Genomic DNA, 72089 nt, shown 5'->3' on the forward strand with positions numbered 1-72089 from the left:
GTGTCAGTTCCTCATCAGAAATCTAAATGAGTGTATCAGTCCTTATGTGGGTGTATGCTTGCATTTGTCTGTAAGTTTGTTGGAATATAACTGTCTTTCTTCTTGATATCTATGGTTTTCTAAATATGTATGTAAGGGGCTACACTGATTGCTTCCTGGGTGTGTTAGTGAGTATTGAGTTATTTAAGTGTGTCTGCGTTCGCCTCCATTAGTTCTCGGTACATAACAGTTCTGTCTGTGAGTGAATGTAATGTAATGTAAAGGAGTTTTGTAAAGCGCAGACAGTTACCCTGAGGCATCCAGGCGCTGGTGGATAGAGAACTTCTGCTGTGGTGGATCGCTGGTGGATGGTTTTATTTAGATATTTTTTTGATTAAAAAGAAAAGTTTTTAGTTGTTTACGAAAGGTGAACAAGTTCGGGTTGGACCTTAGGTGGAAAGGGAGAGAGTTCCACATCTTAGATGCATTGTAGGAAAAGCTACGACCACCTACTCTAGCTCTTCGTATCCGTGGAACAGCAGTTAAAAAGGCTTTTGATGAGCGGAGTTCTTTTTTGGGATGGTAGGGAGTGATCAGGGAATGATTAATCAGCGGCCCGATCCCCAGAAGGATTGGTGGGTAATGCACATGGTCTTAAATTTGATCCTCTCTCTGACAGGGAGCCAGTGCAGGGATTTCAGGCCAGACCCAATAGAGTTCCTACGCGAAATTCCGAGGATGGTGCGTGCAGCGCAGTTCTGGACCCGCTGAAGTTTGTTTAAACAATATTCTGGGGATCCCAGATATAAAGCGTTGCTGTAGTCTATACGAGACTGAATTAGGCCCTGGATAACTACCTGTTTTGCCTCAAAAGGGAGTAATGGTAGAATTTTCTTAAGTTGCCTAATTAGGCCGAAGCAGGTTGCTGACACTTTGGTGGCTTGTGTGTTGAAAGTCAAAGCTTTGTCTAACCATACTCTGAGGCTCTTTATATTGTCTTTGGGTGCAGGGGGATCGCCTAGGCTGGAGGGCCACAGAAGCTCTAGAGTGGAAGGGGCCTGAAAACCAAGGAGCATTAGCTCCGTCTTGTCTCCATTGAGCTTTAGGCATGAGCTTGTCATCCAGCTCTTTACCTGCTCCAGACAGGGAATCAAGTTGGTTTGTGATTGCTGGCTATCCTTAGGTGCAAGAGAGACCACTAGCTGGGTGTCGTCCGCATAAGTGACGATGGTAATGCCGTGCGGACGAACAATCTCTGCCAGTGGTCTCATGTATGCATTAAAAAGGCGGATGTATGTCGTTACAAAGCACACTTTTACAACGCATGCACTTACAACGCATTTTTTACAACGCAACATCCACTACAACGCATTCCATTACATAGCATGACACTAGAACGCATTTTTTAAAACTACCTTTACAACGCATTCCATTACATTGCATACTACCTTTACAACGCATACCATTACAACGCATAATATTAAATTGCATTTAAGGTAAGTATTGGATAGTATAGGGGTAAAAATTACTATTCTAACTCCAGGGGGTGCAACAGTAGAGTAAGTGTTGGATAGTATAGGGGTAAAAATTACTATTCTAACTCTAGGGGGTGCAACAGTAGGGAAAGTGTTGGATAGTATAGGGGTAAAAATTACTATTCTAACTCAAGGGGGTGCAACAGTAGGGTAAGTGTTGGATAGTATAGGGGTAAAAATTGCTATTCTAACTCCAGGGGGTGCAACAGTAGGGTAAGTGTTGGATAGTATAGGGGTAAAAATTGCTATTCTAACTCCAGGGGGTGCAACAGTAGGGTAAGTGTTGGATAGTATAGGGGTAAAAATTACTATTCTAACTCCAGGGGGTGCAACAGTAGGGTAAGTGTTGGATAGTATAGGGGTAAAAATTACTATTCTAACTCCAGGGGGTGCAACAGTAGGGTAAGTGTTGGATAGTATAGGGGTACAAATTACTATTCTAACTCCAGGGGGTGCAACAGTAGGGTAAGTGTTGGATAGTATAGGGGTAAAAATTACTATTCTAACTCCAGGGGGTGCAACAGTAGGGTAAGTGTCGGATAGTGTAGTGTAATATTATGCGTTGTAATGGTATGCGTTGTAAAGGTAGTATGCGATGTAATGGAATGCGTTGGAAAGGTAGTTTTTAAAAATGCGTTGTAGTGTCATGCTATGTAATGGAATGCGTTGTAGTGGATATTGCGTTGTAAAAAATGCGTTGTAAGTGTAGTGCGTTGTAAAAGTTGCGTTGTAAAGGTTGTTCCCCAAAAAGGCTGGGGCTAAGTGAGGAGCCCTGTGGCACCCCACACCCCAGTGGCTTGCTTGCGGAGACTGAGGCTCCTTCAAAGACACTGAAGGTACGGTCTTTTAAAAAGGATTTAAGCCAGGCCAGGGCTTCTCCCGCTATTCCCAGACTTAGTAGACGGTGGAGGAGGATTTTATGGTTCACCGTGTCAAATGCGGCGCTCAGATCAAGGAGGAACACTGCCACTGCTCCCCCCTGATCTAAGATCCGCCTTGCCTCCTCTGTAACCGCTACCAAGGCCGTCTCCGTACCATGCTTGGGTCGGAAACCAGTCTGTGAAGTGTCCAGCAGTTGGTTACTCTCGAAGAATTTAGTTAAACAGGTATTAACTTATTTTTCGAGGCGTTTGCTTGTCCAGGGGAGTAGTGAGATAGGCCGATAGTTGTTGAGGTTACAAGGGTCGAGGTTGGATTTTTTTATAAGTGCACGTACCCTAGCATGTTTCCATGTTGATGGGACTGTGCTAGTTGTTATCGAGGAGTTCAGCAGTTCCAGTAGTGTGGGAAGAATTACCTGTCTAACCGAAATCAGTGAGTTTGGTGGGGCAGGATCACAGGGTGAGCCAAATTTTATTTGGTGCATTAATGAATCTAGTGTGACTGAATCTAGTTGTGGGAGGTGGACTAAGGTGTTGTGGAAAGATACTTCTGTTTCTGCTACGGAGGGGTGGCTTTTGGGGGGGAGTTTTGCTTCCGTGTTCGGAAAGGATGTGTAGATATTATTTATTTTGGTAAAAAAGAACTCAGCTAGATCATCACATCGTGGGAGTTCAGGGGGGTTAGTGGTTAAGGGCGGGGGAAGCGTGATGAGGCTTTTTACCGTTCGGTACATTTCTTTGGGCTTGCACTTGGCTGCCATTATTTTAGCCTCATGCTAGGCTGATTGGGTCAGCTTTATTGCTGACTTATAGGTTCTAATGGCATCTCTGTATATAGTTTTATCCGTAGCCGTGTAGTTTAGACGCCACTTCCTTTCAAGCCTCTTACAGGTACGTTTTTTTTCCCGAAGCTCTTCCGTGTACCAAGGGGCTGTATTGTGGTGTCTTTTTGATCTGGTGATGCCGAGGGGTAGTATAGAGTCTAGTGAGTTCGTGATCCAGTTGTTGTACTCAATGTTACCTTTGGAGGGGTCACTATTGAGCACCGGTTTAGTTGAAATGAGGTTGTTAGCCCATTTATCCAAGCAGAGTTTGGACCAGTTACTAGATCTGGAAGGGAGGTGGGGGGATGGGACACACTTACGTGTGATCCAGGTGATTGGAATGAGGAAGTGATCAGTCCATGGGAGGCGAATGGAGGCGCCAACTGTTACTTGGGGACAATTGCTAAAAACAGGGTCTAGCAAGTGGCCTAGTATGTGGGTATGGGAGGGGACAAGCTGTTCTAGTTGGATTGCTGCTAGGCTAGCTATGAGTTCATTGGCGACGTTGTCCTGATTGTTGTCAAGATGTATGTTAAGGTCGCCTAATATTGTAAGCTTTGCCGATAGAGTGGTTAATTTGGCCGCGATATGAGGAAGTGCAGTGGGGAATTGTTTAGGTGCTCCGGGAGGGCGGTAGATAAGGATGCCCGTGAAACTTTTGGTGGGGGAGAATTTGATGGCGAAATGTAGGCTTTCACAGTCTGCGACGGGCTCAGGTGTGCATCGGCAGGTATAAATATCTTTATAAATGATGGCGAGCCCCCCGCCTTTTCCCTGAGCGCGATGTAAACGTGTAATCTGGTAGCCTGGTATAAGTGCTTGAACCAAGTCGGGTTCAGAGGCCTGGGTGAGCCATGTTACGGTCAAGAAGAGTATGTCCGGCATGAGCTCATCCAGCAGCATTGAAATCTCCAAACGGTATTTTGGGAGAGATCTGCAGTTTAGTAGCAGCATTTTGTATTCCCACAGCTCCTCCTTCTGCAGAGGGCTGGGGAACTCTATTTTGCAGTGAGGGCATTGGTGAGGGATTTCAAGAGGGTGGAAAGTTTGGGCGCACTTGGCTTTGTTAGTGTGCCGTAGCTGGTAAAGGGTATCCATGCTGTATTGCCTATTTGTTCTTGTACATGAAGAGAAGGATGTTGGGGGGGTGGCCCCTTGCCCCGACCAACCGCGGACGTGTTTCTGACACTGTCGGAGGGGGCACAATAATGGCTCTATACTTTTGTATTTAGTTAGGTGAAATTCGAATGAGGGTGGCAGACTAAATGTATAAGTGAGAATATGGGTCTCTAAGTACACATATAGTTCAAAGAAACTTCAAACTAAATGTGTTAGCTTTTATGCACAAAGGAGAGTGCCTGATTGCCTAGCTCTATTTGTAACATCTATGGTTCTGTAAATGTGTCTGTAAGGGGCTGCATAGATTGGCTCCTGTGTGTGTTAGTGCATATTGGGTTTTTAAAGTCTGTGTGCAACTGCCTCCATTAGCATTAGATATATACGAGTTGTGGATGTCTGTGTGAGTAAATGTTTAGGTACTTGTGTCACTATCTCACTGTTATAGTGTCTCTCTGCTTTTCTACTTAGATATCTGTGGATGTATAATTGGGCACATGGGTCTCTAGGAGTGCATATAGCACAGTGAAATTTCAGAGTACATGTGTTACCTTTTAAACACTTAACACCCTGCCCTATGGGCCAGGTAGCACTCTGATGAGATGTTTAAGTAAATGTGCCAGTGTGTGATTCTCAGTTTTAAAAGCTCTATGGCTCTCTATATGTGCACATACATATCTGAATGAATATCTCACTGTCTGTGTTTGGAAGTACATAGGTATATAGGCATCTGTACAATTGCCTTGCAGAGTGCTGTATATATAACTAGTTTGTGAGTAAGTTACTGAATATAGAACTCCATCTGTTTGTCTGTCAGTGGGTGAGAGAGAGCATGTATGATTTGGAAACATCTATCCCACGTGCATTATGGGTGCTATAGCATATGTAGTGCTTGCAATAAGAGTTTGTGCATGCATGACTAACTTAATAAAACTCAAAACAACGTTCACTATTTTAAGCACAAAAAAACATGTTTTATGAAATATCTACAGCATATCTCAAGGGTCAGTTATCTGTTGTAAAACATGCATTTAACACTTCACAAAGAGATGTTACATGAAAGTCAAGCTGGCAGTGAGACTCCACAGGGGCAGTCTGCACTAATAAACCTGAGCCATGTTTAAACAGCGCATGTTTAACTATGCCTTGCATTCTCATAGTACACATGTGACTTAGTACAAACTTAATGAACATATTTTACCATCTAAGCATATACAAACCTGCCTTATAATTTAAGCAACAGCTATGCTAAATAAAATCTAATAGTTAGCTGGCAAGTTTCACTGGTTCATGATTCATCTACACCTACAGTGCATGTTTTCCTCTTTCAATTCTGAGTGTATGTAGGAAGGTGGAATCTGACTGCATGTTTACCCCCACTTTTTTGTGGTGTTTTGCTGGTTTTCGACTAGTCTGATAGGGATCCTGCTAATCAGGACCCCAGTTTATGTGCGTTCTCCCTAAATTGATTGCATGTACTTTAGGTACACTCTAGATTGGATTCTGGGGTACCCTTATAAGTCCCTAGTATATGGTATACTATGTACCCAGGGCATAGTTACCCCAGAGGCCTCCCAGCGGCTGCAGCATGTATTATGCCACCCCTGAGAGACCATTCTAAATGATACCAAAGGTCTGCTACAGCAGCCTGCGTAAGGTGGTGTATGCCCACCTTATCTAGATATAGGTTCACTATATCTATCCTATATACTGCACATATAAACCTATCAGTCACCCCTATGGCAGGCCTTATCAATCCTGAAGACAGGGTGCTGGGTTTTATGTGAGAGGGTGCACCTGCATGAGCAGAGCCCCTCTGCAGCCTTCGGAACCTATTTTCTTGGGTTGTTTGAGAAGCAACCAGCCATATACACTTAAGTGCATTATAACCTCTCGGTAAATGCTAACTTTAAAACGGTTGCATGGAAATATGTAATGTTTGGTGTCAAACACCTTGGAATCATACCTCCCCGCCAGTAACTGGCGGGGGAGGTATGATTCCCCCCTTCTAGAGGGACAAATGTGACATACCAGGCTATCCGGTACCAGCTTTCTCGACCTGGGCATCACAAAATGGATGCTGCCAGCCACAGACACGAGTCTGCCCTCCTGCTGGTGAGCCAAGCTCGAGCAGGGGAATTCTTGACAATAGGCTTCCTGTCACAGGGAGGTGTGACCTCCTCCCAGAGAGGCTTTAGTGTATTGGGGCTGGGTGGGTGCACTCTGAGAGTGCTTTGATGTCTGCACTGGGGGCACATCTGGTGTCCCTGTGCATAGTCCACCTCAAACCGGTTGCAGGAGCCATTTGCTGCTGCTTTGGCGTGAAACTGGACAAAGGACATCGGTGTAGCCACCCCTCTGTCCTGACCCTCCCATAGGGGGGTCCCCAGAGTTTGTCCCACCCCTTTCTTGGGTATAAAGTAGGAACCCCTGACTCTGTTACAGAAACCAAGTACTTCGATGATCTGCACGACGCTGGATGACTGAAGAATCTCCCTTGTAGTAAAGGAGTTACTCCCCTGCAAGGCAGGCACCTAAGCGCATCTGACCGGCTTGCATCTCCCGAGCTCCTGAGGACTCAGACGATTTCTGCAACACAGGAGGTAGATTCCAGTGGTCTCTGAGGTTGATCTGCACTTTCAGCAATTCTGAGGCCCATATCCCTCGTGGGGACCGTGCAACTCGAACCCCTGTGCACCATGTTCTTTTGCAGCAGCATATGCTTTTTGGCGACCCCTGAGGCTGTGCTTTGGGATACTTATAGTCCTGACCACGAGCAGTAATTTCACTGAAGATTTCCAGCCTACACTCCACGAGTGTTCTGTGGGCTTGTATTTTGTGATTCAGCTCGAGGTCACTTCGCGATCCCTGGTGCGTTGGCCTCTGTGAAGGTAACTTTGACTTTCTGTGGGCTTCCCTGGTTGCTCCAGATGTGCCCTGACTCTCCATAGCTTGGAGAGTCCCCAGAACCTTGCTGGTCCTCACCGAAGCATCTTTCCTTTGCCTGGCTGGGTTGCAGTTGCCAAGGCTTGTTGGTGTTCAATCCGGACACTGAACCCCGAGCACTCGACATCCTTTTTGGGACAGCTCACCTCCAGCCTTTGGCCATCGTCGACATCTCCTGGTCCCTGTGGCTGCAGAGTCAAGCTTTACCTCTTCTCACCTGACACACCCGACATTGGTGGGCATTCGTCTATTGTGCCCCTGGTCACTGTGAAGTGACCCAGACTCTGTCCCCTCTGCTTTCAGGTTCTTCTCAGCTCTGATCCAGGCTTAGATCACACCGGACACATTTCATCTTCCCGGCAGCAGCACTTTTCTGCATCAGGCCAGAAGGTTTCCAACATCACTTGACCCCTATGCACCCGGCTCCTCTGGGATAGGCATCACGGGTATCTCAGTACTCTCAAGGGTGCTGGCCTTAGAGCCTTCTATGCTTAACAGGGTTTGCTTAAAGTCCTCTCCAAAGTGTCCTTAATCTTTAAAATTCAAGCCGACACTTTCCCATAGAGTTGTACGGAGCTCGCGTCTGTGTTCTCAAACTGCACCCGTCCTCCGTGGGTCCCCTGTGTCACTACCTTGGGTGGTTCCTTTTAGTCCCAGTGATTCTATGTGCTCTCGGCACTGTGTCTAGTCAAGTCATGGTTGTTATACCACTTTCTTAGTATATGGTTTGGTTTCCCCCTGGAGCCCACTGTGTATTATGCTATTTACGGTCATTCTAGTCATTTAATATTGTGTGCTTTGTTCTCTAATCTCATAAAGAGGTTAGTAGAGAGTGTTTAGTAATAAATACATATATTTTATATATTCCTTGTGTGGTTCTCCTTTCAGTTGGTCATTCAGGACGTTATAATCTGGTAAACCAAGCTGCTTTACATTCCTTCGAAACCTAGCCTGAAGGCTGCTCTCCATAGCTACCACTAGGACAGCTTTCAATAAAGGTTGTCTTTCCCTAATCATCAATAAGGGTTGTTTGGGCTGGTACAAGGTGCCCACTTTAATTAGTAGTCAGCTTATACCAGGCCAACTTCTCACATTCTTGTCCTCTACAATGTAATAAATAGGACTACAGGTCCGAGAACGCAAAGAAAAACATTCTTTGTGACCAGCACCTCATGTATACGCAAAAAAATCTTTCACATCTTCAAATACACTATTACATATAACTTCAACCATCAGAGTACAGTGTTTTTTCCACCATTTACAGATTGGCGTAAAGCAGCACAAGTGAAAATGGAGCTCTATGGCAACACATTGTTAACTAACTACACAGGCACCTACTCTGCACCTGACACAGGCTGTGTCTTAGACTCCTATTTATATATATATGAAATCACTCATAATACCAGTCATAAACCATTTCATGTACTTTGAATGCTTTTATATCCATAGACTCTTTTTTTACAATCTCACATATACCTTTTTAAATCAGTTATTTCACTTAAAAAGAAATGTAATGCACATAACAGAAGATTGAGTTAATTGATCAAATAGCTTTTTTGCTCTTATTAGATAGATGCAATAATCTCAGAGTTTGTATAAACTAAGCTTAATAAAGGCATACCACTTTCATACAAAGCAACCATAAATAGCAACCTTTTCAACTTTGCACTGTTTGATACTGCAGAAGGCATCAAATTAAAACATTCCTTTCATGTTTTAGTGTTGGAACTGCACTTCTCAATGGTTAGTATGTGTTAACCCTTTCACTTACTTTTACAAAGACCACCAAAATTGTCAGGAACATGGTAGCTAGCACATATGTAATGCAAGGTCAGACTAAACGACATTCAGTAATCAAAAGGTTCAGAAAAAACCCCCATTGGAAAAGGTTTCACTCTGCTACAAAGACTGCATTGAAACTTTATTTAACCGCACTTCTCACGTTTACAGTAGCAAATTCAGGAAGTTTTCTATTCTATACCAATCATGAAGGTCAGCGGTCTGGTGCGATCAGGCACGAGGAGGAACGAGCGCGAATCGCGCATGTGTTACAAATGAACGCTGCACTTCAACTGGACTCGGAGAGGCTTGGTTGTGTCTCTCGTCTCCGCAGCCTTCTGACAGGAATTTTATCGTCAGTTAAGACACTGGATAGTGTCTCTTCATGGCGCTTGCTTAGCGCAACTTACAGTATTCCTATTTCTCTGCCGAAAATCATACTGGCAGTGTTTCTCTTGTGCGCATGAGTGAAATTAGTCTTGAGGTCAAGAATATAAAATTCTACTCAGTTTTTTGTCATCCAATTTTATTATTCAGAGAATTCAAGAGTACACCAGCCAAGCTATTCTACTGAGAAAGTATTCAAGAAAACTCAAGGTAGCCTTTATAGTTGAATGAAAACCTTTTTCCTGTTGAAGCCTACACAGGGTAAGGAACTTTCGTTTTTCACTGCAAGAGAACTGTTTTTTTCCAATTTACTCTTCGTGAACAGAACCAATTCAAGTATTGACATCGATTAAATTCATTGAACAAGAACTTTATTTATAAGGATAAGAGCAACAATTCTCATTAACCTTTCATTACAACATCTTGGGGAATAGAGAGAAGCATTAGCCTTGCGCTTTTGGGTAATTAGAATATATAGGAAAAGATTGAAGTATATTTACATATTTGGAAAAAGTTATTAATGGAATTGCTGAGCATTGTGTGTTTGTGCATTTGTCTTCCCATGCAGGTACAACAATATTAACCCAGTAGGCGAATAGAAGGAGATAGAACAAGACGTACCGAATATCTTCCTTACAAGGATGTCTCTCTCTGTCCACTTCCCATTTCCCCCCTACCGTTGTCCAGCATCTACAGATTGTATTCTGTGTTGGTGGGTACTGGTGAAGGGGCTTTGGGTACATCGTCGGCTCCTGTGGAAATTCTGCTGGTATCTTTTGATAGATTGAAGTGCCGCAAATTCTTCCACCTGAGCTGAGGATGGCTGAGGGTTTAGATTTAAAGGCTTTAGACTAAGAGCACGGTAGATCTAGGTTGTGCTTCTGTTTTCTAATTTATTTAACCGTTGCTGCCAATGACGTGCCTGGTTGAGGTGTTGTACTTCTAAGCCTACTTTTCTCGGTGTTGCGTATTTCCTCACGTGTCTGGCATATTAGCTTGCTAGTGGGGTTGTAATGGCTGTGGGTACCGTGGGCACGAGTGGCGGTGTCGTGAAGAAGACCGTGGGGGTACGGCACTGGCTCAAGACAGCTTATGGCTTCGCAACGGACAGGAACGACTTTCGCAGGAACCTTCTTCTCAACTCGGCTCTCTTTGCAGCTGGTGTTTGGATGGCGAGAAATTTGACTGATTTTGACCTGATGGCACCTACACCAATGGCATAGGACAGACGGTGCTGGAAAACACACCCATTGTCAAGCGATGGCTTACCCAGAGAAAGTTCCTGCCCATCTTAACATGGGTTTCTCTATTTCTTGTGGCCGGAAGAAACTACACTTCAGGTGGATCATCTCACATTAATCATCTGTAAAGCATCCATTACTGCAATATCATGTGCAATAAATGTGGACGACAGGGTATAACCTATCAGGAAATGACCACAGCTGGAGAAAAAAGGAAATCAATATGTCCACCTAGAGACCCATAAGTGGCACTGTACTACATGTATGGGTCATTTGTAGAAGTGTTCTGTTTTTTCTATAATTCTAAAGCAGACATTTGAAGTGGTTTCTGGTTTGGCCTTGCTGGTTTTTCCTTTATTTACTCATAACTCATGTATCCAAATAATAACCCCACAAATACAATTCAAAGGTATTTAAATCCCTCCCCTGAATAGTTTTGGCTTTCTTCAGAACCAACAAAATCAAAATGCAATAAAGGACTGAAAACAAAATAAATAAATATAAAATAAAGGCTTTAGCTGGGATTTTAGAGAATCTGCCAAATAAATTAACCAGTGAGGTGGAGTAAAATATAACTTTAAGAGAAGAAGTTAAAAGATCCCAACAAGAGACCCATTTAATTAAACAAAAGATGGAGGATCTAGTTATTGGAAAATCTCCTATGCTAGGTAGTTCCGTAACTTATAAGAGATCTACAGCCCCTACTACATCCGAAGTCACCACCCAAGTTATTCATGTAGTATCTCTAATTATTCCTTTAGCAAACCCCGAAAGATTTAGTGGAGATCCACATAAGGCACAAGTGTTTTTACCACAATGCACTTTACATTTCTTGTGCAGACCAGTAGTATTCACTGAAGATCAGACAAAAGTTGCCTTCATGCTGTCTTATTTGAGTGGTGATGCAGCTTCATGGTCCATGCCTCTTTTTTTGCGTAATGATCCAGCTGTATATAATTTTGAACTATTTAAGATGGAATTTCGGAAAATCTTTGACAGAAAATCAGCAAATCAAGCTGCAGACAATGAGCTGTTGGAGCTACGATAAGGGAATCATAACCTAATTGCTTATATAGCTCAGTTCAATAAGTTAATTGTTGAAACTGAATGGCCAGAGTGCAAACGAGCTGCAATTTTTTATCAAGGGCTCAAAGACGAACTTAAAGACTCCTGGGCCCAAATTCCAAAAAGACCACAAGAAATTTCAGAGTTGAATGATTTGGTTCTTCAAATTGAACACCGGCAATTTGAGAAGAAGTCAAAAAAGAGAAGGGATTTCCGACCTTTCACTCCTCGATTTGATAGAATCAAGACAGAAGGAAGCAAGATAGAATCTCATTCAAGTGAAGAGCACATGCAGATTGGTTCCATCAGAGGTCCTCTTTCTAAGGAGAAAAGAGAAAAGAGAAAAGAGAAGAACCAAGAATTTGTGTATGTATTGTGGACATTCTGGCCACTTTGTGAAAGACTGTCCAAAGAAGCCAAAATCTAACCTGTCGGTAAAAGACAGATCCCACCAGTAGAAGGAGTTGCTCTGGTGGGAAAAGATGCACAGTCAACTCCTGAGTATCAACAGTTAGCTAACACACTTCTGTCTGCAGCTCCTCATTTAATAGATTCATTCACAGCAAGGTTTGGTCATTCTGAAATAAAAGCAGTGTCAGTAATGATTGTTTCCGGAGCCACTGGCAATTTTTGTGATTTGAAATTCGCCCAAGGAGCAGAAATTCGATCGATCAACAAGAAGATCATAGAAGTAGTCAGAGCAGTTGACGGACACGAATTAACTTCCGGACCGATTACAGAAGAAACTGGGACAATTGAACTGTTTGGGCTAAAAGAACATCAAGAGTTTCTAAGATTCAATCTAATTGATGCTCATCAGTTTTAATTAATTCTGGGCCTGTCGTGGTTGACAGAACACAATCCTAGAAACAATTGGGAGAAAAGGACTGTACAGATGACCTCTGAGTACTGCAAAGAGCATTGTTTTCAGAACAGGGCATCTAAGTCAGAGGGTCACCAGCTTCAGAATTGGCTCAACTTTCACAGATGAATTGTGTTTTGGATCTTAAAGGAGTTCCTGTAGAATATCATGATTTGGTTCATGTGTTTGACAAAAGGAATGCTGAAAAATTACCACCTCACAGGGAGTATGATTGTAAGATAGAGTTGGAACCTGGAGTGAATCTCCCTTGTAGTCGCATTTATGCTCTCACAGAGGCTGAAAATCAGTTTCTTAGGACCTATCTAGAAGAATATCAGAGAAATTGATTTATTCGACCTTCTTAGTCTCCAGCTTCTTCCCCATTATTTTTCATACCAAAGAAGGATGGGAGTCTTCCCTCATGTATCAATTATAGACCTTAAACCAGGCCACAGTCAAGAATCAATACCCCCTGCCTCTAATTTCTGAGATGCTGGATCAAGTCAAGGGAGTGAAGGTTTACACCAAGTTGGATCTCAGAGGAGTGTACCATCTGGTCAGGGTTGCTGAAGGAGACGAGTGGAAGATAGCCTTCCTCACAAAGTATGGACTCTACGAATAACATGTCATGCCGTATGGCTTTTATAAGGCTCCGGCAGCATTCCAACACTTTGTGAATGACGTTTTACTGGAAAATCTTGACAGAGTGGCCGCCGTTTATATTGACGACATTTTAATTTTCTCTGAAAATATGAAAAATCATGTGAAACATGTGAGAGCCATTCTACAGAAACTTCTGGAAAACTAGCTATATGTAAATCTTAAAAAATGCTCTTTCCACACTGATCGAGTGGAGTTTTTGGGATTTATCTTGTCGGCAACAGGAGTTGAGATGGATCCATCCAAGATTGAAGTGATAAAAAATTGTCAAACCGCCCAAAATATAAAAGAAATACAAAGTTTTATTGGATTTGCCAATTTGTATCTACGATTCATACCAAACATTTCCTCCAAGGTCAGCCCCATCACTCGGTATTTGAAAGAAGGAGTGACATTCCTATGGAACAACAAAGCAGAACAGGCTTTTGAGGCTTTGAAAGAGGTGTTTATCACTGCTCCCATTTTGAAGCATCCAAATCCAGACGAGCTTTTTACGTCGAGACTGACGCTTCGGTTTGGGCCACTGGAGGAGTACTTTCGCAAAGGGATAAGAACACTGGTCAACTACATCCTGTAGCCTTACGATCCAGGAAGTTTACTGCACCAGAAATCAATTACTCAATTGCTGATAAAGAACTGCTGGCAGTTAAGGATGTCTTCCAAGATTGGAGGCATTATCTTCTTGGAGCCAAACATGTGGTAACGGTCTTCACAGATCATCGCAATCTCCAGTTTTTGAAATCTGCCAAGACGCTGACTCCCCGTCAGTTAAGATGGTCTTTGTATTTTTCAGATTTCAATTTTGTGATCACATGCTAGCCAGGAGCCACTAATGGTAAGGCAGATTTTTATCACTAATTAGTTTAACCGATGAAGTCAAAATCCCGCAGCCTGAACCCATCATTCCACTCAAGAAATTCATTTGTGCTACTCAGTTTGCGTATTTCACAGAGAAAGTGCATGAAGCTCTGTCGGACAAATACATTGAAAATTGGTTAAGGAGGATCTGAAAAGAAAGCTCTTGAATAATCTTCCATATCATTAAGACGCTATATACTTACCGACAGAGAGTCTACAACAATTGGCATTAAGAAGTTGTTACGATGATCCCATGGCTGGACACAAGGTAATAAAGAAAACCACAGATTTAGTTGAAAGACATTTTGGTGGCCAGGCACGGTCGCTCACATAAGACAGTATGTGGCAACATGTGAGATTTGCATTAAAGGAAAAGCAAGTAGGCAAGTTCCACTGGGTTTGTTACGGGCATTACCTGATGCCACCATCCTTGGCACATGGTGTCCATGGATTTAATAGCGGACCTTCCTTCCAGTCAGGGCTACAACACAATCTTCATTTTTGTTGATTTTTTTTCCAAGATGAGTAATTTTATTCCACTAAAGCCAATTCCAACAGCCTCTCAGTTAGTTCAGCAGTTTAATATTCACATAATGCAATCTCATGGAAATCCCAAGGTTTTAATTTCTGATTGAATTTCCCAGTTCGTGTCAAAATTCTGGAAAAAGTTTGTGAGCAGTTTTGGAACTGATGCTCGTTTTTCCACCAGTTACCATCCAGAAACTGATGGGCAAACTGAGAGAGTTAATCAGGAGTTGGAACAGTACCTATGACTCTATCTGTTAGAGCAGGAAGGAAACTGGTCAGATTTACTCTGGACAACAGAGTTTGCATATAATAATGCAGCACATGACTCCATGGGTTATACTCCTCTTTATTTAAATTCAGGAAGACACCCTAATATAATGCTAGGAAAGAGTGATGATTCTGTGCCAGTTGTTATAAAGATGTTTAAGGATTTACATCAAACATATCAAACTGCACAAAAGATTTTACTGAAAACTAAGGCATCATATAAAAAGCACACAGATTAAAAAAGAAGAGTGGGACCAAGTTATGTGGAAAGAGATCAGGTTTGGTTGTCCACCCGAAATCTGCAGTTACAGGGTAACTGAAAATTTCAACTCAGATTCATTGGCGCTTTTAGAATTAAAAAAAAATCATCAATCCAGTGGCTTTGAAATTGCAACTTCCAAATCAGATTATGTTCCATCCAGTATTTCATTTTATTTAAAGAATCCTCCAAAAGTTACACTAAAAGAAAGACCCATGTCTATAAGTGTAGATTCAGAAGAGGAATTTGAGGTAAGCAGAATATTAGACTCTACAATCACTAGAAAGAGACTGAATTATCTGATTGAGTGGAAGGGTTATGGGCCTGAGGTGAGGTCTTGGGAACCATCATTCAGTGTTCACGCTCCTAGATTAATTGAAAACTTCCATAAAACCTTTCCAAAGAAACCAAGACTTGGGAGACCCCTTTTGGAGGGAGGTACTGTCAGGAACATGGTAGCTAGCACATATGTAAAGCTAGGTCAGACTAAACCACATTCAGTAATCAAAAGGTTCAGAAAATACCCCCATTGGAAAAGGTTTCACTCTGCTACAAATACTGCATTGAAACTTTATTTAAACACACTTCACACGTTTTCAGTAGCGAATCCAAGAAGCTCTCTATTCCACCCCAATCATGAAGGTCAGCGGTCTACTGCTATCAGGTGCAAGGAGGAAGGAGCACAAATGGCGCATGTGCATCAAACGAACCCTGCACTTCAACTGGACTCTGAGAGGCGCCGGTTGTGTCTCTCGTCTGCACAGCCCTCTGACAGGAATATTTTCGTCAGTTAAGACACTGGATATTCTTCACGGCGCTTGCTTAGCGCAACTTACAGTATTCCTATTTGGCTGCCGAAAATCATTCTCGCAGTATTTCTCTTGTGCGCATGAGTGAAATTAGTCTTGAGCTCGTTAATATACAATTCTCCTCATTTTGTTGTCATCTAATTTTATTATTCAGAGAATTCAAGAGTACACCAGCCAAGCTATTCTACTGAGAAAGTATTCAAGAAAACTCAAGGTAGCCTTTATGGTTGAATGAAAAAAGTTTTTCCTGTTGAAGCCTACACAGGGTAAGGAACTTTCCTTTTTCACTGCAAGAGAACTGTTTTTTCCAATTTACTCTTCGTGAACAGAACCAATTCAAGTATCTACATCGATTAAATTCATTGAACAAGAACTTTATTTACAAGGATAAGAGCAACAATTCTCATTAACCTTTCATTACAACATCTTGAGAAATAGAGCGAAGCATTAGCCTTGCACTATTGGGTAATTAGAATATATAGGAAAAGATTGAAGTATATTTACATATTTGGAAAAAGTTATTTATAGAATTGTTGAGCATTGTGTTTTTGTGCATTTGTCTTCCCATGCAGGTACAACAATATTAACCCAGTAGGCGAATATAAGAAGATAGAAAAAGATGTACTGAATATCTTCCTTACAAGGCTGTCTCTCTCTGTCCACTTCCTCTTTCCCCCTACCATTGTCCAGCATCTGCAGATTGTATTCTGTGTTGGTGGGTACTGGTGGAGGGGCTTTGGGTACATCGTCAGCTCCTGTGGAAATTCTGCTGGTATCTTCTGACAAAAATGGAGGCCTATTTGTGTATAATTGTGACTTCATCGCGATCGTCCCGATGAATTTGCAAAAAAACCGGGTGTCCAAAAACATATTTACCTTCATTGTTTTATTACTTTAAGAGTACACTACACTTGTTTAGCAATTCCTCAGTAGGAAATGAAACCCTTTTTATAGGAAACTTAGTCTAAACACCTCAAATTTAAAACAATAGTGATTTGTGTCTTTAACACCCTTCCCCCAATACACTCTTGGCAGAGTCTGCATACCAACCCAGTAGAACAAGTAGGTCACAAGTTCTAGAATAACCATAATTGTTACAAAATGAGCTGCATCAGGTGTGTTTTACTGTACACATTAAAAAGCATATCCAGGTCTGTATTACATTTTTTTTACCAGCTCCAATAACAGATCTCGTTACTATTCCTCTCAACACACTACCTTATTGTATTAACCTACATGTTCACACCATCCAATCAAATAGTTTTTTTTCTTTTTATACAGGAGAAACCTGAATTTTAACTGCCTTTCATTTGTAAAACTGCCTCATTCAGCTCCAGCCTTCTCCTGTCCGCTACTGCTGTGTCCCTTCAAAAGGGTTAGGGTGTGGATTGTGTGCCACAGCTATGTCTTCTTTGGTAGAGAAGCTACTAGAAAGCATGGTATTGACAGATATGTGGGTTTGGCTAATGTGGATATCAAATGGATTGGCCAGAAAGGGTTCAAATGTCATCAATTGCTGCATTTGGTTAAAAGCATTATGGATTCCCAACCCCCTAACCTCATGATTGTACACTATTATGGCAACGGCATTGGGCCACTGATTGGGGTAGGACTGGAAATGAATGACTCTTTTCCCTCACACTGTCTTGGTGTACTCCAACATAGGCCAAAGGCAGAAATGGAAGTGGCTAATCTATTCTGTCCACAGATTGACAAAGCCAGGAAACATGTTAATAAAACTGTTTTTGCATTCCTCAGAGACCATATTAAGCTCTATCTACAACAACCTGCAATTATATAGAAGTAATGGAGTTCACTTTACGGATGAAGGCAACAGGGTGTTTCTAAGCAACCTGAAATACTGCACCTTGTCTTATGTATAACTGTCATATACACAATAAACAAAAAGGTTCTTGTCAGAGTCACCCTAGTGCCCACAATATTGTTAATTTTCCATATAAATATCTTTTTTTAATTTCTGGAAATTTTCTAGACAACTTTGAGATATGCGTGAGTACATCGCGAACACGCAAAACTAAAACAGATATTTAATAGTCAACAGCATATTCAAAATGTATCGCTAACAAATTAGATTCTAACCATCACACTACATACATTAAAATATAAATAATTTAAAAAAAACATGTATGACTCTCTCAATGTGTCTGTTACAGCGTGTATGACTGTTTGAGTGGCAACTGTGACTGGGTGAATGAGTGTGTCAGTGGCTCTCTGAGTGAGTCTATGAGTGACTGAGTTTTCTGGGAGTGGGTGCGTAAGTATCTGAGTGGGTCTGTCAGTGGCTGTATTGCCGTCTCTCTCCTGCATCTTGCGACGAGCGCATGGCATTTCATCTTAGAAATGCGCATGCGCGCGTGCATGTGTGGTTCTCGCAAGATGCAGGAGAGGAGGGCAGCCCGGGGAGGCTGCAGTACAGGTAAGTGAGTTTATTTCTTTTTTAATTAATCGTTAACTATTTTTTATTAGGGGTGGAGGCGGGGATCCTATTTAGCAGGGGGGGACTGGATAACTCTGCTCCGCTCTGGAGTCAGAGTTTTGCCCTACACTCCGCGATCTCAGTGGAGCGGGCAAATCTCTGCACACTCCGCTGGCAGAGCGGAGTTCGCCACCCGCCATTAGTCATATGGGAATTAATATGGGAAAATGCACTCTATTTGACACCCCTATTTCTCTGCCCCACTAGACGGATCAGCACAAAGCTTTCCATGAGCGACAAGAATCACAGCACACTTTATTGTAATTTTTTTTTCAAAGATTCATCAGACAGCGCCAAAGATATAGGCAAGTAAGAAAGTGCTTTTCATATATATATATATATGTATATATATATATATATATATATATATATATATATATATATATATATATATATCCCAGAGCAGGTTGGCTTTTCCCGAGCCTCTTGTACGGCGGGCACACGGCAGGGGTAGCCACCCCCAAATACGCCAAATAATCCACTGCGTCTTACTTTCCAAATAACAGGACAAAAGAAAGCACTGGAGCCGCGGCCACAAATCAAAGTGTGTTTATTTCAACACTAGGTCCGACGCGTTTCGGAGTTTACTTGCACTCCTTTATCACGGGCCAGTGCTTTCTTTCGTCCTGTTATTTGGAAAGTAAGACGCAGTGGATTATTTGGCATATATATATATATATATCCACATTCATACACTACCTACTGGCGGTTGCCAGTAGGTAGATATAGTTAGGACCTTTTTCCCATAGGAAATCCGCAACATTCTATTTGGAATAACGTTGGCGCCGATTGACGAATCTTTGCAAAATTTTCCAAACTTTTGGCCAGCTCCAGTCCGCTCCTATCCTGAAAATGTCACGGTGATTCGTCAAGCGGGGGACGAGAAAAAAGGGGGTCCCAAAACACGTTTTCCCCATGCATTTTTCCATAGGACCTTTTGACGCAGCTACAGCCCGAACTGCTGAACGGAATTACACCAAATTTGGCATAGAGGTAGTCCTCAGTTCAGATTCGTGCCTTCTGCTTAAATGGTATAAATCTGTTAAGTAGTTCCTGAGAAAATTAGAGGTAAAAGTACATATATATCTATGGCCTCGGAGGATCTGCACACCCTATGCGTACCCAGCGCGCACCCTGCCGTGCACGAGCTGTATTCTAATTGGCTGTCAACACTCTAGATCAGGAAGTGTTGGCAGCCATCTTGCGCCTCAGTAGAACCGAGGCACAAGAAACCTAAAATAGAAACGCGAAAAAAGCAAAAAAGAGGGGCAGGGTAGAAACACCCTGACCCCCTAGGCCTGATCAGGGGGTCCCATGAGGACCCAAAGGGCCCAAAAAATATATATTTTTTTTAATCGGCGAGATTCGCACACCCAGCGTGAATTTCGGCCAGAAAAAAAAAATTCAGCGCGGGCTCCCGCGCTGAATATGCTAATTTGCCCCCGGGGGGGCCAAATCCCGGGGGCATGATTAAAAAAAAGGTGCCCCGGGGACTGCCACCCCCCAGGGCTCAAAGATAGTATATGCGGGGGGCTCAGGGCCCCCCGCAGCCCCGGGGACCGCCACCCCAGGGGTTCTTCAACATGGGTGGGGGGACTCTCAGCCACTCCGGCCCCGGGGACCACCAACCCCTGGGGCTTGAAATAATTTGGGGTGGGGGGCTCTCAGGCCCCCCCAGCCCCGGGGACCACCACCCCCCGGGGCAACTTGTCAATGTGGGAGGGGGGCCACACGGCCCCCCTCCTGGAGTCTTGTATAGGCCCTGGGGTCCACCACCCTCCTGCAGTGTCCCGGGGTTCCCACCCCCGGGACACTGTAGTTTGCAATGATAGGGCAGGAGCCTGCTCTTGCTTCAATGAAGCAAAGCTGATTGCTTTTCCACATGGGGAGCAGCATGTTAGCTGCTCCCTATGTGGAAAAGCAATGCCGGCTCACGCAGGACGTGGGGAGCTGGCTGGACCCTGGGGGGATTGGGGACCCGCCTCACAGCCCCCAACGGAGGCCAGGCCCCGGGGGATGGGGTCCCTGGGGCCATAAGTGGCCTGGGAGGGGGTCCACGTGGCCCCCCTCTACCATTAAAAAGTAAAATAAAATAAAAAATCGATGGCCGGCCCCGGGGAATGGGGTCCCTGGGGCCTTGAAGTGACCAGAGGAGGGGGGCTACGCAGCCCTCCTCCATAATTTTTTTTTTTTTTTTTTTTAAACCGGCCCATGCTCCAGGGGATGGGGTCCCCGGGGCAAATTATGGCCTCGGGAGGGGGGGCCCCGCGGCCCCCTTCCCATTTTTTTTTTATAAATAAAAAATGGAGGCAGGCCCTGGGGGATAGGGTCCACAGGGCCAAAAAATAGAAAAAGAAGGGGGGCTACATAGCCCCCCTTCTAAAAAAAAAGAAGAAAAAAAAAACGGGAACGGGCCGGAGGCCACGCCCCCTCCTTAAACCACTCTGCAAACGCGCCCCCTGGCGCTTTTGCAGAGTGGGAACTAATTCCCCTTGAATACTGGGGGTCCCTGGGGGCCAACTAGCCCACCAGGAACCTCCAGTATGCGCCAGTATGCGCCAGGGGGCTGCGTTGCAGAGAGGTGTAATGAGGCCACGCTACTTTTTACACCTCTCTGCAACGCAGCTCCGTGGCATTTACTGGAGCTCAGGATTCAAGGGGACTCAATCCCCCAACTTAAAACACGCCACGGGGTGCGTTTGCACAGTGGTGAAGGTAGGGGGCGGGACCTGAGCTGATATGTGTGTAAACACGCCCTGTGGCGTGTTTTAAGTTGGGGAATTAATTCCTCTTCAATCCAGAGGTCCCCTAGCGGCCAACTAGCCCACCAGGTACCACCAGTAAGCGCCACGAGGCTGCATTGCTTAGTGTTGTAAAAAGGGGCATGGCCTGTGAACACCTCTCTGCAACGCAGCTCCCTGGCGCATACTGGAGGTACCTGGTGGACTAGTTGGCCCCCAGGGGACCGCAGGATTGAAGAGGAATTAATTCCCCAACTTAAAACGCTCCACAGGGTGTGTTTGCACACGTCACCTTAGGCCCCGCCCCCTTCCTTCACCATTGTACAAATATCCCTCTAAAATCAGCCATACTACGAATTCCGATTTACTCACCTGTTATCAGGAGAGAACCCAGTGCTGCATCTTTTAGAGCAGCACTGACCCTGAAAAGTAATTCTAAGCGTACTTACCAGTAACTTGTATTTCCTTCCGTAGGAATCCATTGTGTGGTTTTCACCAGAAATGTTTCAAAGTGTCCATTTTTGAAACGTACAAATATTCCTCTAAAATCAGCCGAACTACGAATTCCGATTTACTCACCTGTTATCAGGAGAGAACCCAGTGCTGCATCTTTGAGCCCAGTACTGATCCTGAAAAGTAATTCTAACAGTACTTACCAGTAACTTAAACTTCCTTCCATAGGATATCATTGCCTGCTTTTTGCTGAAAAAGTTTCTAAGTGTTGATTTTTGAAACTTACAAATATTCTCTAAAAATTGTGCCAACGATAAAAACGTAATTACTTGCCTGTTTTAGATAGAGGTCCCAGTGCTGAACCTAGGAGTCCAGCACTGGATTACAAAAGTAAAGTGAACATACTTTACCTGCAAATTGAATTTCCTTCCATAGGATAACATTGCTAATTCCAACTGAAAAAAAACAAGAAAATAATATAAATATATTAAAATAAAAATATTTAAAAAAAAACAGTTTCAATATTGTAAAAAACATTTTTTTTCCATATATTTTAAAAAATATATTATGTAATGTAAAAAATTAAATATGTAAAAATAAACAGTTAAAAAACTGTAGAAAATCAGTATAAAAAAATACATATATCTATTATTACATTTAAAAACGAACATTTAAAAAACCTTCGAAATTCACTGAAAAAACCATAGGTTTCAGACATGTTATAGTTAGGAATTAGCATTTAAAAAACCTTAGAAATTCACTGAAAAAAACATAGGTTTCAGGGCTGTTATAGTTAGCTGGACATTTCACTCGTACAAAACCATTGAAATTCCTCCGTTATAGTTAGTTCTGCTAACTATAACTCGCGCGTCTGCAATCCACTGCTGATGATATCACATATTACATCATTCATGACATGGTCAGTGACATCACTGATGACATCTCAAATGACATCACTGATGACATCACTGGTGACATCATCCACGTGACAATCAGATACACCTCATCATACAATAGTATAACCTTTCATCACTCACTGTAAAATGCAGAGTACCTCTTTGAATCCATTAACACACCAATACAAGTTTCTAAAAACCCACTCAGTGATTCCTAGATCTACACACACATCTAATCACTTACCTATAGATTCACTCATACATGCTGTCAATGATCAATAGAACACTATCAAATATACTTATACACCTATATCGATATTACACACCGGCCCACATCCTATTCACTTATGCAGTCATCCTACTCACTTATACAAAGAATGGATCATACTTACATTTAGTCAGCTACACACTTATACAAACACCACTTCATTTATTCATATAGATAGTAACTCATACTTAGTGTGTTATAAAATCACTATTACACGTATACAGTTATCCATACAGTCACTCATACAATCACTGAGTCTTATCTATACTTATTTATATACAACAGCTGTCACATACACTGCCTTTGAATTTTCTAGTTTGATGGAGAGGTACCATTGAGAGATATATTTTCTCATCACCACACCCAAAAAGATATTCACTCACCCAAACAACTGCTATAACATGCAGTCTTAACCTCATATATCTACTGAATCAACTATTCACACATCTTTGGGAAGTCACACACCCCCCACCGAACCAAACACACATTCACTCTCCCATACAAATACTCAGTTAACTAATCAATAACTAATATAGACTTTCACGTAGCTAGTAACCAACTGGTGCAGCAGTTTACACAACAACTGACAAAGTGACACAGATATTCACACAGTTTAGTCACTATCCAATATATTTAGTGAGACACTATAAATTAGTCAAGTAAACAGTCAATCACACTGCTACTAAATCCTCCATCCAGATATTTATATATCCACTTATTCTTCAATGCAGATTGCTATATATATAATACATATTTAAATAACGAACCAAACCACATTCACTGGATGGTCATCAGTGATGTCATCAGTGATGTCATTTGATATCTATCAGTGATATCATCAGTGATGCAACTGACCATGTCATGAATGATGTAATATGTGACATCATCAGCAGTGGATTGCAGGCGCGCGAGTTAAAGTTAGCAGAACTAACTCTAACGGAGGAATTTCAATGGTTTTGTACAAGTGAAATGTCCAGCTAACTATAACAGCCCTGAAACCTATGTTTTTTTCAGTGAATGTATATATATATACACATATATATATATATATATATATATATATATATATATATATATATATATATTTATATATTTATATATATATATTCACAAAAAAACCATAGGTTTCAGGGGTGTTATAGTTAGGAATTGGCATTTAAAAAACCTTAGAAATTCACTGAAAAAACCATAGGTTTCAGGGGTGTTATAGTTAGCTGGACATTTCTCTCGTACAAAACCCTAGAAATTCCCCTGTTATAGTTAGTTCAGCTAACTATAACTCGCGCCGCCGCAATGCACTGCTGATGACATCACATATTACATCACTCATGACATGGTCAGTGACATCACTCATGACATCACTCATGACATCTCAAATGACATCACTGATGACATCACTGATGACATCATCCATGTGATAAATTAGTGCATATTCTCACACCCTAATATAACCTTTGATACACCGACTCAAAATTTAGACGGCCATTTTGACAACCATAGATACTCCAACTACTCACCCACTCATTGACTTTTAGGTCTACATACATCTCCACTCACTCACCTGTACAGTCACTCATACTTACAGTCACTCTGTGCATTTATACACCTATATAGACACTCACACACCGCCAATCATCCGTTGAGGTACTGATACATCTAGTCAGTCATGCAAATAATTAATCACAGTAAAATTTACTCACTTATTCAGTTAAAAACACTCAAGTTCACTTACTCATAAAAATACTGACAAATTCTGTGTTTTCCTGCAGAAAAACAAACAGCATATGACACAGATATCCTTGCACTATGGCGCATACAGCCACTCGCAAAATCACACACTCTCATATATAGATAGTTATATACTCTTACACACATATACACTGCGTTTCACATATGTAGTTACTGACACATGTACAACTGAGATATACATTCAATCACTAACACACCTATACATACACTCACCCAACCATACAGTCCATCACAGATGCACTCTTAAAAACATGCACCCACTGAATCACCCACTCACACATCTAGTCACAGAGTCACACACACCCTACCCATACAAACACTCAGGCACTCATACAGATACTCAGCCAACCAATCAATAACCCATTTAGACACTCATATAGCTATTCACAAATACAGACATTCACACAGTTTAGTCACTAGTCTGCAGTAAGATACATTTAATAACTCACTTATGGAGTCAGTTACACACCTAGAAAATCACCCATTCACACACTTATACACCCACTCATTCTTCCATAGGCCTTTCACTATAAATTTATAAAACATAGTTAAACTTTTAAGGAAAACACACATTCACTGGATGATGTCATCAGTGATGTCATCAGTGATGTGATTTGAGATGTCATCAGTGATGTCACTGACCATGTCATGAGTGATGTAATATGTGACGTCATCAGCAGTGCATTGCGGGGGCGCGAGTTATAGTTAGCTGAACTAACTATAACAGGGGAATTTCTAGGGTTTTGTACGAGAGAAATGTCCAGCTAACTATAACGCCCCTGAAACCTATGGTTTTTTCAGTGAATTTATAAGGTTTTTTAGATGCCAATTCCTAACTATAACGCCCCTGAAACCTATGGTTTTTTTAGTGAATTTCTAAGGTTTTTTAAATGCCAATTCCTAACTATAACGCCCCTGAAACCTTTGGTTTTTTTCAGTGAATTTCAAAGGTTTTTTAAATGCTAATTCCTATCTATAACTTATCTCTAAAGATATCAAGTTTAATGGTTTTGATTGCATTTCTATATTTTTCAAATTCAGTGTGTCATTTTCTTTATTTTTTTTTTAAATACTTTTTTATCATCACTTTTTAAACATATTTCTTCAATTAATTCTTTTAAAAATTAAAAAATATTATTTGAACTTAATGTGTTTTTCAAACATATTTTTTTATATTTTTCAAAATATTTTTTCAACTATAAGTGCAAAACTTTATTTTAGATATATATTTTTTCAAAAGTTTTTGGATCCGCGCTTCCTATGCGCACCGTTCACGATCCGTACGCGGTAGCATCCGTTCATGGTATGCGTTGGGTACGTGTTTAGTGCGCGATCTCTATGCGACTGGTACGCGACTCCCAGCCTATACGCGACATGCTCGATGTACGTAACGCGACGTTTAAGCGCTTCCGCGATGCGTCATATGCGTCCGTGACGCGATGGGTGCGCGGATCCCGCGAAGTATTTAACATTTAAAAACACATATTTTTGTATTGCATGTGAATATTAATTAAAGACAAACTCTAAACGAATGCTATATTTGTTTTTAATTCAATTTTGCGGATGCGCGCTGGGTGCGCGCTGCGTAAGCGCACAGTGCCCGGATCCCATGAGAACTGCAAAAAAAAGAGATTTGATTGGTTCATTACACTTCCTGTTCTAACTACTGAAGGACCCCACCCATTTCAATCATTCTTCTTTGAGCTTCTTTGGAGAACCATCTATTTGGACAGAAGAAGATTTTTTTAGACTAAGTATACACTTAGGGGCCGATTCCGATCCTGGAAAAAATTTCCCCGTACGAATCGTATCCGGATTTTTTTCCGTACGAATCGTACAAGTACCGTACAAACTGGCAAGTACGATTCGTATGGGAAAAAGTCCATACGAATCGTATTGGGAAAATTCCCCCACACATCCTCGGATCGGAAAACGTTTCCGACACGTCCCCGGACGATTTTACGTACAAATGTGAAAACTCAAGTCCGAGCGCGCAAGTACGATCCGTACCGGGCGTCCGATGTTACAACTGCATGGAAAAAACACAGTACGGACCGAACTCCTATAGCAACCATGGAGACATGTGCCCGCATACGCGCCAAACCCCCCCCAGCCCCCGTATATATGGGCCGACCCCCCCCCAGCCCCTGTATGTACGCGCCGAACCCCCCCAGCCCCTGTATGTACGTGCTGAACCCCCAGCCCCCGTGTATATACTGACCTAACCCCCACCTGTGTATTTATGGACTGTACCCCCACCCGTGTCTGTACAGACCGTACCCCCAGCCCCCCGTGTAAGTACGGACCGTACCCCCATCCGTGTATGTACGGACCGTACCCCCACCCGTGTATGTACGGACCGTACCCCCAGCCCCCGTGTAAGTATGGACCGTACCCCCACCCGTGTATGTACGGACCGTACCCCCACCCATGTATGTACGGACCGTACCCCCAGCCCCCGTGTATGTACAGACCATACCCCCACCCGTGTATGTACAGACTGTACCCCCACCCGTGTATGTACGGACCGTACCCCCAGCCCCCGTGTAAGTACGGACCGTACCCCCACCCGTGTATGTACACACCGTACCCCCATCCGTGTATGTACAGACCGTACCCCCAGCCCCCGTGTAAGTACGGACAGTACCCCCACCCGTGTATGTACGGACCGTACCCCCAGCCCCCGTGTATGTACGGACCGTACCCCCACCCATGTATGTACGGACTGTACCCCCACCCGTGTATGTACAGAGCGGACCCCCAGCCCCCCGTGTAAGTACAGACCGTACCCCCACCCGTGTATGTACGGACTGTACCCCCAGCCCCCGTGTATGTACGGACCGTACCCCCACCCGTGTATGTACGGACCGTACCCCCAGCCCCCGTGTATGTACGGGCCATACCCCCACCCGTGTATGTACGGACCGTACCCCCACCCGTTTATGTACGGAGCGGACCCCCAGCCCCCCGTGTAAGTACGGACCGTACCCCCACACGTGTATGTACGGACCGTACCCCCAGCCCCCGTGTATGTATGGACCGTACCTCCACCCGTGTATGTACGGACCGTACCCCCAGCCCCCCGTGTATGTACGGACCAAACCCCCACCCGTGTATGTACGGAGCGGACCCCCAGCCCCCACGTGTAAGTACGGACCGCACCCCCACTACGCGCTGGGGGTACGGTCCGTACATACAGGGGTGGGGGTACGGTCCGTACTTACACGGGGGGCTGGGGGTACGGTCCGTACATACATGGGTGGGGGTACGGTGCGTACATACACGGGGGGCTGGGGGTACGGTCCGTACATACACGGTTGGGGGTATGGTCCGTACTTACATGGGGGGCTGGGGGTACGGTCCGTACATACACGGGTGGGGGTATGGTCCGTACTTACACGGGGGGCTGGGGGTACGGTCTGTACATACACGGGTGGGGGTACGGTCCGTACTTACACGGGGGGGCTGGGGGTACGGTCCGTACATACACGGGTGGGGGTACAGTCCGTACATACACGGGGGGGCTGGGGGTTCCATGCGAGCATATGGGGGCTGGGGGGGTTCGGCGCGTACACACGGGGGCTGGGGGGGTTCGGCGTGTACATACGGGGGCAGGGGAGGCATGGCGCGTACCGGGCCCCCTATTCCGCTGGCATCACGGCGTACTTAGCTTTTCCGGCACTTTTTGGGTGCCGTAAAAATATTGCCATCCGGACTGCTGTCGGTTCGAATCGTACTGGTTCGTGAAACGCTGCCTGAATGCGTCCCGACATCATGTCGGCGCTTTCCCGGATCACATTTGTATGGATATTTTCGTTGGTCGGTGTTTTTTACGGTTCGTACGGAAATGGTGTTTCCGTGCGAATCGTACTTGCATGTTTGTAATGTTTTTTTTCCGGGTACGAGTCGGACGGAGAAAACACTCCGACCGACGGTTCGTACCCGGTTTCTCCAGGATCCGAATCGGCACCTTAGTTCTAACTTTTTGCAACCTAAAATGGCTTCAGGGCAGCAGGCATCACCTGCATCACCTCAAACCTCTGAGGATGAATTTTTGCCGGAGGAACCACAGAAAAAACGTTTTGCTTCAGTGGTGTGGACATTTTTTACTTTTCCCGGAGGACAGAATAAGACCAATGCCACCTTGGTCACATGTAAGATTTGCAAAAGAGTCTTATCGAGAGGGGATCCCACCAAGAAATACTCTTGCGGCACGGCAATCATGATGAAGCACATGAGGAGCCTTCATCCAAACAATCTTGCACGTGAAGAGTGCCGACGCATGAGAGACACTCCTGCTCCTGCGCCATCCACCTCATCGCAGCCGAGCACGTCAAGAGTGCATCCCTCAGACCAAACCTTGGACATCCGTCCTCAATTTCAATTTTTAAAAGTGCTCTGCACTAAGTGCAGTAAGACTTTGTGCTATGGCGAGCAGTCAATCGACCTAATCTGCCGCCGGCAGGAAAGTCATATTTGCTAGGTTTTTTTTTTGTTTTTTTTACTGTTCCCTGAAGTTCATTGTTTGGTTTCTCCTGGTTTTTTATTTCAGAAAAACAAAAAAAACACAAAATTGTTCAAAAAACCCCAAAGAACATAAAAGAAGAAAGAAGAAAAAAAAAGTTCTTTTAAGAACTAACTTTCCTGGTTTAAAAAAAGAGCTAAATTTCTTTGTTTTGTGTGAAAGTTTAGATGAATGTATGTGTAGTATGTAATTGACTGAATGAATGCATTAGTAGCGTATGGTGAATGTATAAGTGCAGAACTATAAGGAAGTGCTGCAGCATCACACAGTAACTTCTTTAACTGCTGTGTGCTGTAGTACTTCCGAAGCACAGGGATGCAACATATGTACATAAATATGTTGCAAATCTATGCTTCTCTCTGCACGGCTGCTTAAACTGCAGCCATGTGGTGACACAGGCACCCTTGCACAATAGTGCAAGGATATCTGTGTCATGTGCTGTTTGTTTTTCTACAGGAAGACACACCTTCCTGTACAAAAACAATGAGAAAATGCATTTTTCTCTTTCAATGTATGCTGAACATTTCAGCATGCATTGAAGAAATAAAAATGTGGAGAAATTAAAACAATTCTCTTTGTTGTGCTTTCCTACACAAATTGTAGAATGGTGCACCATTCACACACATATCGAGATTTACGATTTCTAATAAATCTAGACATGTGTCTTGTTCTATGAGTATTAAGTGCAATCATGCACAACAACACTTATAGAACACCCTTTCATCTGAAAGTGGTCTGCATGATGAAGTTTTATTTTCATGGAGTATAAAAAGTGCACAGGGTGCCTTTTCCTCTCTTTGAAAATATGAAAGAATATCTTACACAATAGCTATGTTACAAAAAGTGACATATTTCCGTTTTTAAATTTCCTTGCGAATGATAAAAGGTAAGCACAGAATTTTGACTGCAAAGATGTTCAAAGAAGAATGAATGAAATAATTGCGGTCCTTCAACAGCTAAAAAGATGAAATATTATGAACCCCTCAAATCTCTTTTTTTGCAGGTGACTTGATATCTGATTATGGTCAAATTTCAAAACTACATGAACAAAGTGTTTTAAGAAACGTGTTTCAACTTTGTAGATTCTTGCAGGCCTCTTCATTCTCCATATTGAGACTTAGTTAAACTTACCTTCACAGTAATAGGAATAAAAAATGTTATTCATTTTTGCCTATTTTTCTTTCAAATATAAATTCTTAAAAAGTCTTCATTTTAAAATTTGGATCTGTGAAAGAAAATAAAATAAAAATTATAACCTATAATAATACATTTTTTACAACACAACATAATTTCCACAAAGTAATTTTTTTGCCTTTTTTGCTGTTCTCAGAATATATTGAATTTCACTCGAAATAGTGATTTCAATGGTACTCATCACTTAACAGCGGGCAAAAAAAAAAACCAATCAGAAAGATTGTTAAAAAAAAAACAACATACTATTCTCAGTAAAATACCAGAAAATACAAATCATAGACATATGAAATGCTTACAGATTACAAAATTTTATAACTTTAACTTATAAAAACTGTAAATGTTGCCACATTAAAATAATCACCGAATAAATGACCACCAAAAAGTCCAAAATTCAAAAACATACCTTTCCTTGAGGCCAAATGCTATTTTTGCACTTCTTCTTTATGTAAACTGTCAAATGGTAGTTCTATTAAATTATAATAATAAATTCCTCAGAGAGTAAATTAGCTTCCTAAAACTTTGGCTTCAGAAATATTAGGTAGGAATTTTGTAATTCCCTACGCAAAAGTTGTTTGAAAACCAACTGGGCATCATTACAAAGTGTCCAGCCTTTGTCACATTTTAGATAGGCAGTGTAATGTCCAGATGTGGTGGAAGGACCATCATGGAAAATTATTGCAATTGCTACAAAAGTCCTTCCTGATATTGATATTTGTGCTGCTACAAATTGTTTTATTAAAGTATCTAATTTTCTTCCATCAGCTGTACAACGTTGTATCATTAAAATTATGTATTTTCCATATTTTGCTAACAATAATGTGGATAACATTTCTGATTTACATTGGCTACACTCCATGTTTTGATTTGCACCTTTCACTAATTTATTGAAAGCCACTGATTTACAGTCTGGTAATGTTAAATACAGAAATCTCTCAGTGTCTACATTGGTGCTACATGTATACGTGCAATTTTCACAATGATGTTCTCATTTGTAAGAAAGGCCAAAAATATTTTCTATTTCTACACCTTCATTTTCAAAAACGGTAAGCATATACATTAAAAATTCCTGATCATCTTGTTGGATATTTTGTGTAAATTGTGTAGAACCAGCACACACATCCAAAAGACTACGAACATCTGAAACAGATTGTATTTTACTTCTATCTGTTGTCAATTTTTCATAAACAGAGTGCAACAGAGAACAAAATCTTTTTTGCCGATTCTCCATAATTTGCTCTTGCAAATCTTCAAGATAAAAAACAACATTGACCACTACATTGGCATAGCAGTTGACACCAGAACTATTTTCAAACTGATAACCAACAATCTCTTCAACAGTGTCCAATTTCTTTTTACCTGCAATCACAACATTATCTTGTTCTTTTCTTTTCTTGATACCTTCAGAACAGATATTCTCTAACCTTCTTTTTCGACCAACCACACGCTTTTCAAATACAGGATATTGACCTAAATTTGGAGCATACACCCTTCTTAACCTATTATACTCTTTTACAAAGTTTGCATCTGCAGTAACCTTTGTCTCATCAAAATCAATCAAAAACGAACCAGATAATGTTCTGACTCGCGACAAAGCAACATATGCCATACCCTCTTTAAATACAGTAGATCCAATGTTCACCAATGCACTGTCTACACTTAATCCTTGAGATTTATGAATAGTCACTGCATATGCCAGAGAAAATGGAAATTGTTTCCTACGGACATATAAATCTTTAACAAGCAAAAAACAAACTGAACAACGACCAATTTCTTTAACTTCATCAATCTGATCAAATTTAATTTTTAAAAATTCAATTCCTTCTTTTTTCTGATAATTCACAAAATCCACCATTGCACCATTAACTAAAACTTTCTCTACATCCAAATTACGCCTTAAAATTACCAGACAGTTTACACACACATACAGTGTCTTTTCCAAACCAGCAGTTTTAGATATTTTTTTTCTAAACAATCTAGTTTTGATCTCAACTTACCCATTAAAATAATAGTGATTCCTTCATGTAGTATTTTATCGATGGCTTCCATTTTGACAATTTATTCATTTTCCAATTTTAATAATTCTTTGTTGAATATTGAACACTCACGCAGTGTTGGCATTAAGCAAATCACTGACTTATTTTTAGCAATTTCCACGTACACTTTTGCAGCAACTGCATTTTCATTTGGAAAGACATTGCAAAGTAATCGACTCTCCAAAGCTTCTTTCCCTTTTTTTGTGAAAGAATTCCAATTCTTATATCTTGAAGAATACTTCCATATTCAGCATCATTTGCCTGTCGCACATTTGTTGTCAGTTCTTTGTATTCAAAATTTCTCCAAATGTTCACATTACCAACACTGCCAAGAGACTTTCTGGTATCTTCATGGGCAAGTGTTTTAAATACCGGTTGTCCTTTTACCAGTGTCAGTTGCAGTAGATTTCCCAAAACTATGACGTGTTTTCCTCCAAATAACACGTCATAGTCTGTTTTAAGAATTTGCTGCATTCTTAAATGCACAAAGGCAAGCATCAAGTTTGAGACCATGCTCACCTCATCAATAATGAGAAGTTTCATTTTCTTCAGGACTCTTGAAACTTCACAACAAGCTTCTCCAGATAGCTTGTGGTATTCTAATTTGTTCTCATGTTCTACTGGCAGCATTAGTAAACAATGTAAAGTAATTCCTTTAATGTTATGTGCTGCCAACCCAGTTGGAGCAGTGACAACACATGACAAATGCGACTCAGTTTTTTTTTTGCAGATAACTTGTAATTACTTTAATTAAGAAACTCTTTCCTGTTCCAGCTTGACCACTCACATACATTCGGACAGGTTGAAATGATGTACATGAGCAGTCTTTCTTTTCATGAAGTAATCCATGGTCAATCTGCTCTTTCACTTGTTGATATATGTGTTTCTGTTCAACATTTAGTTGCTCTTCCAAGATTCCTAACTGTATTGCATCTTCTTGTGCTTGATACATTGCTGTTTCCACCTCATTTATGGCAATCGCTGCTTCATTTTCAACAATTGTTTGTCCAAGTGGATCTTGACTCAGTGCAGCAGAACTTTGACTATCTTGAGAACTGTCTCTAGCAATCTCAGCTGCAATTGTAACTTCTTGATCAATTTCATCATTCAACATTTTCACATAATTTGCGAAAGCACTGCATTGTATGCTATCTTTACAAGCATTAAATGAATCTTCATAGATGGGAAAATCTCCAAGTAATTCCAGTTCAGAACGCCATGGTTTGAACATTTGCAAAAGGGCTAAATAGTAAAATTCCCTTTTGACAACAGTGTCGCAACTCAGTTTTCTGTGATTAATTAAATTTCCTTTCCTTTGTTTCACCAGACATCCTTCAGAACCAATCACTCCATATTTTCCATTGTTGATGTTCTCTGTAATATTCAGTTTAAAAGTGTAGTTTTGCAACACTTCATAGAGACACATGTTCTCAAGATGATGACTTCTCTTTGGATAGTATGTGTCCAACATATTGGTTTTCAAAATATCTGTACTTTCAGGGTCATTTTCTGCTAAATATTCAATTTCTTGAACAGATTTCAGTACCCGATTTCGCATTCCTGCAAGACCTAGACTCACCCAAATTATTCTTCTACTTTTGGAACATAGACTTGCAGATGATAACCGATCTGAACATTCGTATGCTCCAATTTCACGATGCGATAACATTTTCAAACTGAAACTGTATAATTTCTTACTTAGACTCTTCTCGTGAGAAATCTCTTCCCACATTTCTTTCAATTCAGTCTTTTCTGATTTAGTAATGTAAGACGTTACATATCGAGCAACAGCAATAGAATTGTCCGCAACATACTGAATATCCATGTTAGCATTCCACATGGATAAAATAACTGGGTTGTAGTCATTTATGTATTTCGATTTTTCGCTTCTTCTTAAGTTGTAGGTGTTTTTCAGAGACTTTCTTGTGATGGTATGTCGTACAGCTGACATGAAACTGTTCACTCTTCTTTTGGCTAATACAGGATGTGGAAATCCAAAACGACATTTGGTATAGAACTTATCCTTTGACTTGTACTTTCGTCGACAGTATTTTCCACACCTATGGCTTTGAAATCGTAAGACTTGTTCTTTTAAGTTTTTGTCTTCTCTGCTATTTGGTACAGCACATGTAGCATAATCTTCAATGAAAGACAAAACACTTTCATCTGAATCTGTTCCAAATTTGGGGGCATCCTTGACCCATAGCAACATATGTATGTGAGGAGCACCTCTTGCTTGATACTCCTTTCTCCAAAAGAAATCCACAACTTCTCCAAGAGGAGGATTATTTTTATTGCAGATGAAAGACATCATAGCTTCAAATCTATGATTGAAATATCTGCATACATTGACAGGATCCAAAGAGCACAATTCTCCAGGTGTCTTGTATTCAATATTATTTATATTGGAATTTGCCTCTCGAAGAAATTCAAGTAAATCATCCCAAGCATACTCAGCACAGCTTAGTGTAACAAACCATGTAAGAGTTCCCAAGTTCCGTAGCATGCATTTCAGTTCTCCATGTCGACAGTACCAATATTCATTAGTCCCACGCTGACATGCCATCAGATTAATCAACTGAGAATCTAAATGATCATCTCTCTGATGCACTTTATCCATAAAATCCTTTGCAGTTATATTTTGCAGATGCATTCTAGTTTTTAAAACGTGATTTACTGCATATGAAAGTCCAGACAAGTCACTTTCAAACAGAAGATGAAACATATAAGGGATACATTGTCGAAATCTTGGCTCTTCTGCATATAATCTTGTTGTCCGATATTCAGATGCAGGAATCTGCACAGGGCATTCATCATTTCGTCCACCTTTTCCTGTTGGAAACAACTGCGGGTAACAATGAGCTTCCAAACTCTCTTCCCATACACTCATGGGACTTCCTGTTGCTTTTTTCATTTGAAACAACTCAATTGTATTCCCCATCACCTCTTTGGAATGAAGTGGATGTACAATGTAATGTTCATAGATCTCTTCACATCTGGACATGTCCACTTTTTCAATTTGTCCACTTAATGTTTCACTATCTTCTGCTAAATATATTTCTTCTTCTCCAACAAACACATTTCTATAGTACTCATTATTTTTATCAGATACAATGATGCCTTTTGCACTTTTCTAACATCCACTAACTCTTGCCAGATTTTCTGATTCTTAGTAGGAACACCATTAACTAGAATGACTAGTGGCTCATTTTCTGCATGATCTACACCAATAGTTTCAACATTTTTCCTTAAATCTAATGGTAAATACACAACTCTTCCTTTGAATCCTCTTAGCAACTCTGATGGAGGTAATTTACTTGTTTTGGGCTCCATACGAACAATAGCCTGAAAAGGGTGAACACATTGTATCAGAATAGACTCGTACGTATTTAAGTCTATCAGCTCTGGAGGAATAGCAACCAACTCTAGATTATTATGAAGAGCTCTAGCAGGCATTTTATTCTCATCTAATTTATTATAACAATATTTGCAAATACGCTGCTCACATCCCATATCAAAACAACCCTCTACCAACAAATAAGTTGCAAATTCCATCCACTTATCATTATCTTCTATTTCACTTTTTAAATACCGATTGACACCCCTAGTCTGATTTTTATAGTGACTATGCCGACAACAAATACAAGAAACATTTGGTCTTTCACCTGAAATTACCTTAAACTTTGTCATTTATCTGTAATTACAGGTTCTACATTGTCTTCAACATTTTGTTCTACTAATGTGTCAGTTTCTTCACTCTCTTGCTGAGGCCCAAAGTAACAAAACTCAATATCCTCACAGACCTGCTTCACATCTGAAACTGACCCACGCAAAAGAGCACTGTTCAACTCACTTTACTTTAGTGCTGGACTTTTTGCATAATACAACCTTCTCACTAACTTCCGCATTTGAGTATGATGTACTGCCAGCATTCTGAAATGGTGAAAAACACTTTCACAAACTTTCCTAGAAAGACAAGCCAGAGAATGACCTTGCAAACCAGTATGTTTTCTCACTCTGCAAGGGTCTAGTCCTTGCAACAGCTTAATCTTTTGTTTTACACTTTTTTTATTATAGACTCGTAAAAAACTACATAATTTTTCAATAGATTCCTGTTGTACACTACAAACACTACTGCAATCCCAAGTGTACACTGGGTTTTTAGCACGTCTCCCTAAAACTTTATCAGCTATCACTCCTTCTGCATTTCTCTCAACCATTTTCTCTTTCTCCATTGGACAACCATCACTAACCTCATAACCTCTACCACTGGTGTCAACTGCGTACAATAATTTTTCACTTAGTGCATAACTCTCTTCATTAAAAAAAGGCTCTGACCTAGAACTGTGTTTCCATTCTCCCAAAAAAAATCACAACATTTTGTTTTATTAATAACTCTTTTCCTCCTACTTTTGGCCTTCATTACATATATTGATTTATCTAGTGATCGAATTCTGTTTAACACTAAAATAAACAGTTATCTTTTTACTTCAAACGCCTTTTCCACAATGCTTTCAATATGCTTCTTCTTTTTATAAAATAAAGCTCTCTTTTTATATTTCTTTACATCTCTCAGCAAATTATGCACTACTCTCTTGTAAAAAAATTTTTTGCGTAATTCCTTATACTGATTTTGTCTTCTTTTACCATACTTTCTCTCCTTTGACTGAACATTAGCTTTTTTACTTTTCCTCTTATTTTGAATTTTTTTCTTACTTAAAAAATTATTTCAAGTTGTAGCATTCTCTACATTCTGTTTGCTCCTACAAACATTTTTAATAAATTGCTTCGTGATCTTACCAGAAGATTTTTTCCTTTTAGCCACATTATCTTTTTCATTCAATATTTGTGGTTGATGTTTCTTCAAGTAATCCTCCTGTTTCTGTTCTTTTCTTTTTCTTTTTCTTTTTTTTTTCTGGCATAATTTCTCGATTTTAACGTTGAAAAACAGTATCTGCAAAAAAGAGTCACAAATAAATGTATATTAATAACTTTCAAATTTACAATATTCCATTACTGTACAAACACATTTTATATGAAAACAGACAAAAAAACTATAGCCCTGAACCACAAGTGTGACGATGATTAAAACACTACATACATAATGCATACTACTTTGAAGCAGTTCATGCCCTAAAGCCTACCTCACAAAAAGACTACATGCTAACTAACTGAATGATTACAGTACTAAAAAGAGACACACTGGGTGAGTAACAGGGTGTTTGCTAGAAGTGTATGAATACTAACTGGGGAAATGAAGCTGCGAAAGACAACTGTGTAGCTCATTAGAGAACTGAATGCATACTGGATAGGCATTTAAAGCAGTCCATGTGCTAAGGCCCAGCTCACTGCATGAGTACTTGGGTACTGACTGAATGATTAGACTACAGCAAGGAGACTGCCTGGATGAATTTATAACTGGTAGACTTTTCGCACAGGGAATGAATTAGTACTTGGTACTAAAAAGGTCACTAAAAGACTGCAAAGGGAGTGACAAGATGTTTGCTGGACTATATGGATATTGACTAGGGAATTGAAAGTATAAAAGAGAAATCTCTAGGTGGTTAAAAGACTGCATGCATAGAGCATAGGGGTTTGAAGCAGTCCATGTGCTAAGTCCTGGCTCAGTGCATGAATACTTAGACAGTAACTGAATCATTAGAGTACTGGAAAGAGAGTGTCTTGGAGAATGTATAAATGTTTGGGTTTTGGCACAGTGAATGAATTACTACATGGTGCTGAATGGGTCACTAGAAGACTAAAAAGAGAGTGATAGGGTGTTTCCTGGAAGTGTATGGAAACTGTCTAGAGAATTGAAGGTGTGAAAAACAACTGTGTAGGTGGTTAGAGAACTACATGCATACTGCATGGACATTTGAAGCAGTCTATTTGGTAATGAATGGTTCACAACATAAGTACTTAGAAACTGACTAAATCATCAGACTACTTCTAGGACAGTGCCTGGATAAAAATATTTAAATGTCAGGTCTGGGGCAGTAAAGACAATACTACATGGTACTGTACTTTATTGTCAAAGCATGACTCATTTTATCAACGCATAAGCAAAGACTGGCTTCTAATGCTACCAAAACTTGACAACATGACAGGTTTCAAAACAGTTTTCTGTCAGCAAATGCACAATGTTACCAAACGCTTCTCTGACAGTGGTTCCCAAATGTACACAGACTCACAGTGTGATTCTAGACAAGCACCACTATCCCTAGGAGTTTACCAAAACTCATTCACTACAGTGGAAGTGATAAGGGAACTGCACACAATCTACACATTTCACGACTACACTTTAGTGTCAATGCCTGACTCATTTAATCAACACATAAGCAAAGACTGGCTTCTAATGCTACTAAAACTTGACAACATGACAGGTTTCAAAACAGTTTTCTGTCAGCAAATGCACGATGTTACCAAACGTTTCTCTGACAGTGGTTCCCAAATGCACACAGACTCACAGTGTGATTCTAGAGAAGCACCACTATCCCTAGGAGTTTACCAAATTTCATTCACTACAGTGGAAGAGGTAAGGGAACTGCACACAATCTACATATTTCACGACTACACTTTAGTGTCAATGCCTGACTCATTTAATCAACACATAAGCAAAGACTGGCTTCTAATGCTACTAAAACTTGACAACATGACAGGTTTCTAAACAGTTTTCTGTCAGCAAATGCACAATGTTACCAAATGATTCTCTGACAGTGGTTCCCAAATGTACACAGACTCACAGTGTGATTCTACCACTATCCCTAGGAGTTTACCAAAACTCCTTCACTACAGTGGAAGTGATAAGGAAATTGCACACAATCTACATATTTCACGACTAAACTTTAGTGTCAATGCCTGACTCATTTAATCAACACATAAGCAAAGACTGGCTTCTAATGCTACTAAAACTTGACAACATGACAGGTTTCAAAACAGTTTTCTGTCAGCAAATGCACAATGTTACCAAACGTTTCTCTGACAGTGGTTCCCAAATGCACACAGACTCACAGTGTGATTCTAGACAAGCACCACTATCCCTAGGAGTTTACCAAAACTCATTCACTTCAGTGGAAGAGGTAAGGGAACTGCACACAATCTACATATTTCACGACTACACTTTAGTGTCAATGCCTGACTCATTTAATCAACACATAAGCAAAGACTGGCTTCTAATGCTACTAAAACTTGACAACATGACAGGTTTCAAAACAGTTTTCTATCAGCAAATGCACGATGTTACCAAACGCTTCTCTGACAGTGGTTCCCAAATTCACACAGACTCACAGTGTGATTCTAGACAAGCACCACTATCCCTAGGAGTTTACCAAAACGCATTCACTACAGTGGAAGAGGTAAGGGAACTGCACACATTCTACATATTTCACGACTACACTTTAGTGTCAATGCCTGACTCATTTAATCAACACATAAACAAAGACTGGCTTCTAATGCTACTAAAACTTGACAACATGACAGATTTCTAAACAGTTTTCTGTCAGCAAATGCACAATGTTACCAAATGATTCTCTGACAGTGGTTCCCAAATGTACACAGACTCACAGTGTGATTCTACCACTATCCCTAGGAGTTTACCAAAACTCATTCACTACAGTGGAAGTGATAAGGGAACTGCACACAATCTACATATTTCACGACTAAACTTTAGTGTCAATGCCTGACTCATTTAATCAACACATAAGCAAAGACTGGCTTCTAATGCTACTAAAACTTGACAACATGACAGGTTTCAAAACAGTTTTCTGTCAGCAAATGCACGATGTTACCAAACGTTTCTCTGACAGTGGTTCCCAAATGCACACAGACTCACAGTGTGATTCTAGACAAGCACCACTATCCCTAGGAGTTTACCAAAACTCATTCACTTCAGTGGAAGAGGTAAGGGAACTGCACACAATCTACATATTTCACGACTACACTTTAGTGTCAATGCCTGACTCATTTAATCAACACATAAGCAAAGACTGGCTTCTAATGCTACTAAAACTTGACAACATGACAGGTTTCAAAACAGTTTTCTATCAGCAAATTCACAATGTTACCAAACACTTCTCTGATAGTGGTTCCCAAATGCACACAGACTCACAGTGTGATTCTAGGCAAGCACCACTATCCCTAGGAGTTTACCAAAACTCATTTACTACAGTGTAAGAGGTAAGGGAACTGCACACAATCTACATATTTCACAACTACACTTTAGTGTCAATGCCTGACTCATTTAATCAACACATAAGCAAAGACTAACTTCTAATGCTACTAAAACTTGACAACATGACAGGTTTCAAAACAGTTTTCTGTCTGCAAATTCACAATGTTACCAAACACTTCTCTGACAGTGGTTCCCAAATGCACACAGACTCACAGTGTGATTCTAGGCAAGCACCACTATCCCTAGGAGTTTACCAAAACTCATTTACTACAGTGTAAGAGGTAAGGGAACTGCACACAATCTACATATTTCACAACTACCCTTTAGTGTCAATGCCTGACTCATTTAATCAACACATAAGCAAAGACTAACTTCTAATGCTACTAAAACTTGACAACATGACAGGTTTCAAAACTGTTTTCTGTCTGCAAATGCACAATGTTACCAAACGCTTCTCTGACATTGGTTCCCAAATGCACACAGACTCACAGTGTGAATCTAGACAAGCACCACTATCCCTAGGAGTTTACCAAAACTCATTCACTACAGTGGAAGTGGTAAGAGAACTGCACACAATCTACATATTTCACAACTACACTTTAGTGTCAATGCCTGACTCATTTAATCAACACATAAGCAAAGACTTGCTTCTAATGCTACTAAAACTTGACAACATGACAGGTCTCAAAACAGTTTTCTATCAGCAAATGCACGATGTTACCAAACGCTTCTCTGACAGTGGTTCCCAAATTCACACAGACTCACAGTGTGATTCTAGACAACCACCACTATCCCTAGGAGTTTACCAAAACTCATTCACTACAATGGAAGAGGTAAGGGAACTGCACACAATCTACATATTTCACGACTACACTTTAGTGTCAATATCTGACTCATTTAATCAACACATAAGCAACGACTAACTTCTAATGCTACTAAAACTTGACAACATGACAGGTTTCAAAACAGTTTTCTGTCAGCAAATGCACAATGTTACCAAACGCTTCTCTGACAGTGGTTCACAAATGTACACAGACTCACAGTGTGATTCTAGACAAGCACCACTATCCCTAGGAGTTTACCAAAACTCATTCACTACAGTGGAAGAGGTAAGAGAACTGCACACAATCTACATATTTCACGACTACACTTTAGTGTCAATGCCTGACTCATTTAATCAACACATAAGCAAAGACTGGCTTCTAATGCTACTAAAACTTGACAACATGACGGGTTTCAAAACTGTTTTCTATCAGCAAATGCACAATGTTACCAAACGCTCCTCTGACAGTGGTTCCCAAATTCACACAGACTCACAGTGTGATTCTAGACAAGCACCAGTATTCCTAGGAGTTTACCAAAACTCATTCACTACACTGGAAGTGATAAGGGAACTGCACACAATCTACATATTTCACGACTGCTCTTTAGTGTCAATGCCTGACTCATTTAATCAACACATAAGCAAAGACTGGCTTCTAATGCTACTAAATTGACGACATGACAGGTTTCAAAACAGTTTTCTGTCTGCAAATTCACGATGTTACCAAACACTTCTCTGACAGTGGTTCCCAAATGTACACAGACTCACAGTGTGATTCTAGACAAGCACCAGTATTCCTAGGAGTTTACCAAAACTCATTCACCACACCGGAAGTGATAAGGGAACTGCACACAATCTACATATTTCACGACTGCACTTTAGTGTCAATGCCTCACTCATTTAATCAACACATAAGCAAAGACTGGCTTCTAATGCTACTAAAACTTGACAACATGACAAGTTTTAAAACAGTTTTCTGTCAGCAAATTCACGATGATACCAAACGCTTCTCTGACAGTGGTTCCCAAATGTACACAGACTCACAGTGTGATTCTAGACAAGCACCAGTATTCCTAGGAATTTACCAAAACTCATTCACTACACCGGAAGTGATAAGGGAACTGCACACAATCTACATATTTCACGACTGCACTTTAGTGTCAATGCCTGACTCATTTAATCAACACATAAGCAAAGACTGGCTTCTAATGCTACTAAAACTTGACAACATGACAAGTTTGAAAACAGTTTTCTGTCAGCAAATTCACGATGATACCAAACGCTTCTCTGACAGTGGTTCCCAAATGTACACAGACTCACAGTGTGATTCTAGACAAGCACCACTATCCCTAGGAGTTTACCAAAACTCATTCACTTCAGTGGAAGAGGTAAGGGAACTGCACACAATCTACATATTTCACGACTACACTTTAGTGTCAATGCCTGACTCATTTAATCAACACATAAGCAAAGACTGGCTTCTAATGCTACTAAAACTTGACAACATGACAGGTTTCAAAACAGTTTTCTATCAGCAAATGCACGATGTTACCAAACGCTTCTCTGACAGTGGTTCCCAAATTCACACAGACTCACAGTGTGATTCTAGACAAGCACCACTATCCCTAGGAGTTTACCAAAACGCATTCACTACAGTGGAAGAGGTAAGGGAACTGCACACATTCTACATATTTCACGACTACACTTTAGTGTCAATGCCTGACTCATTTAATCAACACATAAGCAAAGACTGGCTTCTAATGCTACTAAAACTTGACAACATGACAGATTTCTAAACAGTTTTCTGTCAGCAAATGCACAATGTTACCAAATGATTCTCTGACAGTGGTTCCCAAATGTACACAGACTCACAGTGTGATTCTACCACTATCCCTAGGAGTTTACCAAAACTCATTCACTACAGTGGAAGTGATAAGGGAACTGCACACAATCTACATATTTCACGACTAAACTTTAGTGTCAATGCCTGACTCATTTAATCAACACATAAGCAAAGACTGGCTTCTAATGCTACTAAAACTTGACAACATGACAGGTTTCAAAACAGTTTTCTGTCAGCAAATGCACGATGTTACCAAACGTTTCTCTGACAGTGGTTCCCAAATGCACACAGACTCACAGTGTGATTCTAGACAAGCACCACTATCCCTAGGAGTTTACCAAAACTCATTCACTTCAGTGGAAGAGGTAAGGGAACTGCACACAATCTACATATTTCACGACTACACTTTAGTGTCAATGCCTGACTCATTTAATCAACACATAAGCAAAGACTGGCTTCTAATGCTACTAAAACTTGACAACATGACAGGTTTCAAAACAGTTTTCTATCAGCAAATTCACAATGTTACCAAACACTTCTCTGACAGTGGTTCCCAAATGCACACAGACTCACAGTGTGATTCTAGGCAAGCACCACTATCCCTAGGAGTTTACCAAAACTCATTTACTACAGTGTAAGAGGTAAGGGAACTGCACACAATCTACATATTTCACAACTACCCTTTAGTGTCAATGCCTGACTCATTTAATCAACACATAAGCAAAGACTAACTTCTAATGCTACTAAAACTTGACAACATGACAGGTTTCAAAACAGTTTTCTGTCTGCAAATTCACAATGTTACCAAACACTTCTCTGACAGTGGTTCCCAAATGCACACAGACTCACAGTGTGATTCTAGGCAAGCACCACTATCCCTAGGAGTTTACCAAAACTCATTTACTACAGTGTAAGAGGTAAGGGAACTGCACACAATCTACATATTTCACAACTACCCTTTAGTGTCAATGCCTGACTAATTTAATCAACACATAAGCAAAGACTAACTTCTAATGCTACTAAAACTTGACAACATGACAGGTTTCAAAACAGTTTTCTGTCTGCAAATGCACAATGTTACCAAACGCTTCTCTGACATTGGTTCCCAAATGCACACAGACTCACAGTGTGAATCTAGACAAGCACCACTATCCCTAGGAGTTTACCAAAACTCATTCACTACAGTGGAAGTGGTAAGAGAACTGCACACAATCTACATATTTCACAACTACACTTTAGTGTCAATGCCTGACTCATTTAATCAACACATAAGCAAAGACTTGCTTCTAATGCTACTAAAACTTGACAACATGACAGGTCTCAAAACAGTTTTCTATCAGCAAATGCACGATGTTACCAAACGCTTCTCTGACAGTGGTTCCCAAATTCACACAGACTCACAGTGTGATTCTAGACAACCACCACTATCCCTAGGAGTTTACTAAAACTCATTCACTACAGTGGAAGAGGTAAGTGAACTGCACACAATCTACATATTTCACGACTGCACTTTAGTGTCAATGCCTGACTCATTTAATCAACACATAAGCAAAGACTGGCTTCTAATGCTACTAAAACTTGACAACATGAAAGGTTTCAAAACAGTTTTCTATCAGCAAATGCACGATGTTACCAAACGCTTCTCTGACAGTGGTTCCCAAATTCACACAGACTCACAGTATGATTCTAGACAAGCACCACTATCCCTAGGAGTTTCCCAAAACGCATTCACTACAATGGAAGAGGTAAGGGAACTGCACACAATCTACATATTTCACGACTACACTTTAGTGTCAATATCTGACTCATTTAATCAACACATAAGCAACGACTAACTTCTAATGCTACTAAAACTTGACAACATGACAGGTTTCAAAACAGTTTTCTGTCAGCAAATGCACAATGTTACCAAACGCTTCTCTGACAGTGGTTCACAAATGTACACAGACTCACAGTGTGATTCTAGACAAGCACCACTATCCCTAGGAGTTTACCAAAACTCATTCACTACAGTGGAAGAGGTAAGAGAACTGCACACAATCTACATATTTCACGACTACACTTTAGTGTCAATGCCTGACTCATTTAATCAACACATAAGCAAAGACTGGCTTCTAATGCTACTAAAACTTGACAACATGACGGGTTTCAAAACTGTTTTCTATCAGCAAATGCACAATGTTACCAAACGCTCCTCTGACAGTGGTTCCCAAATTCACACAGACTCACAGTGTGATTCTAGACAAGCACCAGTATTCCTAGGAGTTTACCAAAACTCATTCACTACACTGGAAGTGATAAGGGAACTGCACACAATCTACATATTTCACGACTGCTCTTTAGTGTCAATGCCTGACTCATTTAATCAACACATAAGCAAAGACTGGCTTCTAATGCTACTAAATTGACGACATGACAGGTTTCAAAACAGTTTTCTGTCTGCAAATTCACGATGTTACCAAACACTTCTCTGACAGTGGTTCCCAAATGTACACAGACTCACAGTGTGATTCTAGACAAGCACCAGTATTCCTAGGAGTTTACCAAAACTCATTCACCACACCGGAAGTGATAAGGGAACTGCACACAATCTACATATTTCACGACTGCACTTTAGTGTCAATGCCTCACTCATTTAATCAACACATAAGCAAAGACTGGCTTCTAATGCTACTAAAACTTGACAACATGACAAGTTTTAAAACAGTTTTCTGTCAGCAAATTCACGATGATACCAAACGCTTCTCTGACAGTGGTTCCCAAATGTACACAGACTCACAGTGTGATTCTAGACAAGCACCAGTATTCCTAGGAATTTACCAAAACTCATTCACTACACCGGAAGTGATAAGGGAACTGCACACAATCTACATATTTCACGACTGCACTTTAGTGTCAATGCCTGACTCATTTAATCAACACATAAGCAAAGACTGGCTTCTAATGCTACTAAAACTTGACAACATGACAAGTTTTAAAACAGTTTTCTGTCAGCAAATTCACGATGATACCAAACGCTTCTCTGACAGTGGTTCCCAAATGTACACAGACTCACAGTGTGATTCTAGACAAGCACCAGTATTCCTAGGAGTTTACCAAAACTCATTCACTACACTGGAAGTGATAAGGGAACGGCACACAATCTACATATTTCACGACTGCACTTTAGTGTCAATGCCTGACTCATTTAATCAACTCATAAGCAAAGACTGGCTTCTAATGCTACTAAAACTTGACAACATGACAAGTTTTAAAACAGTTTTCTGTCAGCAAATACACGATATTACCAAATGCTTCTCTCACATTGGTTCCCAAATGCACACAGACTCACTGTGTGATTCTAGACAAACAACACTATCCCTTGCACTATATCAAAACACATTTCTTCATCTAGAAGTAGTACTACATTTTAGTATAGAAACATAACATAACTCATTTCACAAATTCATAAACAATGACTGGTTTCTAATTCTACCAAAATATAAAAACTGCACAGTTATCTCTCTACAAACACATGAAAAACACAAATGCTTATCACAGAATGGTTTCTACATGCACACACACTGTCAATAAGATTGTAGAGAAAAAAAATACTCCCTACACTTTAGCAGAAAAAATACATTAGTCTGATTAAAATAAAAATAGTCTACATACATCCGCTCACAATTAAATAACTCACCTTTCAAGATGTTTTGTAGATTAAGAAGTATATCAGTCACACACCAGATATCAGTCACACACCATATTTTCTTATACAGAATCTCTGCACTGTGCACCTGTCAGCAAAACCAAAGAATGGCAAAGTTTCCCTCTCATTTTCCACACATATACATGTAAACATCAAATCACATTCCTTCCCACATAAATTCAAAAGCAAACACACATTTCTATTGGTTAAACATTTCACCCCTTTCCAAATGACATAAACTTCAACCCTTCCCCAAATCTGCCTTCTGCCCGTTACCATAGAAACAGGTCATGGAACACTGTACTGAGCACACAGGTCACAAGTTCAGCACACACAATGTTGCTAATCAAAACAGCAAGTGTGCGTGACTTCTCAACATATCAGCTTATCATATATAATGTTCCTTACAATCTGTCTTTGTTAACCAATCAGAATCAAGCGTTTAAAAAACAGAAATATGCACCCTACCTTTCAGTGTAGAAGGTTGTCAAACAACCAATGATTTCTTGTCTTTTTTCAAAATTGCATCTTAGCCACCATTTTAGAAACATCTTACTTTCCAAACTGCCATTTCATTTACAGAGACCATCTGAGTGCATCCAGAGTCCAGACCTCCTTACAAGATGCTTACAGTGTGGATTGTGGGACACAGCTACATTTTCTGGAGCCAAAGGTATGCAGAAAACAAAGGCATTCACAAAGACCTAGGTTTGCCAAATGTAGACATTAAATGGATTGGACATAGAGGGTTAAAGTGGCACCAATTGATGCCATTGGTGAAATCCTTCATGCAAATCCAACACCCTGACCTCATAATAGTGCACTGTGGTGGCAATGACCTAGGCACTTTGACTGGGGTAGGTCTGGAAATGCTTATGAAGGACACCTTTGCACAACTGATTTCACTTTTCCCTAAAACTGCCTTTGTGTATTCTAACATATGCCAAAGGCAGAAATGGAACTGGTCCGATCATTTTTGTCCACAGACTGAGAAAGCTAGGAAACATGTGAATAAATCTGTTTCTGCTTTTCTCCGAGACTACAGAATGGGATCCATTTTCAATAACAATCTGCGCTTTCATATGCAAGAGATGTATAGGAGAGATGGAGTACACTTTACTGATGAAGGAAACAGAGTCTTCCTCAACAACTTGAGACTCTGCATAGGTACTTACTTATAAGTACCAAAAACTCTCAATGAACACAACGGCTCTTTTTAGAGCCACTCAAGAACAAAACACTTAAGCTTAATCTTTATCTCCCAACAATTTCATTTTTTTTATCCCTTGGATCCGCGCACCCACCGCGGGAGAATCCGTGCATCCAACGCGATAGGATGCGCGCACCGGGCGCGCATTTCGCTGCTTTTTTGTAAAAAAAAGGGGAGCCCCAGGGGGTCCTTCTGGGACCCCCTAAGCACCTCTAGAGGGTCAGAGTATTTCCACTCTGCCCCCTTTATATGTTTTACGTCCTGCTTTCCAGCCCGCGGCGCCTCTCCAGACGGGCCACTGACAGACTGTTCCGATATCACTCATTGGCGGCTGCTGTTCTGCCACGCTTCCGGGGAAAGAAAAGATCAGCTACAAGCAGGCCGAACAGCAAACTCGACTTCAGGCATGACCCTGGGCAGAGGAGCTGGGCTGTTGGGCGCTTGTGGTCTGCCCTGTCATTTCCCTCCCGCCGCCGCTGCTGCAATTGCTGATCGCAGCGGTCGCTGAGCGGAGGTTTCTGCCTACAGCCCCCAGAATTCCCGGCTGTGGTCCCACCCCGAAACGAACTTACTTCCGCGCCCGGAGGCGCTATAAACGGACGAGCATCCTCTGCGTCGCGGGACGCGCGCGGGTGGTGCCGGGCTAAGCCCGGGCAAAGGGCGGGCTGTCTGTGGCCATCCGGGGCTGACTAAGGCTGGGCTGGGCCACCCCCTTGATAAGTTATCTGAGGCTGTATGTCCAGTCAGCGACTATTTGGTTCGTTGTTCTTTTGTTAGGAAGTTTGTACTATAGGCTCATTCCACACTTACTGTATAGAGAGGCAAAGTTGATGTCTACCCGTTCGGGTAAGAGTTTGAGAGGGAGTGGTGGGGGAGGCCATGGTTGTGTAACGGGTACCATGGACCAGTTTACTACCCGCGTTGTCACAGTTATCGAGAAGGAAATCGCCATGACAGAGCGGCGTCTTTCTCAGGGACATCTTGCTGACAAACGGTCATCGCTGGGTTCGTTGGCCCTAGTGCCATCCCCAGTACGTCCACTTGATCCCTTGGTGGCTGCCTCACCCCCTTTAGATCACCCACGGGTAGCAGCTCTAAGGGCCAGTTTGGACAGGCTGGAGAATTTAACAGCTATAGTACAGCTTAACGATGATAATGCTGTACCAGTCCCACTTCTTAGTGAGTCCCTAGTTCAGTTCCCATGCTCCCTCTTGTTACTCCTTCCAGCAATGGGGTCTCCCTTCCTCAGCCAGTATTGGCATCGCTGGCAGTAAACAATCCAACCCTTAGTTAAAGAAAAAGAAATGCTAGCCCACGCAAAGGAAGCCATGCTAAATCCTATAAGAAGCTTAGGAGGTCAGGTGCTAGGGGAGGCGGGACCCAGAGAGTGGGGCTGGGCGTTAGTTGCCCTCATGGGGAGAAGGGGGAGGTATCCCAAGGTATCATAGTAGAGAACACCTGTGTCGACCTGACGGCTGGTTCTGTTGAGGCTCCATCCTACGAATCTCTCTCCATTGCCAACTTAGAGAAAATGATGAATTCATTATTGATTCCGGTTCTGGAGTGTGTTAAGGGGCTCTCAGAGCGGCTGGATAGGTTTGAACAGGTAACCCTGGACAATTTTTTCTCTATAAAATCCCTGATGACCTGGGGGGGAATTTGTAACACCTATATCCCTACAGGGCAACACCACTGTAGCTGCATCAGCACCCGGGGTGGTCGTGGAAAATGTTCCCGTTGCACATCCTGTGGCTTCTTCCGGGGCCGCCTGGAAGTCAGGCTTGGACAAAATAGATGGCATAGTGCGACCCAAGATACCTAAGGCTAGTACCATCCCAACCAAAAGGACTGCTCGGACAAAGGATGTTGGTAGTAGTTGTCCAGCTAACTTAAAGAGTTCTGGAAATAGTACTGGCCCTGAGACGATTAACGCCAGCTCAGACAATATGATGACAATCCCCACCCCACAGCCAGAAATGGATTCGGACGTAGAGCCGGTTCTTACTGTTAATTTACCCCCTGACTGCCAGCCTTATGTGGCAGTTCTTACTGGGGTGCCAGTCCTTAAACCAGGCAAATATGAGACTTATGCCGAACTGAGGAACAAAACACTATTCTGGCTAAAGGAAAATAGACCTTTGCCTAGTGCAATGGGTGGACGGGTCATCCACATAAGAAGGGTTAGCTGGTTAGGCACTAGGCCAAAAGATATAAGGGGGGACTGCATTATAATTAATTTTGATGTCCCTAGGGTTGCCAGCTATGTGTGTAGTCTTTCTACCAGAGAGGGCAGTCTAATTGGAGGTAGTGGAGGTATTGGTATGTATGACCTTAGCTACTTTAATCCCCGAAAAACCCCTGTTAGGCCAGCCAGATTCCCCGTTTGGGAGGGATGGGTTGATAGACAAGCCCATCAAAACCGGTCACGATTTAGCTTGTTTTGTAATGATCCATGTCCACCGCCCAACTGGCCATGCTATGGCTACTGACACGCTGTCTGCCAACCCATAGCGAAGCTATCTGCAGTGCTTGGGGAGGATGATTGCGGTAGTCTAGCCACAAGAATGGAAGTAGTGAGGCCACCTCCTTACCACCCTTCACCTTTTGTTGTTAATGTCGGCCTTTCAGGAAGGGAGTGCACTGAGCAACCTGAGCCCGCTACGCCCATCTTGGTGGTCCCTAGTGGGGAGGGCCTAGTTATAGGTGTGACATCTCATTCTGGCCCTAGGGATAGCTCTTTTTCAAATGGGTCTTCACCGGGGCAGGCTGTAGATGGCAACAGGACTTTGAAGGTTGTCAGCTGGAACATAGCTGGTCTGGCACGTAACATCGACATACCCGAATGGTACTCATTTATTGAATCATTCGGGATATGTATGTTCCAGGAAACTTGGTGCTTGGAGCCCCGACATAAAGTGGGCTATACCAGTTATTTTGTACCAGCTATCCCATCGCCCGGAGGGAGAGGTCGCCCTTCCGGCGGCCTACTAATCTGGGTAAACATCTCCTTGGTTTACTCTATCCGGTGCATAGATACTAAGTCCCTCGACCTACAGAGACTAATAGTTAGAGGGCCACGTGGGGGGAGGGCGCTTGAGATTCTTAACATTTATCTTAGAGGTTCTAGGGGTGGTATGTCGACATTGTCCCTTACGGGTGTCGATGACGAGCTTAGGTCTTGTGGTGTCAATTCGTTCGTCTTGCTTGCTGGGGACTTTAATTGTACTTTTGAACCCCTAGCAGCGGAAGATATACTGGGTATCCAGGAGGACGATGCTAGGAGAGGCGTCCCCCATCTCTCAGTACCACCAATTAAGAGATGGACCCAAAGTGTCATTGGTCTTAATGCTCTCTCCTTGGAACACGGTGTAAGGGCTGTAAATGGCAGGACAAAGTCAGATTCTTGTGGGGCACATACATTCAACAGGGTTGGCCAATCCTCCAGAATTGATTATATCCTGTTGAACTATAAACTTTGGGGCCTCTTGATGGATATGGTGGTTCTTCCTTCTACTGATAGCGACCTCAATCCCCTGTCCTTGTCTTTGTCCCCTTTGTGGACTGTAGGGTCTAATGAACAAACTCCACATGATTGGAGGTCAACACGTGAAGTATGTCCTTCAAATTGTGGGAGGCGGCTAAGATCGAGGAACATTGTTGGCAATGAGGATAAGATGCTGGAAGCAAGATCAATTATGGTAAATGTCTTGTCCAGCGAGGACCTTGCCACAACTAGTGCCCATGAGATTTCCACATTGTTTGTGCAAACCACTAAAGCCTTGGGCGACCTTTTTTTAGTTCGTAATGCAAGCACTAGGGCCAATAATAGATGTCGCCCAAAGGGCAATCCTGGTTGGTATTCGCCTGCTTGTCGTAACGCCAAAAGGGATCTAATTAATGCAGTTAAACTTAAGGACGGTGGTCTGATTTGCACTGCTAGGAAAAGTTATAGAGGTGCCATCTCTAGGGCAAAGCTAGAGTGGGAGAACCAGTTTTGGTGTGATCTGAAACTGGCAAGCTCTGCTAGGGACTCAAAGGGCTTTTGGGAATTGATTAGAGCCAGAGATAAACCTGTGGACTCGCTTATAACATGTAATATCCCTGAGGCCTCGTGGTTCGACCACTTCTCCCATTTATATAATGTAGTAACGGACAATGGGGAAGTTCCCATTGATGCCCCTCTATTGGACCTCCGTGAGCTGAGCTTAGACTCTAGGTTTACGGCCAAGGAAGTGGTGGATGCAATTAAGTGTCATGTCCCTAACAAAGCTGCGGGGCCGGATGGCCTACCAGGGGACCTGTTACGCATCAACCCGATAGAATGGGGGAAACTTATTGCCTCACTATTAAATGCTAGTTTTTTTAGATGCAGCTTTCCCAGAATCCTGGAGGGGCGCTGAGGTCGTCCCGATCTTCAAGAAAGGGTGTCGGGACGACCCAGCAAATTATCGCCCCATAAGTTTATTAGACTCCACGCAGAAGGTGGCAGGAAACGTGGTCCTGGGGAGGATTTTACAGTGGGTAGAGGAGAAGGGTATTCTGCCCGATTTCCAAGCAGGCTTTAGAACAGGTGCTGGGACTATTGAGCAAACATTCCGGTTTTTGATGCTCTTCTGGAAAGTGGTTGTTCTGGGCAAAGGCAATCTGTACCTGGCATTTATAGATCTGCGGACTGCCTTTGACCTGGTTCCTCGTAGCCATCTCTGGAGGGTGCTATCTGGGCTGGGTTAGCCCCCATATTTATTGTCCCTGTTAATTAAGATGCACGCTGAAAATTTTGTGCAGATTAGGTGGGGAAACCAGGGTCAAAAGACATCACGAATACCTGTAAACAGAGGTGTCCGTCAGGGATGCGTTCTCGCCCCCACTCTGTTTTCATTGTATGTTAACGGAGTGGTGGACCACCTTTTACAAATCCCTTCAGATGCCCCATCGTTGGCAGGCAGGAGGGTACCTACCCTCCTGTTTGCAGACGATACCTTACTGATTTCTAAGACCCCGGTAGGGCTACAGAACCTTTTAACTAGTTTTCAGTCTTTCTGTGATTTGAGGGGATTGGAAATCAATACTGGTAAGACCAAGTACCTGGTCTTGAATCCCCCAAAGAAGATTGGTAGGCCACCCACACTAAAATCAGTTTCCCCAGAAAGGGTTAAATAATTTGACTATTTAGGAATTTGCCTCTGTGACACTATGAGATGGAATTGCCACCTCCATAAGATGTTGTTTGACCATAAGAGGGTGGCGGGGGCATTACTTAAAAAAACAACGGGCATCCTCCCTCAAGCCAATTGCCCCGGTACTTGACATCTATAGGTCAAGAGGCGTGAGTGCGGCGCTCTATGGGGCGGAACTTTGGGGTGTGCAAAACTTGGACCAGCTGTCCTGCTCTGAAAATACATTTTTCAAGAACCTAAAGGGGCTCCCATACAGCACCCCAACCTTACCTTTATTGCTTGACATGGGTAGTTGTCCCATTAGTGATCAGGCAAGGATGTGTCCTCTTCTTCTTTGGGCTCGCATTTGGAGAGTCCCCGAACTGGCCAGCTACGCAGACAGTTTAAAAGAGATCTTATCGATGCCTGGCTGGCCCAAAATTAGTTGGTTGAGGGAAGTTAAGCGACTACTGATAGAATTGGGTCTAGAAGAAGCTTGGCAGTCAAGAACTGCTCCCCCTAAGTCTGTCTTGAAGAAACTGTATTGGAGATGGGTGATAGACGGGCAAAACACTAATCCTAAGCAATGCAGGTCCACTGCTGAACTCCTATTAGTGAAGGAGGTCCCATTCCGCGAGCCCTATCTCGATATTATATCAAAACCCAGAGATAGGGCATTGTATTTTAAATTTAGAGTAGGAATACTTCCTGTGGGTGAACTAACTGCTAGGTGGAAGGCCCCAGCCCAGACTACTCCTTTATGTCCGCATTGTATGTCAAGGATAGAGTCAGTTCCCCACTTCCTATTCGAATGCCCTGCCTATGAAGCTCCTCGTCACAGGTGGTAGAAACCTCTTTGTAGAGAGTTAGGCACCAGACACCATAGGGAGGCCTTGCGAATTTTGAAAACGGACTTGCGGCCCCTTTCTGCCTGTGGCCTGGCGAAGTTTCTAAGCTGGGCATGGTCGATTAGATCAAATAGGCTTTTGTATCTTGTTTAATCCTGGTTTTACAAAGTATTCCTTTTATGTAATTTATTGGCGCCTTCGTATTATGAATTGTATGTATCTTTTGATATGAATTGGCTCCTATTATCGTTTTTATAAAATGTGTGTGTATATGTATTGCTTTTTAAGACATGCTATTTGTCGAAATAAAGCCTTTCAAATCGTTAAATTGTTAAATCGTTTTACGCACTTATTCCCCTCGCTTCTACCGAGGCAGAAAATGGCCGCCAACAGTTCCTGGTTTCGAATGTAGAGAGACGCTCGACAGCCAATTAGCATTCAGTGCGCGATCGGGAGGGTGCGCGCTCCGTTCGGGGAGGGTTCGCTTACGGTGCGGGTAGGGTCCGCGGATCCTCCGCGGCCATAGATATCACTAACTTTTTTACCCTAATTTTCTCAGGAACTACTGAACAGATTCACACCAAAAATGCAAAAGGCACGAGTCCGAACTGAGGACTACCTCTTTGCCAAATTTGGTGTCATTCCGTTCAGCGGTTCGGGCTGTAGCTGCGACAACCGATCCTATGGGAAATTGCATGGGGAAAATGCGTTTTAGGACCCCCCTTTTTTCTCGGTCCCCGCTTGACGATTTACCACGAAACTTTCAGGGTAGGAGTGGAGCAGAGCTGGCCAAAAGTTTGGAGAATTTCGTAAAGATTCGTCAATCGGCGCCAAAGAAATTCTCAATAGAATGTTGCGGATTTCCTATGGAAAATAGGTCCTAACTATAACTATCTACTTGCGACCGCCAGTAGATAATATATATATATATATATATATATTCACTGAAAAAACCATAGGTTTCAGGGGTGTTATAGCTAGCTGGACATTTCCGTCGTACAAAACCCTCGAAATTCCCCTGTTATAGTTAGTTCAGCTAACTATAACTCGCACCCCCGCAATGCACTGCTGATGACGTCACATATTACATCACTCATGACATGGTCAGTGACATCACTGATGACATCACTGATGACATCTCAAATGACATCACTGATGACAACACTGATGACGTCATGCAGTGAGTATGTGTTTCTGTAAAGTTTTAATATGTTTACTATATATAGGGAAAGGCCTGTTGAAGAATGAGTGGGTGTACAAGTGTGTGAATGGATGATTTTGTAGGTGTGTAACTGACTCTATAAGTGAGTCATTAAATGTATCTTACTACAGATTAGTGACTAAAATGTGTGAATGTCTGTATGTGTCTGTGTGTTGGTGTATAAGTGGCTGCATGGTTTTGTGAATAGCTATATGAGTGTCTATATGGGATATTGATTGGTTGTCTGAGTATCTGTATGGGTGCCTGAGTGTTTGTGTGCGTAGGCTGTGTGCAACTCTGTGCATAGATGTGTGAGTGGGTGATTCTATGGGTGCATGGTTTTAAGAGTGCATCTGTGATGAACTGTATGGTTGAGTTAGTGTATGTATGGGCGTGTTAGGGATTGAATGTATATCTCAGTGGTACATTTGTGACTAACTACATATGTGAAAGGCAGTATATATGCGTATAAGTGTATATAAGTGGGTATATATGAGAGTGTGTGATTGTGAGAGTGGCTGTATGGATGAGTGTGTGCTTGTATCAATGATTGTATAAGAGCGTCAGAATTTGTTAGTATTTTTATGAGTAAGTGAACTTGAGTGTGTTTAACTGTATAGGTGAGTAAATTGGACTGTAATTAATTATTTGCATGACTGGCTAGGTGTGTCAGTACCTCAATGGATGATTGGTGGTGTGTGAGTGTCTATATAGGTGTATAAATGCATATGATTGTCCTGTACTGAGTGACTGTAAGTATGAGTGACTGTACAGGTGAGTGAGTGGAGGTGTATGTAGACCTAAGAGTCAATGAGTGGGTATGTAGTTATGGTATTGGAGTATCTATGGTTTTCAAAATGGCCATCTGAAATTTTGAGTCGGTGTATCAAAGGTCATATTAGGGTGTGAGAAGAAAGAAAACGAATTTCGTTGCACGCGCAGCATCGCCAAATTCGATGCAGCGCGCGCAACAAAATTTGTTTTCTTTATTTTTTTTGTAACTTACCTGCAATCAGCCGTATGCTGCATTTTACAACCCCCCACCCTGCCCCTCCTCTGCCCCACGTCACCACCCCGGTAACACACCCTATACAGGCCGTGATAGATAGATAGATAGATAGATAGATAGATAGATAGATAGATAGATAGATAGATAGATAGATAGATAGATAGATAGATAGATAGATAGATAGATAGATAGATAGATAGATAGATAGATAGATAGATAGATAGATAGATAGATAGATAGATAGATAGATAGATAGATAGATAGATAGATAGATAGATAGATAGATAGATAGATAGATAGATAGATAGATAGATAGATAGTTAGTGCCCTTTCAAAGCTGGGGCAGTTTTGGTGAACATATTATCTACACGGTGGTCCGCCATGGAAAGGAGCACCATTCCATGAGAAGTGAAAGGCTGCAGAGAGAAACACGTTCTCTCTTTGAAGCACAGCGCCCCTATTGTAAATAATTGCCTGCTTTGACTCTGCCTACCTACTACAGGACATAAAAATGATTTTAATTTTAAAACGGGACATTCAACCTACGAAGGTTATAATGATATGCACTTCCAGGGACAACAAATCCCACAATGCTTTGAAAATAAAGTTGCACTAAGCCAGGCATGAGGACACCATATGGTACAGGAGAGGCAGGCTACAGCGAGGTTGGAAAATGCCGGAGGGCAAGGGGAGCTGTTGAGTGCCCTTTCAAAGCTGGGGCAGTTTTGGTGAACAGATAGATAGATAGATAGATAGATAGATAGATAGATAGATAGATAGATAGATAGATAGATAGATAGATAGATAGATAGATAGATAGATAGATAGATAGATAGATAGATAGATAGATAGATAGATAGATAGATAGATAGATAGATAGATAGATAGATAGATAGATAAGAGAGAGAGGTCAAGAAGAGAGCTGGTATGTGGTGGTCAACTTGCAAGGTCTGTAAGCTGTATTATATTAATGTCAATGGGATTCATTTTCAAAAATGTTTATTTTATGAGATGAAAGTTTTCAAGGAATTATCCTAAAATGTAGGCAGACTGAAATGTTCTTCCAGTATCATCATCTCTTCAAAAGTGTGAGCTGCATTTTGCCATTTTGGAAAAAGAAATTCAGCATTGAAGAAAGTGCCTTCCAGCCTTTGAGGTTACTTGTAAACAGTTGTTCAGGTATTGTACTCACATGTTGGATTTAGTAAGTAGCATTATGTTCTTATGTTTCTAGCTGCAATAAAGATTAGTCACCTATGCCCATAACAATGATATTCGGTATATCACAAAGTTATCCATTTTCTGATTCCTCTCCACTAGTCTTCATTAGGACCTAAACCAAATCCAACTTTATCAAGTACATTTATAGAACTTAAGTTTGTACCTTTTTTGGCAGGTCAGTTGGAACATAATTGAATGGACTGTATGAAGTGAACACGTTTGCAGCACAAGTTTTTATTGAACTGAAGTGGGTACACAAGTCGGTGACCAACCTTATTTATTTACATAGACTTAAAATAGTGGTATGATTAGAAAGTCAAACATCTAAATACACAAAGATTTCACATAAACATTTCCTAGTGCATTATCCATTGCTAATGAAAAAACCGATGAGTTGGGATTATGCAAATAATGCAAATCAAATAAACAATACATTCATGCTACACCCCACTAGGCATGCTGTGGGTCCGTCAATGAAGAAGTAAACTTTATATTGTCAAAAGTAGCATGTTTAAATCATTTAAATTATATGCAGAGAGCTGAGCAGTAGTTCAATCTGCAATGTTATGCTTGACAAACATTAAAATACAGATTTTTTCCAATACATTTCATGTGTGGTTTTAGCATGTATAATATCGCTAAAATGAGAAACTGGAGAGAGAAAAGCCTTCATTGTCGTTCTTCTCCAGCAGACACATACATAATGGTTGACAGTAATGTAACCTTAACAGTTACTCTGGAATACTGTAACAAAGGATGTATACATCTTCTGTTTTTAGAATACGCATTGATTGAAGTGGAACTTTGAATAGGTTGCTTGGTTACAAAGTAGGTTCATTAAATCACACATCTCTCAGCTTGTTTCTGTGACTTAACCTTAAGCACCACACTTTAAGAGTATTTGTTCTTGTTTCTGCATAATGAAGGTTGCCAGTGGGTAATGAGGACACCACCATCTCAGCAGGGTTCACAACTTTGACTTAAATCGTTAAGTACATTTGAATTGAGATTCAGTGACTGTGTAAAATCTGTATTAGTCATTGATCCTATGACAATTCAAATAAAACTATGCAAAGCGGACAACATCCACAAGTTGAATAACAAAGATTGATGAACTCTAAATGATGCACGTTAATTAATTATAAGTCATTTGCCAACGCATACAATTCAAAATAATTTTGTACAGATTAAAAACATCAACCAGTGCCTCAGGTGGATCATTTTCAGTTCATTTATTTAGTAACTGATTTTACCACTGTTGTGTTAAATGAATATTATGATTAAGTGTTTCAGTGACAAGAGGCAGTAGCTCAATACTCCCTATGCTTACTTTGTAACATGTAGATGTATCTCCAGTAGCAAACGTGTAATGATAAGTTCCAATGGTATATATGTTTATGGACCAATATTTACTTAATGTAAGGAGGAAATTCAGAAAACAATTTTCAAATGACTGCCTGACTTTCCAACTCATTTACAGCAGAAAACTGCACAGCAACTAACATTAATCATTATTGTGTTAAAGCTTTACTAGGGGAGTAGCTAAACTCCTTTGTACAAAGGGTTTTAGCATTCACAACCCCTCCAAATCCGTAATTCAGAGGGTTTAAATGCCAAATGTATGTACTAAATGCATGTAGGGATTCAGGAAAATGTATCATAATCAGTAAATGTGGTTAGAAATGGATGCCAACTCTGTATTTGGAAGGGGCGTGTTATAGGCATCCTTTCCAAATACCGAATCCCTATGCTATGTATCTATGTTTTCCCATTGAAATATGTTTGCAAAACATTGATGTGTTACCAATACCTCAAAGAGGTGGCAACCCATTCACAAAAGTGAAAAGGTCCGTGTTAGCCCTTACCCTTGTGGATGTAAAATAAAGTTAGTTTAAGAGGATGCAGGGGTCCAAAGGGACACCCTGAAAAGATATCTGTAGCATAGGGAGTCTTTGTTATGGTTAAGAGCAAGATTCAACCTCATGGGATGTCAATGTTCCCGAAGGTCTTAACAGGTCAACATGTTTCTTGCCTCATACAGTCCCCTCAAGGGCCAATAACAATTAACCAGGACCAACATATTTGGCTAATCTATATTAAAGTTTCCTAAATTCAGAACATGAAGGAAAACTAGATTAGTGGCATGTTATGATTACAAATCATGTAAGATATCTGTTGGTTGTCGCCCCTATTCCGGAGACCACAATTAGTGACACGTAAAATCTGAATCCTCTTACGAAGGGCCCGTTGATAACCCATGGATTTACAGGCCCTAAAATGGCTTGTTTGTAGCATGGATAATCCTAGTTTATTAGCCTACCTAATCACCATGGTCCTGGACCACATCCCCTGTGATAATCACCAATGACACAAATTATCTAACAATCCAGATGTCCATTGGATAAGGTGAACGTCTCTCTTTGGAACTGCACACTTTAATTGCTCATATTGTAAACATTTGGGAGGATGTGTGCTGGACCATTACCACTCTCTTCCCCTCCACTGGATTGATGTTATAGAAACACATCTCCATCTTAGCCTTTAGAAATATTGGACACACACAGTTTATGGTATTTTATTGAAAATATTATTTGTTATGCACTATTTGCACACAAATCTAATGTATCAGAATGATGATAATTATCACAGTAATCTCAGCAGTTATAATGGAAAATCAAGGTAAATAGTAGGTATCCCTCAAACATTTTCAGATCATGCATTCCTACTCTCTCGGTTAGATTGACCTAACTCCTACCTAATACCTACATATGTATTATCAGTTTCATGGTTATTGTACCGGCAGAATGGTTATTAGAAATTTCCTACCTATTTATTTTCCAAGTTATGTAAATATCCCTGCATACCTTCAAAAGCTTGGGGTATGCTGTCAAATTGTGGTATTTCAACATGTGCCTGTAACAAGCAGTCCTCATGTCTGCCTTATCCTAATCTTCGATATGCTTTACACCTTCTGCTCCAATTATTTTTTATCGAGAGGGGAGGGGGAACTTCTGTACAGGTTCTCATATCACCTCTCCAGAACACTAGCAGTGCTAATTACTAGGAATCCGATACCACAGATGGCACTCTGTACTAACAGATTGCATCCATTTTGGTGGCCTACAAGAACATCAGACCACCAACCCAGAGTTCGCATTCTGAAAGAAGAAACTTTTTGTAAACTTAGCTCATGTTGCTGCTTTTAAAGAAAAGCGTTCTCATTCAGGCAAGCGTAGGCATTTATTGGAACCCTTGGGGCACAAATCTCCTGACGTGATTCCTCAAGCAGAATCATTCCCATGTGGACAACCACCACTTTGAGGGTTCTGTATTTTTGAGTTCTGTGCAACTGCAATTGCAGTACCAACTCTGTGATACATAACTTTACAACTAGGAAAAGACTCCCCTTTACCAGATCCTCCTAACTAGTAGTTCACAAAACCCATTTTGCGAGTTATAAAAGCATTGCACGTCATTCACAAACTCTGTGATTTTGGAAAACACAAAATAATTTAGTGCCTCATGTCCAGTGTTCCCTATTGGACCTAACTAGCTATTTCAGAGAACATTAAATTCCTACGGCATATGTAATAGTACAGTCCACATGTAGCAGGGTTTGAATAAGAGTTAGCCCGAATTTTGAGGGAGAGCATTTACATTTGAAAAATGCCTGAAACAGATCTGAGAGGAAAACCAGGAGGGAAGGCGGCCTAGCATATAATGTTTACCCCTGTTGCTGTGAATTTTTCTGGTGAGCTGTGTACATTTGAAGGATGGAGGAATTTCCCAATTTGAAAACTTTTTTCACAGAAAAGCATAAATAATGAACCTGCCCAAACACCTGGACTTCGAAAGAGTGGTGACACCTCTCAATTCCCAAGCACGTCACACAGCCACTGAATTGGAAAAGCACTCATTGATGCACTACAGATTCAGACAGAACAACCCAACCTAAGAGACAGTGGGATATTATGTATGATATTACACAAGCGTATATATGTATTTTTGCAGTTTTATGTAGAGCAAACTCGACCCGAATGTATTGGAGCGCTTTACATGAGCACCAGTTACATTACACAAGGTCACATTCATTTTTGTTTTCTAGGCACAGGGAGATTAGGTGATTTGCCCATGATCACAGGCTATTGAGCTACGACGAGACTCAAACCTGGTTCCCCAGTTCCAAAGTCGGCAGCTAAGGACGTAATGCCACATCCTGCCCCATCCAATCTTACATAACTCTGAATCTACACAATTCAACATGGCTTTAAGTCTCAGAGATAAAATTGGAGCACCCATTTAGCTCTTAGAATGAATTTATTTATTAGCGTGAACTTGACCTGGTATCGGGTATCAGAGCGCTTTACATAGCACCAGTTGCGTTACATGAGGACACATTCATTTTTGTTAGGCACAGGGAGTTTAAATGATTTGCCCGGAATCACAGGATGTTCAGCATCATTGCCGAGACTCGAACCCGGTTCCCCAGATTTGAGGTCAACCTACCTAGCCATTAGGCCAACTCCTCTCCCCAAATTATGCCCAATGCTTTCCACAGAGGTCAATCTAAAAATATACACTCTGCTAACCATGCACAACAAACTGTAATCTCCTTACCTACCAACAAAACAGACAACTGTGGTATGAAGCACTTTACAAAGAAGATTTACTAACATTGTTTACATGCAAACTCTACATTCTCTTTCTGCATTACCTACGTAATTGTAAATTTTGTGTGATATCTACCTCCTTAGTTTTATATATAAAATCTCTGTGGTGTTGCTTCAAAATAGGTGCAGTCAACAAGTCAGTTATGCCATAAATAATGTCACTGATGATATCATGTAAGTTATTAAATATATGCAAGTATGATGATTTGAATAGGATATTGACTATTTTACATTGAAGGTACAACTTCTTATTAACATTGACAGTCTTTATGTATTTACGTGTAGTTAAAATTTGTTTCTAGCATAGTTTTGTATGACACTTTACTTATTGGTTATTTAGCCATGCTTACACATACCAGTACAGAATGGAAGTCTGCTCAGTTCGTCCTCACAGAAGGTATGTTCTTCGAACTCTACATCACCCTTTCATTTATTTAGAAGAGAGAAAAATGCAATATAAGAATACGTAAGTGACGTGAAATATTACGTGGGAATGGCAGTGGTGCCTGCTATTTAACTGCAGTGGGGGGCGGGACACGGGTAAAATGAATTAAAAAAAATAAACAATCACTTACCGGTGTGCCGCTGCCACCTCTCAGTCCTTTTTGCCCACTTCCAGGACTCCAGGGCAGGAAGCAGCAGCAGGAAGCACCCAGGCTCCCCTAAGCCAATCAAAATGCTGTATTGCAGCATTGTGATTGGTCCGAGTGCTATGGTTCCGTGCTCATATGGAGGCAGGGAGACTGGGAATGTTCTCCACCCAGGCTGTAATGCAGACTTAAGAGAGTGCGAACCACTCCTCCTCCAGCTCCTCTGTGAGAGCCTAGTCCCGCTTGCCCCCCCCAGCTGAGCAACAATAGAAAAATAAAAAAATTAAAAACAATGAGCTATTATCATTTTATTTTTTCCTTTTTGACATGTTCAGTGGGGTGATGCTCCTCCGCATTGGCATAGGAGCTGCCCCTGGCGAATGGATGCGACATCTGGACTGACCTAGACTATAGTGAAGAGGAACAAAGCAACTTTTTAGAGCAAATATTCTTCAGATCAACAGCCTTTGGTCAAAACAGCATTGTTGCAGTTGGCAATTAGGGGCTTATTTACAGGAGAATTGCGCCACTGGAACGTCACTTTTTCCGACGTTCCAGTGGCGCAATGCCCTGATATATGTTTACAAGGCGGCGGTTAGCCACTTTCCCTGATTTAATACCATGCAAAAATAGGCATTAGAACGGCACTACAATTTCTCATTGTCTATGTGTGCTGCATTGTGCAGTACACATAGAAAGAGCTAATTGCATTTAAAGATTTTTTTATACGCAGGAAGGTGTCGCTTTCTGCCCATATACAATCATCGCTGCAACAAAGACACCCTTGCACCTTTGTGCAAGGGTGCCTGCATTTCAGGGATTCTCGTAAAAGCGGTGCATTCCTGCATTTTTTAAAAGGCACAGCGCTGCTAAATTGTGTGCAGCACAGGCCTGCGCAATTTCCTTGGGAATATCCATCTTAGAGTCAGTCATTGACAATTCACTATAGCCCAAAAAAGGTTGAAGCTTTTTTTCTTGATGTTCAGTGTTCCTTCCATCTACCATCCTTTCCTCTCTCTTTATTTCTTTTATCTTATGTACGTAATTATTGAAATTTTCCTTTTTGTCTTTTCTCCCTTTCTCAGTTGATCAGTTCCTGTTATTCTCACATATCATTCTCCTATGGTTTCCCTTTGTTTAGTGCACTAAAAAATGCGTCAAAAAGCTATCGCAATACAAATAAACGATTCATCTATAGGTTTTGGTCAAAAAATCTCTCATCTCTATAGTACAAATGAGCTGTGTCGAGGGGTTCTTCATGGACTGCATCTAAGTGCTTTTGGAAGATCTCAACTTCCTGTTTTGCACACTGAATTCTTGTACATAAAGATGAATTAGTCAGTACTGAAAGATGTTTTAGTGGCATCTCACAACCAGGATGTTAATGGGAACCATTACTGTAGTAAAGATTAAGATACATTTTATTTTTTTAAGTTTGATTTATTGAGAGAAAAACAAAGAAATAAACAACAATAAAGTGAATAAAATCAATCCTATTTGACAATAAAGTGAGGAAGTAAAATAAGAAGAAGATATAGGGAGTAAACTTTGTAACTGTGTAAAAGAAGAAGAAATACAATATGGAAAAAGTAAGTAAAGGAAAAAAGGGGGTGGGATCAAGGGGAAAGGGAACAAAGGTGATTAAAATAGAGCAGTTAAAACATCATACATTTTGTGCAAATGGTGCAACACTGTAAGCATAACAATAAATGAGAAGTCAGAAAAGTATTGTAATAAAACATTTGGTAATGAAGAACCAACTAAATAGCCATGCGGAAAAAGGCAAAGGGAGAAAATTAAGGTGGTTTCCGTACATCCTCTGATACATTTATAGAGGCGAAAAACGAAGAGGCAGATAGAGATAGATACGTTTTTAAAGGGAGCCATAAAAGATCCCTCTTGATTGCTGGAGATATGGGAGAAACATAGTTAGTGTCTAGTCGATGATGAAAACAGACAGCATTCCACCATGCTCTAAAGGTGATCTTACCAGCTTGTTTCCAATTTGAAGTAATTAAGTGAAATGCAATAGCTAATAATAAGTCTAAAAGTTTAAAGCTCAACGATGTTTGAGGCCATTGGAGAGATAGAGTGCCTAAAAATATATTTGTGATAGAAAAAGGGGATTTGGACCGTAAAAATTATCTTAATTTGGGACCAGACTAATTGCCAGAAATAGATTGAGTGGCACTCAAACAGCATATGCTTTAAATCTGTGGCAGAGCAGGGACAAGACCAACAAGTAGGGGAAAAAAAAGACGAAAAAAAGCTAAGGACATTGGGGAAAATAATATTCTATGGTAGATGAAAAAAGGGTTTGTGTGGTATTTGCAACTTGAGAGGTTTATGGAGTTTAGACCAAATTTTATCCCATGTAGCTGATCCAGCGGAAAGGGGGCAAATCTTTACAGATCCTCCCTGCGTCACAGATCCGTCACCACATTTATTCATACACGTACACATTTATTGGTGGGGCCCATAACACCAACATTTACACTAAAGCACTCGTATCTGCACACAGGGGGATGAAGAATCCGCTGGACATGTGGGGGGGGTACCTTATTACCAATAGGGAAGAAAAATGTATATTACAGAATATACATATTTACATCACCACCTATAGGATCCTAACCTTAACATCAAGGCACTCCACCACTTGGTCGACGGACCAATTAGTTGGACTGGTTGATGGTGATTTAGAACCAGCTAAAACACATTTAAAGCTTCAGAATCCTTTAGTAACCTAATGGAAAAACCACAAACTCATAATTTCTGTCAATCAAATTTTGTTTATCTAATATCTTGTTTGCAACTATATAATTAGCATTTCGGTCAATCAACTTAGAATTTTTAGTCAATCAACACAAATCGCATGACATTTTATATTTACCTATTCTTGCTATCGGGGTCTTTGCTAATTGGCTCTGCATAAATCTAATTCTCTGCTCAATTGTCCAAATAGAAAGCAGGTCAAGACTCAAAAGTCCGGGAAAGTTCTTTGCTCAGCACGTCACAGTCCCAAAGATCTCCAAAGGACCAGGAATCGTGCAAGCATGTAGCTCATCTGTCATTGTCTGTGGGGTTGGTAGGGGTGCGCGGTAACTCCTCCCTATTTTACTACCCTTTTTATAATAAAATTCTGGGTAACATGAAACATTTCTTTGGCAATTCTAAAATTTGATTGGTCCATTTGAAGATAATGTTAACATCATCTGAATTTCCCAGAGACTTTGGTTCTCAGAGAAGTGCTGGGTCACTTCCTCGGTTCAGGTCATAACCATGCAACATTGTTGTTTCCTGGTTGTGGAAGCTCATTGTTTCCTGCGTTGATTTTCATTAACTGAAGTTTGGCAGTCCTCCATGTTCCTATCCTTGACCAGGAACACTGTGCTCTGAATTGAGGATGCCTGGAGATCTACGGAGCCATCCGAGTCTGCGCAGTAGACATCGCGCTCACAAAACGGTGGGAACTTCTGAACTCCATTTTGAATGTCATGGCTTGGCAGGCCCGAATGCCAACTTAAGCAAAACAAACACAAAAGAGTAATTAATATGCGGAAATGAAGATTCTAATGTTAAACCCTCACTAATCCCTTTATGTATTAGTATTTTCCTAGCTTATAGGGACATTTAAAGCAATACTATTCACCCTTCGGTCCTTGCAGGAACGCAAAACGTCACAAAAGCAACAGAAATCATGCAATTTTCTATTACCACATCTCCTATTATTAAAATGCGTACCATATTAGTCATTATGTTATTCTGCCATGCAAATAGCAATAAGTGTCGCGTGTAATTTGTGTTTACCAAAAAATGCAAAGTGTTGATTAGTATAACACACCACTCAGTTAAATCAAATTATAATATAAATCGATTACGTAATTAGTATTTTCATGCAAAATAGAGAAGGTGTACAACATTTTGCTTTACCTGCTCCATCATAGCAATTGGCCATTCTTGAGAAAAATCCTTTTCCCATGTCCTCTAAGTTTTTGATTTATGCCTTTCTGAGGAGTATAATACAGATTTGTAAATGTTGGACACTGAAAGAGAATCTTCTAGAATTGAAAGTAAATATTCATAAGCTACAGGAAGATCAGTAGAAGCTGGTAGATCCTGTAGAAACTGAGTGAGGGAAAGATGAAGAAGATTATATTGCGATTTGGAGGATGGCAGTAAGGAAAATTTAGATTGGAGATTAGGAAAAGTAAGGGGTTTGCCATGTTTTCTAGTATATAGGACGATCACGAATCCCTACTAATTTATTATGCCAGATAGGCTGTTTATGAAGGGATTTAATGGAAAGACGTGATTAATGTAGTAGGGGAGATAAGAGTTTATGAGAATGAAAAATGACCGGTGATCGCAAAGAAGCAATATTGGCATTAAAAGTTGAAAGTTAAAAGGGGCAATACAAAATTATTCTATTTGTAACCAGAGAGGTGGATGTAAGGGGGGATCTGTAGAGATCCACTTAGCAGCTTGTTTAATGGAGAAAGCAGAGTGATAAGTTTTAAAGTCGGGGAACTTGAGGCCTCCATTGGGCCTATCCTTCTTCAGAGAAGATAAGGCTAAACGGATGGTTTGTCCTTCCACAAGAATTTTATCAAAGTGGAATCAAATTTTTGGAAGTAATGTTGAGGGATATGAATAGGAATCATAGAGATAATATATAGCACAATAGAGGAGAGCATCATCTTAATAGAGTCTAACCGACCCCACCAGGAGAGAAAAAGGGGGTTCCAATGATTAATAGTATCATTTATTTTTTTTATAATATAATCAAAATTTAATTTTAGTGTGTCAAATAATAAAGGTGCAAACCATAATCCTAGATATTTTATTTTGGTGGGTTGTCAGGTAAAACCAGTGGAATCAAAAAGATGTTTTTGACAAAGAAAATTTAAAGGCAAAATTTCACATTTATCAGCGTTTAGACGAGAACCCGAGATTTTAGAAAACAAGGATACTTGCTGAAGAAAAGGAGTGAGAGAGGTTTCAGAATTGGAGCAATGTTAAAGAATATCATCAGCATAAACTGGCATCTTAACTTGATGGGAGCCAAATTGAAAGCCTGTAATACGATCATCTTGGCAAATTTTAGTTAGCAAAGGTTCCAGGGCTATGATAAATAATAAAGGAGACAAAGGGCATCCTTGTCTGACCCCCCTACACAATGAGAAGTAATCGGAGGCCAAATAGTTAGAATATATTGAAGCCCGGGGGTCTGTGTATAATAACGAAATTAAAGCTATTAATTTAGAGAAAAAAACAGCCCATTTCAGAGCTTGAAAAATAAAGTCCCAACCAATCCTGTCAAACGTTTTCTCAGCTGCAATCAGATGATCCAGGGCAGAGGCTATGCTTAGGATATTAAAAAAGACTCAAGAGTTGTCAGATGCAAGTTGCCCTTTAACAAAACCTGCTTGTTCAGGACCAATGAGATCAGGCAAAATAGGATCAATACGGAGAGCCAGAATTTTCACTAAGATCTTATAAAATGTGTTAACTAACTAAATAGGCCGATAATTCTTGCAAAGAGAATGATCCTTATCATCTTTGGGAATTAAGCAGATCAGTGCTTCTTGAAACATTCCACTGGAAGCGCCAGTTTCCCCAAAGGATTGGAATAAAAGTAAAAGATTAGGTAGAAGAATATTTGCAAAGTTAGAGTAGAATTCATTGGTAAATCCATCTGATCCAGCCACCTTACCACGGTGTAGTACTGACACCGCATGATATATATCTGCTAGGGAAATATCAGCTCCCAAAGGTTCAAAATCAATGTGATTATATGTGGGAGAGGGAATGGATCATAAATAGGAAAGAAGGTCAGACTTATCGGGTAAAGATTCAGGACTATAAAGATTTTTATTGAAGGAAATAAATTCATTTAAAATATTCTTATCTTTATAAATAGAAGTGCCAGCAGGGCCTAGCAAAGATTCTATTTTAGCTCTATCTGTTCTTACTTTTAAATAGTTAGCCAGTAATTTACCCATTTTGTTTTGGCCACCATAATAAAGAGAACTGCTTTTTAGTAAGTAATTGGAAGCTGCATCAGTGGATAATTTATCAAAAGTAATTTTGGCATCAAGGAGATTTTTCAGATGGATGGATTTTCAAAGAAAATGCTGTAATTTTACATCTATTATACATTAAACTTTTCCAAAATACGTGTTTGATTACAAAAACTCTTAAATTTTGTTGAGTGTTTTCAATTCACCCCCTCCCAGCTTGTCACACCAGGGTTTTTTTCAGTGAGAACGTGACCAAACCCCACCTTGTGAGGAGATGGGACAAGTTTAAATGATAACCTAATTGATCAAGAGCCCCGGATACCTCAGGGCTTAGCAACCTGGAGCTACCTGTGTATATTACGTTGCATCCTGTCACAAATTTGGTGGCATCTGCCTCAAATTGGGAGGCACCTAGATATCAAATGTATGAGTTCAGGGCAGGTCCATTGCCAACCTTGAAAAACCTCCTCAGACAGATTAACTGCCTGTGGTTGCTGTCTGACCATCCCATATTTATTTTAGTAAAGGAGAACAACAGGCTATTCTTCACTCTTGGTACATTGAAAAAGGGCAGAATACAGGGAGGGTAGAGCCCTTCTATCCATAAGGCTGAGTGGTCACTGTAAGACACACCTCTTACTCTGGGCCAATCAAGGACCTGTCATTTTCCATGTCACCTATAGTCTGAAGCCCACTGGATCTGTCTTTTTCCTCCTGCTTTTATACAAATATGTTCTGAAGGCCTCTACAACCACTCTGGTGTTGTAGTATTTCTGTGGGCATCAGTACATCTCCTATTACTACAAACAACTTGCAGTGAACATGGGTTGAAATGCTAAATATTAAATGTTAATTGTAAAATCTGAACCTTAAATTTAGAGGGGCACCTTGGTATTAGGGCCTGTAAGACGGACTGGAACTGAACATTTGTCATGAAAACGTCACGGCAGACCCGCCAGAGGAACCAGACAGCCCTTTCTCAGCAGCACAACTATCACTTTCCTGCTTCCTGCCCTGGAAAGTTATGGTTGTGCGGATTGGTCAAGATTCCATAATTCCTCTGGCAGGACCACTGACACTTTTCAAAGCCCTTTTCTGGCCTCCTCAGGGCAGACCATAGCCCATCTTCTCCAAATGTTACAGATTAAGTACTTATAACATTTCTTAATACCAACGTGCCCCTCTCAGCTTACTGTTCTGATGATGACATTACAATTATTGTTTGGGGTTAACACATTATCAACACTTTGCACAGGCAGACAATTACTACCACTGTGCTATTGTGTACCCTAGCCTTCTAACGCTAGCATAGTCACCTGCTTTGTATATGCAAATATTGACACAGATTCATTATTTTTTCACTGTGTGATCTCTTGTAGCGTTGACCACCATTGTTGCTGTGTTTTGAATTTGAAGCTTTATATTATGTTTCCCTGATTCAAGCTTCACTTTAAATAGCTACTGTCTCAATAATAACTTGCATTTATTTTCTAATTGAGACATGAGTGTAGATTTTGACCCTTGTTCCTTTTACTACTTTATTGAAAACAATATATCAATCAAACTTCAGTAATCCACCACCACAGACCTCTATCTTACCCAAGCATATTTTTTTCTCTTTACATGTTCATGTTTTGGACCCTGTATCTCCCAGCTAAAAGGGCACAGCTACACATGGGCATCATATTTTTACTGGGAGGAGTGCTAAAAATCAGGTTAGTAGGCCACCTGTTATTATCTATTCAAAAGTACACTATTTTTCACTTCCAATTGTTAGACACGTTGACAATCACCCCCAGAATCATCTGGCCTTATGGGTAATCGAAAGTTTTAACATAGATTCTTAGGTATATTTACAATGATTCTTTCATAACAATTTCTTGGCTATTAGAATTCTCGACCCAATAAAAAATCATCGTAAGCTGTAACTCAGTTAACAACTTTTAGATCAAACTAAAAACACAATTTGTCTGTGCACATAAATGTCTGTGTTGGGTTCCTTGGCTGCTGTTCCATCACCTTCGCCCCTGTTTCCTTGGGGCTGCTGACAACATCGTCCTGGCTGGGAAAGGCTCTGGAATCCTGGTGACTGCACAAGCTAGCGCTTTCTTCCAAAAAGCACTACATTAAAAATCGATGGACTTCAAGTCCCAGCGTCCTTCCCCCTCAACTTCAGGTGCTGGTGGTCAGGGGGAGGTGTGGCCATCGCGCTTATAGCGCTGCCTACCCCACCGCGATGTGAGGCACGTGCGGGACGTGCTCGGGCTAAGCCCGGGCCGATGGCGGGCCCATCTTAGCCCGTCATTGCCAGGAAGAGGCAGGGCAGGGCCACCCCTTTTGTTTTTGTAACAGGAGATATACTGTCTATGCAGACTGGGGTAAGATTACTTCCAACATGTGTGCAGTCACTGTGTGTACTGAGGGATCCAGCATTATTATCCACAAACTTTTGTCCAGCAACTAAGAGGAGGATTGTCTCCAGTTAAACCAAAAATTGGGAATTGGAAAGACTAGCACGATTTTCTGTATGCTGTAAGCCGGTGGATAATAAAGCGTTTTGTTTCCTGCCCACAAGTTTAAACAGCAGAACTTTATTTTTTGGATGGAACGTAGGAGCAGCAGAGCACAAATAGGCACTGACAGTAAACAATGTGCCAGAGCCCCACCGTTACCACCTTCATCAATAGATAAAATGTTGCAGAGGGCAATTGGGGAGGTGGATACCGAAATTGCACGTACGGAATGCGGTTGTCTCTTAACCCGGATATGCCCACTGTGTCAGTAGACCCGGCCCCTCCATCTGTCATGTCCCAATCAACTTTAGCTGAGTCCATTGAGCCACCTTTTCGGGAAGTCCCTACTAAAAAAGGTCCACGCAAGGTTAAAATCACAATGTATAACACTAAACCAGGTGTAGTGAAGAAACCAGGCGATTTAAAGGCTGAATTGTAGGTTTAATCAGGTAGTACGTCTCGCAATGAAGGGGCACTGGAACAACTGACCACAATAAGAATGCAGAGCTCCAGTGACTCCATCACATTCCAATTCATAACATTCCATGCCATAGGAATGTTATGGAATGCGAACACTTCTTCTGATATTTTGTGTCATAAAATTACTCTTTGAATACGTCTTAGTTTTGTTAGGCAAAGTCGATGAACATTACGAAATTTTTTTCTCTTTTCTCTTTATCAGCATGCAGGGAACAAAGAGAGAGTCTCACCTTCAGTATTCACTTACGAGTGAATACGTTGTCCAAACCGACAGTTAAATAATGAATTGCTCCCT

The sequence above is a fragment of the Triturus cristatus genome, chromosome 7 (assembly GCF_964204655.1).
Source record: "Triturus cristatus chromosome 7, aTriCri1.1, whole genome shotgun sequence".
Classification (NCBI taxonomy): domain Eukaryota; kingdom Metazoa; phylum Chordata; class Amphibia; order Caudata; family Salamandridae; genus Triturus; species Triturus cristatus.